The sequence below is a fragment of the Nicotiana tomentosiformis genome, chromosome 2 (genome assembly GCF_000390325.3).
Source record: "Nicotiana tomentosiformis chromosome 2, ASM39032v3, whole genome shotgun sequence".
Taxonomy (NCBI): Eukaryota; Viridiplantae; Streptophyta; class Magnoliopsida; order Solanales; family Solanaceae; genus Nicotiana; species Nicotiana tomentosiformis.
This window is the reverse complement of record NC_090813.1, coordinates 99,515,369-99,587,457: the sequence shown is the minus strand read 5'-3', so window position 1 is coordinate 99,587,457 and position 72,089 is coordinate 99,515,369. Positions and strand designations below refer to the sequence as shown.

Below are 72,089 nucleotides of genomic sequence, written 5' to 3'. Positions count from 1 at the left end.
TATATTTTGGCGTATCATATACATGCGACCAATGATATATTTATGTAACTACACAATAATATTCATTATCTTTCTTTGTCTCAAACCTCCCTTAGAGGTGAGTTGTAGTATTTATCCAACTATGCAGAAGTACATTATTATGCATAATCTTTATCATATATATATTTTCACATTCACTTTCAGGAATGAGTATGCAATCTCAATATTTATCACAAGTCACATTCTCTTCAAAGAATTTCTCCCTTTTTATAATTACCATAGTGATAACTATTATTATTTTGGCCTCTCGCACGCCCACATTTATTGGTCAACCACTTGTCTTTATTTAGACTTATCATGCACTACTATCACATTCACTTCAAGAATGGAGCAAATCAAGTGGGACAAGCTTCATGCTTTTTCATGAAAATTACATTATTTTTTCTTTAGTTATTATTATTATCAATATGGTACATTAGGACTCAAACCCAATGCCTTACCCATATAAAGGCATGCTAGGCCATAATGCGTTGAAACTTGAATCCAACATCGTTTCATCAACATAGTGTGTTGGGACTTGAACCCATTGTCTTACCCTCAAACTTTGGCATAATGGGCCAAAATTCACTAGGACTCACACTCGAGCCTTTAAAATATTATTACTTCATAATTATAGGCATAAGTAAATTAACTTTCAAGAAGACATATATAACTATTTCAATCTTGAAACAATTCCTCTGCAACAAAAATACTAGTTAGGATATATGCCATTTTGTTTTCAAATGATACAATCACTTTTATATTTTAATAAATTAATTAGGGGAAAGGTGCAGATAACCTATAACCACTTATATTTCAAAGACTATAAGAACTTCACCAAAAAAATCCAATACGGAGGAATGAGCCTTATGTTTCCAGCAAAAATATTTAAGGCTTAATGCATAACTGTGACTATTATAAATTATAACTATATTGAGTTTATATTGATTGTATATTCGAATGCCAAATTTGCAAGGTACTGTAAAATCGCCTATATATTTGATAATTTTGCTTTCAATGAAATACATCATGTGATGATAAAAATATTATTACTAAATTACCTTAATAATTATCTATCATAGTATGTAAAAGGTCAGAACATATATATACGTTAGAATATTATCTTTGTCCTATAAGAGATATAGCAAATAAAGACATACCTTTCCAGTTCTTTATTTTACTGGATACAATTGAAAAAAATATTTTTACTAAACACTGCACATAAAGTTAATGCAAAGATATAAAAATATGAATGGGTTTAGATGGATGTAAAACTTATCTTTGTATTATCATCCAAGACATTTTTTATTGTACTTGATCTCATTGCCTGCTTATAACTTACATAGTCTTGACATAAAAGATTATGAAATGAGCAATTCGTGCTGATAACGTGTTATAAAATAAAAGCAACTTAGTAAAATATGAACAAGACATGTTGTTATGAAATAAAAGCAATTTAGTAAAACATGAACAAGAAATGGAGATAGAGAGAAGGAAGACATTTTCTTCTTCAATTGTGTGTATTTTCCTATCTATTACAAGGCCTTTATATAGGCATGAAAAGTGAAGAAAAATATGTCATTGAATATGTCATTAAGCATAGAAATATGTCATTGAATATGTCATTAAGCATTTGAGAAGATCATGGAGGAAGAGTAGACATCCACCATAATTTGATTTTTCTTATAACATATAGGAATTAATTAGGATATTTATATATATACACACACGTGTGTGTGTGTAATTATGCACATTTACATAAATTATACATATAGAGTAGATTTTGGGCCTATGAGATGCCATTGGTGAGATCTTAAACCTGTAGATTTTGGGCTAATCCAGTAGAAGTCGAGCTCATTAACTCTCTGTAGAACTTGGGACTGGAATTGAGCATTAGTTGGGCTAACTAGAAGTAGACCTTTGGGCTAAAAGTTCAGTATTGCGATTTCATACAATTTTGACAAAACGCTTACGATGATTTGACCCTGGTTATAACAAATAATACTTACATGTACTTAGTATTAACACCCAATGAAAGAATTTATAAGCGCCAAATTAAATTGTATCGCTTTCGGCATTTAAGGGTCATGGGCCTATCCGAAGAGAATCACGTTCTTGGTCATAAATATCTAAACTGGTTGTTTGATGTTCAAGAATTCTTGTTTTAATAGTTCATATCATCCATACATAGTTTTTGTCTAAAGACAATATACTTATACACATTACTTAACATGATTAAGGATAAAACTTTATAATTAGAATAGAAGTCTTCCGTTCATTTGCTGTGCAATTCTGAGTGTCGTCAACTTCTTTTTCCATTAGGCAACCTACACTATAGAAAAAAGTCAAAATTGTGACTGGAGAATTCCGTCACAATACTGTCGCAATTCATTATTTGTGACGGAATCACAGGCGTCTCATAATCTTTGGTCATAAATCGTTATTGACGGAATTGTATTCCGTCACAATTTTTTGTGACAGAAATTGTGATGGATTATCCGTCATTAAACTCTGCAGCCCCCTGTGCTTGATTCCAGTCACAAACTTTGACGGATTTGTGACGACTCTGTCCATCACAATATTTTTGACCAATATTTTCTTGTGGAAATTTTATTTATCCCACTATAACATTTGTGACACAATATTTCGTCACAAAAAAAAACTGTCACAAATGTTGTCACGGAATATGTTGCGTCACTAATTTAGTGGTTAGTAAAACAATTGTGACTCACTAAATCTGTCACAAATTTAACTTTTAAACTTTCAAATTTAACAAATTATAATAATATTTAATTAGCTAAAAGCATAAAATAATAAAATGGCAATCAAAATATAACAAACATAACGTTAAATATATTATCCAAAAGTTTGAAGTTAAATATGAAAACTTCATATATTCAGCTAACAAAAGTTAGCAACATTACACTTAATCGGTTAACAAAAGTTTTATAATATTCAACAGTTAAGCATCAACTAAGACCAACAAATGGGCGAGATGATAATGCCATCTCGCTCTTCATGCTCCTCTATAGAACGAAATCGATCGTCACTTTGTTGCCTCAAAAGTGCAACCTCTTGCTCGACGCGTTGCTGCACCTCTTGCTCGACTCGTTGCTGCACCTCTTGCTCGATGTGTTGCTGCATCTCTTCCTCTAACCGTTGTTGAAGAATCCTCTCTTGAGTTTCTCTCATACGCAACACCTCCACCACAAGAACTTTAATGCGTTCTTCAGCAGCATCCGGTATCGGATGAAAAGTGCGTGAAGTGGTAGAGTTGGAGTCTGGATACAAAGATTGAGATCCTAAACCATACACACGCCGTTTCTTTTCTCCACCCACAACCTCAAAGTACAGGCTATTCACATCGACTTCTTCTGTATCATCTGACAGGTTTGAATTAGCATCAGCCACCACAATCTCCATTTTTTCCTGCATTCAATTATGAGAATAAAAAAGATTAACCTAAATAAAGAATGTGATAAATCATCTCCTACATCAAAACTGCCAAAGTTTTGGCTAGAGCAAATGTAATATATAGCAGAAATCATAATCAGCAGTGAAAAAACAGATATAGTAGTTCTTGAATGACCCAAAGATCCATCCGCCATTCAACTACTAAAAGGGGAGGAAGAATAAAAATTTTCAACTTCATGATACTTAATCCACTGTTCTAAACTTTGTTTCACAAAATTTAACATAGAAATGAATCAAAATGGACTACAATATATACCAAAAGATATATGAGTTGATCATATGTCAGCTGCTTTTCCAAAATACAACTATTTTTAACCTTTTCAATTTAAAGATAAACAATGGAAAGATGAATCTTAAGTCAGCTAAGAACAAGTCATGAACCACACTTATTATGACCTTATACTCACTTTTCTCATACAACAAGTAAAGTAGTATTCTAACATCAATCTTCCTCAGATTAGCAATACAGAAAAATATAACTTTTTGCACATAGTTAAATCTCCTTTGACAATTCCAATCGTATTCAACAATTGCACACAGTTAAGTGGGAGATGACAGCAGTATTTTCAGGAACTAACGGTACTAAGAATAGAGAAATATTTTATTAAGCATTTGAACAGTAAGAAAGAATAGAGAAAGCCCAATAAACGTGAAAAACAATGTCTTTAATCTAGTCCAAGCAGGAAGTTAAATAAACCACAAATGAAGTCAAGATTGAATAATACAACAAGAGATTATTATTCCCCAACTTCCAAAATGCCATTCCATTATTTTCTTTTATGTTCACAGAGTGGAAAACTCCACCCCTTTAAAATAACAAATTGTTATTCCAACACTCGATTCCTCTAATTCAAGCAACAAATGAAGTCACCAGTCCATTCATGACAAATACATACAACATCAAAAAAATTAATTTTTAGGTATTGCCTCCCAAGAAATAGGCATCGCTTAATAAGTAACTTATTAAACAAAACACACTTGTTCCTTTCAATTCTTACTGAGGTTGTAGTTATTTAGCAGTATAATTCACCTTTTCTTTCTTCATATAAACTTCTGATGTCATGTGAAAAATAGACCTATACAATACAAGGAACTCACTTGAACGCTAGTAGATTTAGCATCAACAAAGTTGCCATCCTTTCTTTGATGTAGCTTCTTGAATATATCCCACGAATTTGGTGAACGACATAGTTTTACTGTATGTAAATACAATTATATATTATAACTGAACATATTTGTAGGCAATTACTCTACTAAAACAACAACAACAACAACCCAGTATAATCCCACTAGTGGGGTCTGGGGAGGGTAGTGTGTACACAGACCTTACCCCTACCATGAGGTAGAGAGGCGGTTTCCAATAGACCCTCGGCAACCTTCCCTCCAAGAACTCCCCACCTTGCTCTTGGGGTGACTCGAACTCACAACCTCTTGGTTGGAAGTGGAGGTTGCTTACCATCAGAGCAGCCTCTCTGATGGTAAGAAATACCATCAGAGGTAAGAACTCCAACTCCACTGTATGTTTAATTACTCTACTAAAAGATAAAAAGAAATACCAAGTCTCTAGTATGCTCCACTGTAGACCTAGAACCACCGGTATGCTTGCTAGGACCAGTACCCGGACCACCAGTCTCGCTGCACCGGTTCTGAGCAGCAGTACGAGATTTGTCAAGCCACTTCTCGGAGGACCAATGTGCATTCCAGCTATCCCATATATCCTGTAGAACCCAAGTAGGCTTGACTTTACCTTTTCGCCAAACATACAATTTCTTATTGTACAATGTGGATGTTACTTTATTCCATGTATGTTTAATTATGGCACTCTCAGCAGTAGTCCACTGATACAATTTCTAAAAAAAAATATTTATCTCAATCAATGACGTAAATATACACATACATACAAAATATTTACTCATAGTTTGAAATGAGTTATGAGATTGGGAATTCTGAGTTTCTTGTTGTACAGTTTCACCAACTATTTCTTCTTGATTAACATTACATACTCCTAGATATGGAATATAACTTTCACCATGGTGATACCAACGATAATAATTCGGTACAAAACCGTGTCTCCAAAGATGTACCATAACAGCAATTTCATCTAAGATATTTCTATTCCGACATTTATGATGATTACAAGGACATCTTAGCTTTTCGCCATCCATGCATTGTGGATAACTTTTAGCAAATGCAACAAACTCCTCAACCCCAGCAATAAATCTAGGATTAATGAATCTATTTTCCAATCTAGCATACATCCACTCACGATTAGAATTCATATTCTACACTTTGACAAGACAATAATAAAACATATGTTATAACTTACATGATGATAATTAAACCATAAGAGCTTACATAAGACTATAGACTCGAGCATAAAACTTAAAATATAAATTCAAATAAATATTTACACGTACAAGCAAAGAGAGTTAAGATCGATGTTGCAATTAAAGACAATAATTTTCATTTGCTTTGCTATGTGAAATACTACTAAGAGTATAAAGTTTTAAGAAACTACTAAAACTTCTTCAGTTACCCACAATTAAAGCCCTTATCTTTATGCTTTTTTGGATATTTGAATACTTGCAATACAGTTCTTTCTTTGTATATATACACCAAAAATTACAAATAAAAAATCTGCCATATCTTAAAACCCAAGCTTAAAATAAAATAAAATAAAATATCTTAGAAAGAGTACTTATCAGAAAAGACTTAATTTATTCTTTTATTTTACTAGTTGAGAAACTAACACATGTAGGTTTTTCACTTCACAATTCATCTATTCTGGCACTTTTGATGAAGACCCGCTAAGATTTTTCTATAAATTTCAAATATTTAGAGTTGGGATAAAATAAAATTGAATAAAAAACATAAATAATTAAATGCATGGTATGCAATATTTTTTTAGTTTACCTTGAAGATTTTTGAGCTTTAGTTGAAGGATCCAATAGAAAGGGCAGGGAAAAATTAAGAAGGGATGATGCTATTCACTTCAACAAACTACTTTTTCGAGCAAAGCCTAACTGGGAATGGAGCAAACCAAAGCTGAAACAGATTGAAATAAAAAAGAATCAAAAATTAGCCCAAAAATTTCTAGATTTATGAACAAAGAGAATGATATAGAAGCAAACCTGAAAAGAATGAGGGAGTCGAATAGCTTGCAATGAAACTTATTGAGGATGGCGATGGACCAGGTATTGAAGAATCAATGGTTGAAGGTGAAGGGGAAAAAGAGTCGATGGTTGAAGGTGAAGGGGAAAAGAGACCTCTGTCAATTTGGGGGAAAAGGAAATAAGGGTTTTGGACTAATATTTGATGTAAGGGGGGAAATACGGGTGGGAAAACCAAAAAGCAGTCCAAAATTTTCTAAAACTAGCGCCAGACACATTGGTCAAAACTATTACCTATTTTAAGCTTTTTTAATTTTGTGACTGATTTAGATGTATGTCACAAATTTGTGACGCATTTCGGCCGTCACAAAAATATAATTTCTATTAGCTATGTATTTTTAATAATATTGTGATAATTTTGTGACGGAATTTCGTAAGATTATTTTACCGTCATAATTTTGTGACAATTTATTTTTGCCATCTCTATGTTCCGTCACAACTTTGTTACAAATCTATCACAAATAGAATTTTTGTAAAATATTTTATTTTTTCAGCAAATTTTAGGCTATGTAAGGATGATCCATCACAAATCCGATAAAATTCCTTCACAATTTTTTGAACAACTTGTCTGTCACAAAATTTCCGTCACAATTTTGACTATTTTTTGTAGTGCTAGTATTTGCTAGTTCTATAAGTCAATTAGACATTCACTACCATTGAAGAAAATTTGCGCAATTTTTCACGAAAATTTTTTAAACAGTGTCATCCCCTCCTGGAAGATTTTCTGAACTAGCCACACAAGGAGAAATATTATGCACTCCCTATGTTACAAATTTTTTGACGTTACTACAATTTGTAAGTCAAATTTTTTTCTGATTACATAAGAAGTTATTAAATAATTATAAATGTAATTATAAGAAAAATTGTGTTAATATATTTTATTTAATATCTTAACGTGTATTTATTCAAATAATATTCGAACTCACTCTGAAAATTAGATAATTTAGATTCTCGTGCTCCAATCACCATAATTCTTTTTGGATAGAAAAAATAATAAAATCTCATAGAATTATTACTATTCAAGATTTATTCAACATCCGGGAATATTATTACACAATGTCACTAGTATAGCGACTAGCAAGTATACATAGTACCTAGTAGTAATTTATTGGTCTTATTAGGTGTCATATATGCATATATGATTAGAAAGTAATTATAAACTGGATAATAAGAGACTTAAATTGTTCCTTCTCTTTAACTTTGTGAACAAGGTTGCAAGGTGTAATGTTTACAAGTGACAACGATTTGTTCTCTTCATAATTCTTTTAACCTTTTTATTATAGAGCGAGTCTAGGAAATCGTAAGGGAAACAGAAAATCTTTTGAATTAGAAAACTACAATTAACTGATATAGCAAGAAATTACAATTATGGCTATAAAATTCTTTTTAATAAATTGTCTTTTCTCTTTTCTTTTTTTTCTTACTTTAATATGTGTCCATGCAGAGGCATAGCTAGCATGAATCCGATACGTGAATCCCGAAGCTTTTGCTCACTCCTTTTATATGCACTAAAAATAAACTAAATATTGATAAAAATTTAAATAAGAATCAAATTATTATTATATATTAACTTAGATCGTTGTAGGCACCATAAACTTTAAATCTTACTCCCTCCGATCCACAATAAGTGACCAATTTATTTTTTTTATTTTGGTCCAAAATAAGTGTTCATTTATATAATCAAGAAAAAATTTAATTTGTTTTTCCAAAGTTACCCTTATGTACGTATCCCTAAAATATCTTTTACTCCTCACATTAACTATGTTGCAACATTTAATTAAGGTAGTTTAGTCACACCAACTGCTTTTGTCTAAAATTTTGTATTTTATTAATGGGTGTGCCCAAAGTAAATTGATCACTTATTATGGATCGAAGAAAGTAGATCCCATTCCATGCAACTGATTTTCTCGCCAAAAAGAAGAAAAAAAGGGAAAAAGAGGCATTTTCATCTTTTTTGATGGGAGGGTATCATTCCTAAATTCCTACATCACTTTTAATAATTGGATAACAGTACTCCAATTGTTGATTAGGCAGAATCAACATCCCGCTTTTTTGATAGAAAGTCTATGTAGAATCTACGTGATATTTATCACTGTTATATATATACTCGTAATTTGATAATGCAGACTGTGGAAAAAATTATGTGAAAGAGATTACGCGATACTTCATAACTAGTACAAAGGGGACTTTTCGTAGAACTTGAAATTCCAAAAATCTAGACGCCAAAAATAGAACAAAACAAAATAAAATAAGAATCTGCTAGCACACCAATTTCTCATGTAGTAGTAATTAAATCTCTCACCAAAGTTTAAAGGATAGAGATCCTATCAAATATTGCACTTTTAATCCCACAATATTATTCTATTCCTAATCTTCGTCAGCTTAGCTTTCCCTTTGCCAGGGGCCCCTAATTGGAAAAACAAAACAGCGAGTTAGCGACTGCAAGAAAACTAATTAATAATGACCTCTATGCAAGATAAGCAAAATATCTATTTGTTAGGAGTATTTTTCCTCGAGTGAGAAAAACGCTATTTTTGTCATTCTACTTTATTTGCAATCGACCTCTCAATAATTCGACTTTGCATATTTGACTTTCAATTTTGTTTAATACTTAAGATACAAACAAAGAGTAACGCAGAAACTAAAATCATACTTTGTATTTTTCCTAAATTAATTTAAAATCTTAGTAAGTACTCCATCCGGTCCACAATAACTGACCAATTTGCTTTGGGCACACTCATTAAGGAAATACAAAATTCTAGATAAAAATAGTTAGTGTGACTAAACTACCATTAATTAAATATTACAGCATAATTAATGTGAGGAGTAAAAGACCTTTTAGGGATACATACATAGGAGTAATTTTGGAAGAACAAATTGAATTTGTTCTTAATTATATAAATAAATAATTATTTTAGACCAAAATAAAAAAGCAAATTGATCACTTATTGTGGACCGAAAGAATAACTAGTAAGGGCTGCACTACACAAGTTGGAATACAACAAAACGGTTGAAAAGTCAGTCACTTGCTGCTTGTAAACAAAAGAAAAAAGAGACTTTAGTAGTCTTCTAGCGCCCACTTTATAATCAACGAACCAGTGAAGACAAGAAAGGAAGCACAAGAGTGGATGACAGGTAACAAAAACAATTGCTTGCAAAATTATGTGATACGGTACGTTAGAGGGGCGGAGGTAAAAGTTTAAGAATACTTTTTACTTAAATATTATATTTGTATTAAGAAATTTATAAACTATACACAATAATTATATTTAAAATTCAGTTATAATTAATACTTATTTGAAATCGTATTTTTAAAATTCAAAACCAGCAAAATTAAAATATTTACTTGAGACGGAGCAAAGAGGGGGAAAAGTGATCAGGAGAATCACAAGAAAAGCCACTTTTTGAGTGATGTGCAACTAATCAGTATAGGGTAGGGCATGGAATATTATCTTATTTGAAGACCATCACCAGCTAGCATATTTAAAGATCTTTTTTCTCAGTGTGTTCTACATGTCTGAGTAAAGCAAACCATTCAGGGGAAAAGAAAAAAGAAGAAGAGAGCAAAAGTAAAACCATGGCCACTTGCAACCCCAATATTCTCTTTTAAGTCTTTTACTAGTATCCTTAACCGCACACCACCTGAAAATAACACACACCATGATTCTAGGATTCTCTGGCTTTTCTTCTCCTTTTTCCCATGCATGTCTATAAATCTGCGTCTAGTTACGGAACAAATTGTGAATAGGCAACCAAACATCACTATTTCTTGAGTAATATATAGAAACATGTGCTTATTCTTTCTATGAAATCTGACTTGATGCCCTAGTTGCAATAGGGTTTCTCTAGCATATCTTAGTCTTAAGTGGAACAAAAAGGATAGAAAGAAATGACCCAACTATTCTTTCATATCGCCCCTTTTCATTTCGTCATAATTAATATCATGTGTTGCCTATATGGTAGCTTGCAAATTTAATTAAAAATGCTTATTGGTGTCATTTAAATAGATAGTCATGAATATTAGAATTAACTTTTTCCTAATAACTTGTGATTAATTAAGTCCAAATATCATAACTTTATAGAATAAGAGTTTTTGGAGAGTTTTTTTTATATTATTAATAGAAAATTAAACTCATAAAATTTCGTCGTATCATGTGACTGTTATATTCAAGTTGCAAACTACATGATGGATTGATGGGATAATGGTATAGCAAAACCTCGGATTTGGTTCACCTCCTGTACAGAATCTCTCCATTTCCATCAATGCACATTTAATTTAATGACACTTGTCCTCTTTTGGATCTAAGGGCCAAGGTTTATTTAGAATAAATCTTGGTTAAACTAATTCTTTTGCTGGGTTAGAATGAAAATAATTTTCTTTTGCACATTTTTTTTCGTTCTGATTGGGCAGATAAAATTAGTTAGTTAGAGAGAAAAAATATTTTCTTACCAAGATTAAAACTAAAAAATCCTATATTTTTTCATTTGTCCTCTACTAATTTTATCTGCCCAATCAGAACGAAAAAAAATGTGCAAAAAAAAATTATTTTCATTCTAACCCAACAAAAAAATTAGTTTAACCAAGATTTACTCTAAATAAACCTTGGCCCTTAGTTCCGAAAGAGGACAAGTGTCATTAAATTAAATGTGTATCGACGGAAATGGAGAGATTTGTACGGGAGGTGAGCCAAATCCCAAAATCTCATAGCAGCATTGTACGTACCTCAATATCTCGAAAATGCAACAGTGAGCGAAGGGTGGGTATTGCTGACCGAGACACTATCCTTATCCATTATTTCTCGCTACTAAAAGTATAAATATATTTGCCTCATGTATGATTTTATGCGTTAGCTCGCTCATGGAGAAACATCATCTGTCTAGTTGAAATGATGTAAAAGCAAGATCATAATCAAGCAAAGCCTTTTAAAAACATTATATTCGTCGCATTAATATTGAACAAAGATGCAGTAATATCCAGTGTACTAGCTAGTAAAGTAGGCGTTTCATGTTTGGAAAGGTATATGTAGACACAAAAAATTAAGAATTAAGAAAAATCTCAATTAACTCTTGATTTGTCACAATCTACATACAGTATGCTAGCTAATGGTAAGATTAACTTATTTCTCTCGGAATCTAGCTGCTATCTATAGATATAATATAAACCAAATATAGTGTCCAGGGTGAGATGACCTATTTCTGGTTCGATATTATCTTTTCGATCAGTGAAAAGTAAATGCTGTTTAGCAGGCGGTGCAAAAGTCCTTTGGTCGATAAATATGAGGTATTGCGCATCCAAGTCTTTCAACTATATATTGTCTTTTCTTGTCTTTTGAATATCAAGCCCATATACATTAAATGAAATGTCATTGTCTTGGTTTTGATAAGTTGTAATACTGGTATTTAAATATAGGTCTTATTCGGGGTATCCGCTCCTATGACAACAAATTCAAAAGTTTACCCACTTATACAAAAAGGATCGTGTCGACTAATAGGGAATCATGCATTTATGTTATCAGATTATTATATATGTCACTACATTATCAGTTTTGCTACTATTGTTAGTCCTAAATTAGCATTCCAGCAAAAAGAGAAGAAAAAAGATTCGAGATATGAAGCAGAGACAGATGGATATAGCTAAAAGAACAATAGTGCATACCTCACTGATCGATGCTTTCATGTTTATCTTCATATCTACTTGTAAAGCAAATTGCAAGCTCAGTTCCAGATATTATATACTCGTGTGTGTATGTGTGTGGGGATTTAGTTTATATATATACTGACTTTACATTATGATTGCATTTTAAACTATTTTAGCGGAGTATTACTTCCCAATTTATGTGGTGTTGTTTGTCTTGATACGAAGTTGAAGAAAAAAAGAAAGACGGTTGAAGTTTGTATTCTAAAACAAACCATAAATGTTTGTGTAACCTATAAATTAAACCATCTCATTAAAGATAAAGTACAAAGTTTAAAGTTAAATTACTTTTAAATAAGTATGACCTTTTTTAGGCAAATTAAAAAGAAAAATATTACGCATAAATTGGGACAGTGGGAAGGGTACTCTTTTCTATTTTTCAAGTAGTACCAATTTACTTTTGATGAACGATTAAGTGTAGTTATTTGATCTTTTAGGTGATTCCTTATATGATAAAAATTCTTCTACATTCTTAGCTGGTAGAAGTTAAACTCTATATATATATAGCCCTCTCGCGGTCTCACCTCGCCACTCACGATACAATCCAATATCTAACACAATTATTACCACATATCTCTACAGAGTATTTCGTAAAAGCTTATTGCCCAAATACAAGAGATGGATTCCATCCGCAAGCGCAAAACAGGGTTCATAAAAGGTAAACTGGTGAAGTCTTTATACCGAGCTGCAGCATCACCTGTACAATACGGGAGCAGCAAGGTAAAGGCCACTGCACCTCCTACTTACAACTCCGAGGGCATGAGTCCTCGAACTGTTTATCATCTTCATATTCATAATCATCAGCCAAAGGAAAAGCTTATTCCTTATAATCCTAATAGTGTTATTGCCTCGTCGGCCAGCTTCTCGTCAGATGCAGTAGGGTTTATAGTGAACCAGGAGCAAGCTGCTCCTCCGCTGAAGCCAAAAGTTTCTTATTACATTCCATCGCAGAGTACTGTTGGCTCTAACGGTAGTACTGGCCGCGGCACTTATTATGGCAAGATTGACACTGACGAAAGTGTTGATTTAAAGGCTGCCAACTACATAACAAGTGTTCAGGAGCGTTTTAAACTTGAACGTCTTAATTCAGAGAGGAACATGTCGTCTCTGCAATCTCACTAAATTTTGCATCTTGGTTCAACCTTAATTACTGATTATAATTAATAATCTTTAGCATTTGCAAGCAGGCAAGGTGTCAATTAATCGTTAGCATTAATGTCACCTGATTTTGTTGCTAGCTAGTTTATTAAGTACTTAAATAAAAACTTCATAGCGGGAAGTATCTGATGCAGACAGTTAATTTTCATGCAATAAGATTAATTTAATAATATTGCAGCCTCTTCGTGGAGTACTTGATCATTTTGCATTTGGGGTAATTTTATGAATTGTCACTCAGCTTTTATTTCATTTCATCAAAGTCATTAAAATTATTTATTTATAAACAAAAAAGACACTTAAGAATACCACAGGAATTCACTAAATAGTTTTTTTGTAACTAAAAGAGTCACTCAAATTTTCTTAAAGTAATCATAGAAAATGCCTCTTTTGTATATCCTTATAACGAATTACTACGATGCTTGGACAAAGTTTAATTTGAATATATTTGTAACAAAACTAGTGATTAATTTGTTTCTACTATGCTGTGAGAAATCCACACGTTAATTCACCAATGTTTGTGGTAAAAAAAATTTTTTACAACGTCTGTAGGTAGTTACTTTTCCTATCTAGCTCTCCTCTTTTATTTCGTTCTTAATTACTACTGGATTAATGAAGATTCAAAAAGAACCTCTCTCTAGCTGTCTCTTTCGATCAAGAACACTACGTTGCGTTCAAGAAACCAAATGTAGGAATAATCTTCATCATACTCATCCAATTATCTGGTGACAATGACTAGGAAACTGAATCGCTTTCCTGCCTTCAATTTATAATTAAAAAAATCACTGAAGCCATATTAGTCATGCAGTAACTGGATAATCTTTTTGTTGCATTCTTGGCCCACTATATATCCAAGAAATATTCTACCTCTGTCAAAGGCATCTCATGAGCATCCACTTGTTTGTTTCCTCGGGCTAAAAAGAGGCACTCATAAGGAGATAGTGTTTTCTTGGAGTAGTTTTCTCACTTTAATGCAAATTAGAGCCTTAATTTCAGTATGTTTAAGTTAGACGCAAATCCCAAAATTTAGCCAAATGGCAAAAGTATGTAAATGTATACTGTTGTAACTATCCAGCATAATCTCATCCCATAACAATGGCTTGTTTAAATAGTTTTCACGTTGTTTGTTCTGTATTAGCAGCAATATTATATTTGAGTTTAAACGCCCGAATCGCAAATATAAACCCCAATTAGTTGTGCGATTGGATAAATAAACAATTTTGTTTTATTCCAAATATGTGGATTCAATCAGTTTATGTATTTAGTAATTAATGTAAAGATGCATGTATGACTTCGTACATGTATTTTTTGGGCTTTAGTAATTCTTAAGCCTTCTGGACCATGATTTGTTCTAAGCTACAAAAAGAAGAAGTACAGCTCGATTGCATGAAGCATCCTTCGTTAACGCCGCGTTCGGAGAAAGGTCGTCACACCCATTAGGCTGCCTACCATCCAAGCAGCCAGAGCCTGATTCCAAAGGGCTCCGATCGTGCTTTGTGTACCCTGTCAAACGGCCAATCATACAATTTAGAGTTATACTTTTTAGTTGAATCTATCATGATATGCGATTCGCTATCAAAAATTGTCATTGGTCTTCATATTAATATTGCTAATATATACCTTCAACGAAGCATGTCATAGTAAAAGTAGTCAAACAATTTAAGATATGAATGTATGTACTATGTAATAAGCACCCAAAATTAAACACAAACTATCATAGTATCAATGAGTATCAAAGTACACCTTGACCCATACGAAATGAATACATAGTGGAGCTTGAAAGAACTCGTAAGAAAAATAAGATAAAGTTGGCATTTGAGGATGTTTGTGGTGATGGTAAATTCTAGCCGGTGTAAATGTGGACACCGATGGCAATAAGGAAGATGGTAATGAAGCCAAAGAAGAGAAGAGTATGTATGAAAATGGAGAGTCCACTTGTCTGAAAATTGGCAAACTCTACCGCCCTGCTGTTTCCTGGTAGTTGAAAGAGAAGCCCAGGGCTCAACAGCACAAATAGCACCACTGCTATTACCACTGGTCCCCAATCAGCCATCTCTGTTAGTTTGATATAAGTTATGTATGTAGAAGTGAAAATGAAAGAAAAAGGAAGAAGTACCAATGATCTTTAGAGAATTTGGGAAGAGGAAACCAGCGTTATATGGTAGCGCCGTGGCTTTTATTTTTCAGCAAATTAAGGACAAGTGAAACAAGACAATGCATACTCTGCCAACACAGAAATTACCGCATTGTGAGACAAATATAGCGTTTGTTAAATGACACGTATTATCAGCTGATAGCGAATAGCAATTAACATGATTATCTTTTGCCGACCACGCAACAAGTTGAGAATCTTCTCATTTCTTCTCCTGGACGGCACTCCCTTTTGTGGGCTTGGGCCATTGTAAGCATGGGCAAAAACTACAAATTTTACTGGTTTAGGTAGTCTTATAGCAAGACAGTAGCCCAACCCAACATAGATGGCCGATGGGCGTACCTTCTAGTGGAAAATTAGAAAAGATAAAGAGTCCATTCATGATGAAAACCCATTTCGTCAACCCAATATGTCAAAATAATGTGCCATCTGAGACTGCTGATACCACCTAATTCCTTTCAAGTTTAACTTCTACATAATAATAGTGTAAAACAAAACTTTACACTATTAGATCACCGATAAGATAACTACATATAATCATTCATAAAAAGGTGAAATCAGTAACCTAAAAGATTAAGGTAAATTACATGTTACAGCTGATTAAAATACATTCATAGTGTAACATTTGTTTTACAGTGTGTGTGTGAGTTAAATCTTATCATTCTATAAGCCGTTTCGTATTTGATTCTTTCCAATTGCGTCACAAAGGCTAGAAAAAATAAACCAACAGGTAAGCTTAAAAAATTTAAAATGGCATGTATCAATCATCAAGATCCTGAGGTTTTGAAGTTACATTGTTTTGACGTCGCTCTTAACTTAGAGAAATGCAAAACCGCTCGTTCCTTTCATGCAAAATATTAGTCTCATTATGAGTCTCGTGGAAGAATGTTCTTTGCTCAACGCGGTTTAAACAAAAGCAAATCCACAGTGGGCACCCCCTGCTCTTTGGCCAACAATAAATTGAAGAAATTATAAAGGCCCGCACTTTAAAAATAAGAACTTAAACATTGCCAATGCTATTAAATCATTTCCCAAGGGTTGCATGTCGAAGAAATCAGCCAAAGAATTGTGCATTGTAAACGCAACAAATTGTTGGCTTTCTCTACTTTCCACGTCCACCACCTTCTTTTTCCAAATCTTTTATAAAGACACCACCTTGATGAATTTATGTAATAAAATTTGTAAAGCAAAATGCAAAAGAAAGGCTTGCGCGTTGTTCAATAATCGGAAACTTAAACATAAAGTTGGTATTTTCTGTCGACTTCCATAAAGCAAAAATCACCCCCCACTACCACAAATCATACCTTTCTTCCCCTTTAAAACACACTGCCTGCTTTTCACCCTCAAGTTTAGTATATCCCCTTCTCCTTCTTCACTAAGCAAAACACTACATTTGCAATATATCTGCTGCTACAAATTTGCAAACACCACAACTATATACAAGAGCAAGAAACAGAGAGATCGCTTAAAGCTCAGATTTTCGAGTACCTAGTAATTTCCTTTAGATAAAGAAAGACAGGATAGTGAAATAAAGATGGTCGCTGATTGGGGGCCAGTGGTGGTTGCTGTGGCGATGTTCATCTTACTGTCACCGGGATTGCTATTCCAGTTACCGGCGAGGACTCGGGTGATTGAGTTCGGGAACATGTACACTAGTGGAATTTCAATCCTTGTCCATGCCATCTTATTCTTCTGTATTTATACAATCTTGATAGTTGCCATTGGTGTTCATATACGATCTGGTTGAAACTGGCAATTACAAGGCAGAATTTATGTTTTCTTCTTCGACCCTGCTGCTCCAGCCAAATTCTCAACTCTTCTTTGAAGGCTTTTGCTGAAGGGGGATTCTTGTTTTTATCAAACCTTTTTCTGTGTTTCTTTTCTTTTTGAACTAGTTTGATTTTCTGAAATACTCTAACAAAGTGTTGTGCGCTCGACATCAATGTTTATCAAATTCATGCAAATGAAAGGAACAAGTTTTTGAACCACTTTTATCATATTCTCTGTACATGACGGTTCTTAATATAAACTCTCATCTTTTTTCATTTTTTTTTTTTGGGGGGGGGGGGGGGGGGGGGGGTGGTTGTATAGGGAACATGGTATATATATGTTAGACAAATGCAACATCCCGCACATCTGCTTTACTTATTAGATTGTGGTAAATGGAAGAAAAGACAGAATCAATCCTTTCTCAAGGCGCAAGCAATGGCTTGCACTTTGCAGATCTCAAACATTAAAATTAAGCACCAAACTGAGAGCCTGGAGATTAAAAACTATAATTCGGAAAAAATTGTCGCTTGAACAAATAATCCTAGGAAATACTTCCTAGCCCATCAAATCATACGGCACCATCATCTTTGGTCCAAGAAATATTGCACGAAAAGTGAGTCCTGAATATTTCACTCTGATCTTGATACTACTTCCAAGTGTTACCAAAAGAATACTAGAGCTAGATTTAGGGACTTGAACTGTATCCTTTCAATGGACCTTAGCTAGTTTTCAATTACACCAGTTCCCTCTAGCTCGTTTTCTTGTCAATTAGAAGTGTGTGCGTTTCAAACATGATATTGTAGAAGCTGATAATCTTACACTGAAGGGGTCTATACCTAATTGAATTCAACATCTCCTTTTTTAACCCAGAAACAAGACTGGTCGCTTTCTATTTCTAACTTAAAAAAACTAGTCGTCAAAGATATTAATTATTAATTCTAGAATCGACTATATTCCAACCCTATTGCAGCTTACTGTCACAATCACACCACCTTAATTAGTTTCCTATAGATTTTGAGAGGAAGGAAGAGTTAAAAGACAATCTCAACTCAGACCCAAAAACAAACAAAAAAAGATGCAGTTCAATAAGCATTTGAGCAACCAAGAGAAACAGCAGGCAAATAAATAGGGCATATATAATTAAAACAGCTCATTTCAAAAACTCAATCTTTCTTCATATTTTTTCTTAACAAGCCAAAAGTACACAGAAACAGATCTTAACTTCAGTAAGAAAAGAGCTTACAAGTTACAAGTAAAACCCTCATCGATTAGTAAAAATAATAGCATAAAAGGGGGATTTCGAGAAGATCTGGAGTATATAGGATCAACCAGTATAGATGTGAACATGAACAGCCAGAATGAGAATAGCATAAAGCGTAAAGAAAATAAGAGTATGAACAGCAATAGCTTTTCCATTAGTCTTCATGCTCCCAAATTCCAGAGTACGATTATTACCCGGTATCTGAAACAGAAGCCCAGGTTGTAGCAATATGAAGAGTACAACTCCTATCAGCACTGGTCCCCAGTCCGCCATTAACAGCAATAAGAATTAATTATTGAGCTATTTCTGGTGCAGGTGGAAATTGAAAAACCTAGCCAAGAGAAAAAAAGGGGAATAGAAGCAAAAGAGGGGAGTAGCATTAGCTTATGGAGAAAGCGGCCAAGAAAGTATAGATAGGAAATTTCTAGTTTAGTGGGGTACTATATTGTGACAAGGACACTACTCACTAGGATTTTTGGATCCATTTGTGAGCACAAGACATAAAAAGCATTTATTAATAGCTTAGATTAGAAATGCTAAACACCAATTTTACTTTCGGCAATTTCTTGATCTTAACTATGCTTTGAGAGAACACAAAGGAAGAGAGAGGGGAAAGGGAACATTTTTTAGTGAGTTGATATTCAATTGAAAAAAAATTATTCGCACAAAATATTTACATAGTATTAATAATATATAGTATATTTTTTATATAAAAATTTTACAAATTATTTATAATTAATATGTATTTTTACATCAATTATTATTTTAAAAAATTAATCAATATGATTTAATATAAACATTTAGGTAAATTATTCTCTACTCAAGAAGTCCAAGAGAATATATTTCTTCTCAATTTTTGCGAAAGAAGGTTTGACATAGTTTTCTTCGCTTTCTCTCTTTCAATTCCCTTCGGGCCAATTTCATATCTTGTTTGGCTTTTTTCTGAAAAATATTTTTCTCAAAAGTACTTTTGGTGAGAAGCAGTTTGTGTTTTGGTTAATTATTTGACCAAGCTTTTAAAAACTGCTTCTAAGTGTATTTTTCTCAAAAGTTCTTTTAAAAAAAGTGCTTATGGAGAAAAACTATTTTTTTCTGTTTCTTCCAAACTGCTTCTGCTTTTTCTCAAAAGTGTTTTTTCTCAAAAGCACTTTTTTTTTTCTGCCAAGAAGCTTGACCAAACACTTAACTTTGAAAAAAAATATTTTTTTTGTGAAAAAAAGTACTTCTACGATTGGAGAAACTTGGCCAAACAGATTATCAGTTTTACCGATGATATTACAAGTAACTGATGAATAACATACACTTCAACTTTATGTACCAAAAAAATATTGGTCAAGCACATTGTGCAGAAGAGAGAATATATTCCGCTGAAAATTAAATCAGATGACCAAAAAAATCTTTAAAAGTGGGAGATAAAGTTTTAAATAGAAGTTATTAAAAGATAAAGAAATGACAGGAGAGGATTGGATGACAGAATACTTTTGAACAGGTAACAACTTCCGCCAAGTTGATTTAAATATTTTTTTAGGTTCTCCTAGTTTTGAATAAAACTTATTCTACCTTTTATTCCTAGACACCAAGGCTTAGTAATTTATCAAACTTGTATTGGATCTATTTAATCTCCTTTTCCTCTTTTCTTTCATTTTCAATGATGTCCTGATTGTAAATCAGACACTTTTGGCATAAGAGCTGTTTTGAAAATCAACAGACATGATGCCACAATACCGTATAGGAAGATCCAATTCCCATGCGCTGGTCGGATAATGCGAATACCTCCTCGTTTGCGTCGTACCATTTTCACTTTTACCCCTCCATTCTCTACTTTTATGACGCATGTATGTACCAAACTCCCATTTGGCTATAAATTTTGGCTTTATTTTTTCAAAATAAATTTAAAAATATTATTTATTTAAAATATGATCATGTTTTGAGAATAAAAATTTCAAAAAATTTTAAGTTCCCAAAAATTGGTTTAGGGCATTTTTTGGGTGAAATTTTTTCTTCTACTCGCAAAACTTCAACTTTTATTCAAATAAAATGCATGTCCAAACACAACTTCAACTTTCTAAAATTATTTTTCAACACAAACTTCAAAAACTCTTTTTTCAAGTTTCAATCAAATCTATATTCAAACGCTATCTTAGAATTATATAGGCCAAAATCCGCTTTCAGAATATTTATCGTAATTTGGCGTTAGAGAAAGTTATCGGTCGAGCTCGCCCAACACGCTGCGAGGTCAATGGCCGAGGTGATGACATGAGCCGTGGTCAAGATGTCGACGGTTATCGCAATCAAGATGTCAGTGAGGGTCGAGGTCGAGATCGACAGTTGATCATAAGACTTGCAACGGCAAAATTGTCAAGATAAGGCATTAAAAGGGAATATTCTAGTGAATATTCCCTGTATTTGTACTATAAAGGTTTCCTAGAAAAAAAAGAGTTCATATATATAGAAAGAAGATACAATGATAGGGGCATGTAAGATTGATTCTAATAAGAACATTTTTGAGAAGAGGACTTTCCCTCTAGCAAAAATATAAAGATTACATTTTTACAAAGATTCTTGTTCATATTATTTCTCATTTTTCTATCAGATCCGAGGACCGTTCATGGGAATCTTGGATCTATCTGTCATTCATCATTGTCATGTAAAATATTCGTCCAACTAATCAATTATTGGGTGAATCATTCTCTTTATTTACTTAAATGCCATTTATCTCTCTTAATGTTCTTGCTTTAAGAGTATTCAATATTTATTGCCACCAACTACATACGAAATCTGTCCCATCTAATATATGTCTTTGTCCTTTATATCTAGAGTTATTAGCCTTATCTAGATTTAACCCCTCATTATATAAATTTAATAGTTTAACCAAAAATTATATTTTTTGGTCAAACAATTTGGCGCCGTCTGTGGGGATCTTCTAGCTAAGATTTTTAGTTTCTTCTAGATCTACAAACGACACTAGTTACTGGCACAAAAAAACCAAAAGAAGAACATTTTCCCCTTTATACATATAGATCTAACATGGCAGGTAATAGAGAAAAAAGAACGAGAACAACGAGTGATCTCCCAACCAACCTCATGGACATCATCCACGAGAGCTCTGAAGCAGTGGACGAGGACACAATGCCCCATGCCTCTCCTAGGCGAGGAGGATCACCCCTCCCCACTACAGCATCACAAAATCCCATGGCAGGTGTAGCAACCCCTTTGGGAGGGTGCTACTTAAGAAACAAATCTAATTTACTACTTACAACATTAAGAAGATATTAATTAAAAAAATATTCAGAATAATTTACTAGCAAAAATAGGCCCATGCGATGAGGTCCAAAGTGCAATATTTTTATTTTTGAAAATACTCTTCATAAATTTTTTAAAAATGAAATAAAATGTCAAAATATCAACATAAGGTAATATAACTCTTCTTAAATAATCAACACGTTAAAGCAACTTTCTAACAAAATTATACTTTCATTCAACATCACTGCAAGTTTGTATTGTACATAAATTTCAAACTATCGGGTATAAAAAAGAAAACTAGTTTTCTCCTTTGTACATATTTACAAGACAAAGTATAAATTCAGCATATTACAAGACTTGAGTTATTAACACACCCTAAAACAGCAAAATAAGTTACCAAATTCAAGTTACAAGATTTTGGTCTTAAAATTCAACAAGCCTCCAAATAACATACATAAGTGTGACATATATATTATGTACATGTCCCAAAATTATACAAAATCATGGTGCATATGCAAATGTGATCTCCATAAGTGCTCCCAAAAAGACTACTTCATAAGGTCGTCTTCAAATTTCATCACGTACATTACCTACGATAGAAAATAACTATCGCTAAGCATAAAGCTTATTGGCGTATAAACTATGGCTTGGAGCCATTAAATTCTCCAATTCCCCTTTTCAGTCATAGGTAGCTCAAATTTAACATAATTTAAAACAAGTGAACAACTATATCAAAAGTATCAAATATCAAACCTTGAAGTATTTCCAAATATCAATAACAATGTTCAAGAGTCGAGAAAGTATATATTATCAATCTAAGAGAGTTTGCCAAATATTCATTTTTTGCCCAATATGTACTTCATGCCATCACACTAAGAATAATCATATATCAAGATGTACCGAAGCCCCACATCAAGTAGGGTCAAAACCCAATAGTCAAGAGAATCATGAACCATATTAAAAATGGCTTTCTAGTTCGTACTTAACACGGAAAAGTTCCATAATTTAAAACGAACTACAAATCCAAATTCAAGATGGCAAAAGATCTGAATCAAGAGGCATGCCAAGATGAGTGATAAAGTCACTGCCACAAAAAGGACAAAGTCCCAACAAGAATGCAAAACGATCAAGCTGTCACAACCCAAATCGATGGGCCGTGACGAGTGCCCGACTTCTACCTATCGAACACCCCTAAGCATTCGTCTAAGATATAAACATGAAATAAGTGTAGGTCATGCATAACGTCTGGAAATAAATTACTAATTCATATGAATAACCTACGTGGAAAAACATGCCCAAAAGACGTATATATATATATATATATATATATACGGAATACGGTAGGGCGAGCCGAAAAGGCCACATACTATCTAACTATACATGGCTTTCTACAGACCTCTATTTAGAGTGTATAACTGTATAAAGGACGGGACTGGGTCCCGTCGTATCCATATATGTATGCAAACATATCGTACCAAAACTCAAAGCAGCTCTGGATCAAATGGAGCACACCAACTCTCGCTGATCAAGGATCCTAAGAAGGGGGACCGTCAGCCTGTCTACCTGCACCCGCGGGCATGAAACATAGCGTCCCTAGGCAAAAAGGGACGTCAGTACGAATAATGCACTGAGTATGTAAAGCATGAAAATCAGTACATAAAAGACATACATGAAACATGGGGTAAATAATTCCACATGTGAGTCTAAATAACTTTGTGAATCCTGAAATATTTATAATGTCATGCACGTGCATGTAAATGTCGTATCATGCATAGGTATAGGTGTACATAACATCATCAAGCCTTTAAGAGCATCCCATCGTATTATCTCAGCCACTGTGGGCAAAATCATCAACATATACTGGTTGATCAGGTGGTGGTGCATATATAACGCCTTAACCTTTTCTCATATCCCATATACATATAATATACGCATATATAACGCGTTCTGGTCATGGGTCAATGTACATGTATAAATGCATAAGAAATACGTTAATAAGATTTCTCGAATATCATAAAATCAATATGCCTTTCGGAAAAACTTTATCAAATACGTATTTTTTTTAGACCCATGAATAGAGGATATAATAATAATTCACATAGGGAATCAAGAATATAGACACCCCTAGTATTTCTATGAATAGAGTCATTTATGAAAATTGCGTATTTTGCTCGTTTCGTTTGTACCATTTGGATCATGCCAAAAAGAAAAAAGGGATAGCCTTAACATACCTCAAGTTGTCAATGCAACTCAACAACAAGCTTATGACAACTAGCGTGCCAACCCTATAACAAAGAAATACGTGTACAATTTAGATGGCGGTAGTATATTACGTATCTCAAATGATAACTCAAATCTAAAATAAAACGGGCAGCATTTCCCCTGATTTTACTGCTCCCTCAAGCCTACTATAGGCGAGATACAAACATAATACAATCAGAAACTCAAAACCAACCTAATTACAATCTGGGACCTTCAATACAATAAAACCCACAAATATACCATAATACACCCAATCAACAAGTTATCAATTAGCCTGTAACTACAACAATGAGCGACCAACCTGCTACCCTACCACATGTGGCATTTCTCCACGCCCTTTTTATCCTTCCAAACTCCATAAATTAGCAGCACAATAGAAAGCCCAAAATCAACACGAAACAGCCCACAAAACAGTCAAATTACTCGAACTCACGGCTTCCGATCACTGTCCCGTGAGGTCTAACCTTTAGGAAATGAATGTATCAACTTTTCTTGATATTTTAAAGCTTAAAAATAGAAATTAGGAATTTTTGTTAACTATTAAATACATTCCAAAACTCAAAGTACAAAAAAAAAAAAGAGGCGATATAGCGATACTTACGTTGTAGGGATCGTTATGATGTTATCGCTTCTCGATTTTGTACCCGGCATGTTAGTATTATTTGAAGCACTATTAGAGAGCTCAAGGACCATTTTTATGGTGTTCTCTGGTCAGATTCTATGTAAAACTGAAGAGAGAGAGAGAGAGAGAGAGAGAGAGAGAGAGAGAGAGAGACGAGTTAAAACATATATAACAACTTTTGAAAAGTCAAAAGGTGCTAGCTTGGCACCCTCTCATTCGCCCATCTTACGACGCTTATATCTTTTTATCTGGATGTCGTATGAATGAACGGTTAAAAGCGTTAGAAACTAAATTCCAAGACCTTCAATTTGGTATATAATATGTACCAAAAAGACCTCATATAGTACACGAAATGTATTTCTCAAAAAATTCTATTACAAGGCAAATCCTTAGTTGGTTTTTCCGCAACTTTAATCCGATTTTCCCAAACTTTATATGTTTTATCCAAACATCATTTATAGTCATATTATGACTTTAAACTCATTTAAATCATGATTAACAAGTCTCATATTCATTATACGTCACCTTGGGACGCACAGGGTGTAACAATCTCCCCCCCTTAGAAACATTCGTCCTCGAATGTTAAACTCCCAGATCTTTATAGAAATTTTGGCAGAGTCTCCTCTGTAATGGTACCACTATCAACCTGTCAGATAGAAAACCCAACAATACAAAACCACAATCATCAATAACTTAAATGGTCTCACACGACCAATGATCATAACTAACATAAGAATCAATACCATATACGTACCTAAGGTTGTGATGTTTCAGTCCGATCCTCCTCCGAATGCGGAAACAAGTGAGGATACCTAGACTTCATGTCTTCTTCAGCTTCCCAAGTCATCTCTTCCATATTATTGTTCCTCCAAAGTACTTTAACTGAAGATATGTCTTTAGTTCTCAATCTCCGAACCTCTTTATCTAGTATAGCAATAGGAGCTTCCTCATATGCTAGATGTTGTGTGATCTGAACATCGTCAACTGGAACGACTCTAGAAATATCTCCAATACACTTGCGGAGTATAGACACGTGAAAAACTGGATGCACTGACTCCAAGTTGGAAGGCAAGTCTAACTCATATGCTACCTGGCCTACTCTGCGTATGATATTATAAGGTCCAATGTCCCGAGGGCTAAGCTTTCCTTTCTTACCGAATTTCATAGCGCCTTTTATCGGTGATACCTTTAGGAATACCCAATCATCTACCTGAAACTCCAAGTCTCGTCATCGATTATCTGCATATGACTTGTGACGACTCTGAGCTGCTAATAGCCTTTCCCGTATAAGCGTAATCTTCTCAACTGCCTGTTTTACCAACTCTGGTCCTACTAACTTAGTTTCCCCAGCCTCGAACCATCCGATAGGTGACCTACACTTCCTTCCGTAAAGAGCTTCGTATGGAGCCATCTGAATGCTTGAATGATAACTATTATTATATGCGAACTCAATAAGTAGAAGATGATCATCCCAGTTACCCCTGAAGTCCATCACACAATCTCGAAGCATATCTTCCAGTGTCTGAATAGTACGCTTAGCCTGATCGTCTGTTTGGGGATGAAATGCTATACTAAGACTTACTTGAGTCCCCAATCCTTTTTGGAAGGATCTCCAGAAATTAGCTGTAAACTGAGCACCTCTATCTGAGATAATAGATATAGGGACACCATGAAGTCATACTATCTCCTTAATGTAAATCCTTGCATAATCCTCTGCTGAATACGTAGTCCTGACAGGCAGAAAATGGGCTGATTTTGTAAGTCTATCAATAATAACCCAAATAGAATCGAACTTACGCTGGGTACGAGGTAAGCCTGTGATGAAATCCATGTTAATCACTTCCCATTTCCAAGTCGGAATCTCTATAGCCTGCAATAATCCACCAGGTTTTTTATGCTCAATCGTAACCTACTGATAATTAGGGCACTGGGCAACAAACTCTGCTATATCCTTCTTCATTCCGTCCCACTAGTATATTCCCCTGATATCATGATACATCTTCGTCGCTCCTAGATGAATGGAATAACGAGAATAGTGAGCTTCTCCCACAACCTGCTGGCGCAACCCTGCTACATTAGGAACACATAATCGACCTCGATATCTGAGGACTCCATCTCTTGTAATCTCCAAATTGTCTTCTCCTTTTGATAGGTTGTATCTCTGTAGTGAGCTAGCAATCTTCATACTGGCATTCCTTCACTTTAGTTACTAGAGAGGATGTTATAGTGTCCTGAGTAGTAACTCTGGTACTGCCTGAATCTAATAATCGAACTCCAAGATTAGCTAGCTGATGAATCTCACAAGCTATCTCACTCTTCTCTGGCTATAAATATGTTAATCTACCCATAGATCTACCGCTGAGGGCGTCGGCTGCTACATTCGCCTTTCCTGGATGGTATAAAATATCAACATCATAGTCTTTTAGTAGCTCCAACCATCGCCTTTGTCGTAAATTCAATTCCTTTTGCTTGAATATATACCGAAGGATCTTATGGTTTGTATAGATATCAACATGAATGCCATACAAATAGGGCCTACATAGCTTTAGTGCATGAATCACCGCGGCTAACTCTAAATCGTGGGTCGGGTAATTCTTCTCATGGTTTTTTAGTTGTCTAGAAGCATAAGTTAAAATCTTACCATGCTTCATCAGTACACAACCCAATCCAACGCCCGAAGTGTCATAATAGATAGCATAACCATCGATCCCTTCTGGAAGTGTCAGAACCGTACTGACGTCAATCTGTCTTTCAATGCCTGGAAACTCCGTTCACAAGCATCAGTCCACTGAAACTTGGTTGCCTTCTGAGTCAACTTTGTCAATGGTGCTGAAAGGGAAGAAAACCCCTCTACAAATCTCCTGTAATAACCTGCCAAACCCAGGAAGCTACGAACCTCTGTCGATGTCGTGGGTCTAGACAAGACTTCACTGCCTCAATCTTCTGTGTATCGACCCGGATACCCTCACCCAAAATAATATGACCAAGGAAGGCTATAGAATTCAACCAGAATTCACATTTAGAGAATTTTGCATACAACTTATTTTTTTGTAGATCTCTGAGCATAGTATGCAAATGATCTGGATGCTCAGCCTCAGAACCAGAATAAACCAAAATGTCATCTATAAATACAATCATGAACAAATATAGAAAGGGTCTGAACACATGGTTCATCAAGTCCATGAATACCGCTGGAGCATTGGTCAAATCGATCGACATAACACGAAACTCAAAGTGCCCGTATCTTGTCCTGAATGCTGTCTTTGGAATATCCTTCTCTCTAACACATGGCACCTTGCAACTGATCAAATAAATCATCAATCCTCGGAAGCGGGTACTTATTCTTGATCTTCGCCTTATTTAACTGTCTGTAATCAATACACATCCGCAAGGAACCATCTTTCTTTCTCACAAATAACACAGGTGCTCCCCACGGTGATGTACTGGGTTTGATAAAGCCTTTTTCAAGAAAATCCCTCAGTTGTTCTTTCAACTCTCTCAGCTCTGCAGGTGCCATTCTATAAGGAGGAATAGATATCGGCTGAGTATCTGGTAATGTGTCAATAGAAAACTCAATCTCCCGCTCTGGCGGAAGGCCTGGAAGCTCATCGGGAAAAATATCGGGAAACTCATTAACCACCGGAATAGATTGAAGGGTCGGTGACTCTGCTTTCACATCTTGTACCCGAACTAAGAGATAAATATAGCCTTTTCTGATCATCTTCCTTGCCTTGAGATAGGAAATAAACCTACCTCTCGGCGATGCAGTATCACCTTTCCACTCTAGAATTGGCTCCCCTGGAAACTGGAACCAAACCATCTTTGATCTATAATCAACGTTAGCATAATAAGAAGCCAACCAATACATACCTATTATAACATCAAATTCTACCATATCTAGCTCAATCAGGTCTGCTATTGTAGAATAACTAAGAACTACTACTATACAATCTCTATATACCCGTCTAGCTATCACTGGATCCCTAATAGGTGTAGACACCTCAAAAGGTTTAATCAACTCAGGTTCTATCCCAAACTTTCCAGCAACCAGCAGAGTGACATACGATAAGGTGGAACCTGGATCAATCAATGCATATACATCATATGAGGAGACTGATAATATACCTGTAACAACATCAGGTGATGACTCCTGATCCTGTCGACCCACTAATGCATAAATGCGGTTCTGAGGACCGCTCGATCTAGATGCTCCACTTCTGCCTCTACCACGGTCGGCTGGTGCCTGTGATCCTTGCCCAGGGGGCGTACTGATGATGAAAAACCAGCTATAGATCCCGCTGGCTGAACTATACTTGCACCACCTGTCGTTGGACAATCTCTCATAACGTGGCCTGGATAACCACAAGTATAACAAACACCCAACCCCACGAGGCACTGCCTGATATGCTGCTTACCACACTTAGCACATCGTGGCAAGGATGGCCTCATCTGACTTGAATCACCCCTATACTGAGAACGAGAGGCCCTGGAACTTTGACTCGGCCCTGAATATGTGGAACGATCAAATCTCCTACCGAAAAACTGAGGGGGTGCACTAGCTAATGGCTAAGCTGGATACCTCAGGTACTGTTGTCTCTAACTACCTCAAAACTTACTAGAAGGACCTGAAGATCTCGCTCTCTTACTCTGGCCCCTATCATGCTCACGATCGGCCCTCTGCTTTTGCTTATGCTCCTCTACACCCTGAGCGTATGCCTGAATACGAGAAATATTAATGTCTGGATGAAGTGAGACCGACATACAGTCATTGAGCATGTGCGGCTCCAACCCCATCACGAACCGATGAACCCGATCCTCTATCTTAGCTAAAATAGTGGGAACATACCTAGCCAAAGAATCAAACTGAAGGTTGTAATCCCAAACACTCATATTACCCTGTCGAAGGGTCAAGAACCTATCAACTCTGGCCCATTTAAGCTCAGATGGCAAATAATGACGAAGAAAAACCTTTGTAAAATCCTTCCATACAATTGGAAAGGGCATCTTTACCTCTAGACAACTCCTAAGACTCGTACCAATTAATTGCAATATCCCGAAGTCTATAGCAAGCTAGCTCAACTGAGTCAGTCGCAGTGGCCTTCATTACCCTCAAAGTCCTCTGCATTCTATCGATAAATACCTGAGGGTCCTCATTTGGATCTGCTCCAGTGAATATCGGAGGGTCCAAATTAATGAAATAACGAACCCTCGCACTAATGGCCCTATCTGCATGACCAATACCAACCTCCTGGCGTCAAATTTTTGTGGCCACTAAAAGAGTCAATAGCTGGATAACATCTCTCATCTCCTGACTCAGTGCATCTGGACGAGGAGCTGGGAGGGGGGTACTAGAGCGGGTGCTGGAGCTGGTGCCCCTCGAATCTCCTCTGGAGAGGGCAAGGTATGTGAAGTCTGAGATGGAGTCTTACTATGCGACTCTCCCCGCGACCTGGTAACTCGTGGCTCTACTTGTAGCCTCATCATCCACGAACTTGCCCTTCTGGGCAGCTGTAGCCTTCTTGGGCATCACTGAAAACATAACATATCATTAGGAAAATGAATTCTTATATCGCACGATCTAAGATAAGCAAGAAAAGTAACCATCCTAAATATCTGGTAGCTTCTTGTCTATAAGTGTGGTGCACAACACATCCATAAACAAGACTCTACTAGACACGGTCTGTAGACAACCCTAGGACAGAACTGCTCTAATACAACTTTTGTCACGACCCAAACCGATGGGCCATGACGAGTGCCCGAGTTCTGCCTATCGAATACCCCTAAGCATTCGTCTAAGATATAAACATGAAATAAGTGTAGTTCATGCATAACGTCTGGAAATAAACTACTAATTCATATGAACAACCTACATGGAAAAACATGCCCAAAAGACATATATATATATATATATATATATATATATATATATATATATATATATACGGAATACGGTAGGGCGAGCCGAAAAGGCCACATACTATCTAACTATACATGACTTTCTACAAACCTCTATTAGAGTGTATAACTGTATAAAGGACGGGACTGGGCCCCGTCGTACCCATATATGTATGCAAACATATCGTACCAAAACTCAAAGCAGCTCTGGATCAAATGGAGCACACCAACTCTCGCCGATCAAGGATCCTAAGAAGGGGGACCGTCAGCCTGTCTACCTGTACCCGCGGGCATGAAACATAGCGTCCCTAGGCAAAAAGGGACGTCAGTACGAATAATGTATTGAGTATGTAAAGCATGAAAATCAGTACAAAAAAGACATACATAAAACATGGAGTAAATAATTCCACCTGTGGGTCTAAATAACTTTGTTAATCCTGAAACATTTATAATGTCATGCACGTGTATGTAAATGTCGTATCATGCATTGGTATAGGTGTACATAACATCATCAAACCTCTGAGGGCATCCCATCGTATCATCTCGGCTACTGTGGGCAAAATCATGAACATATACCGGCTGATCAGGTGGTGGTGCATATATAACGCCTTAACCTTTTCTCATATCCCATATACATATAATATATGCGTATATAACGCGTTCTGGTCATGGGTCAAGGTACATGTATAAATGCATGAAATGCATAAGAAATACAATAATAAGATTTCTCGAATATCATAAAATCAATATGCCTTTCGGACAAACTTTATCAAATACTTATTTTTTTGAGACCCATGAATAGAGGATATAATAATAATTCACATAGGGAATCAAGAATATAGACACCCCTAGTATTTCTATGAATAGAGTCGTTTATGAAAGTTGCGTATTTTGCTCGTTTCGTTTGTATCATTTGGATCATGCCAAAAAGAGGATAGCCTTAACATACCTCAAGTTGTCAATGCAAGTCAACAACAAGCTTATGATAACTAGCGCGCCAATTCTATAACAAAGAAATACGTGTACAATTTAGATGCCAGTAGTATATTACGTATCTTAAACGATAGCTCGAATCTAAAATAAAACGGGCAGCATTTTTCCTGATTTTACTACTCCCTCAAGCCTACTATAGGCGAGATACAAACATAATACAATCAGCAACTCAAAACCAACCTAATTACAATCTGGGACCTTCAATACAATAAAACCCCCAAATATACCATAATACACCCAATCAACAAGTTATCAATTAGCCTGTAACTACAACAACGAACGACCAACCTACTACCCTACCACATGTGGCGTTTCTCCATGCCCTTTTTATCCTTCCAAACTCCATAAATCAGTAGCACAATAGACAGTCCAAAAGCAACATGAAACAACCCATAAAACAGTCCACTTAAAGTTAAATAACTCGAACTCACGGCTTCCAATCACCGTCCAGTGAGGTCTAACCTTTAGGAAATTAATTTATCAACTTTTCTTGATATTTTAAAGCTTAAAAACAGAAATTAGGAATTTTTATTAACTATTAAATACATTCCAAAACTCAAACTACAAAAAAAAAGAGGCGACATAACGATACTTACAACGTAGGGATCGTTCTGATGTTATCGCTTCTCGATTTTGTACCCGGGATGTTAGTATTATTTGAAGCACTATTAGAGAGCTCAAGGACCGTTTTTATGGTGTTCTCTGGTCAGATTCTGTGTAAAACTGAAGAGAGAGAGATAGAGAGAGAGAGAGAGAGAGAGAGAGAGAGAGAGACGAGTTAAAACATATATAACAACTTTTGAAAAGTCAAAAGGTGCTAGCTTGACACCCTCTCATTCGCCCATCTTCCAACGCTTATATCTTTTTACACGGATGTCGTATGAGCAAACGGTTAAGAGAGTTGGAAATTAAATTCCAAGACCTTCAATTTGGTATATAATATGTCCCAAAAAGACTTCATATAGCACACAAAATGTATCTCTCAAAAATCTCTGTTACAGGGCAAATCCTTAGTTTGTTTTTCCGCAACTTTAATTCGATTTTTCCCAAACTTTATATGTTTTATCCAAACATCATATATATTCATATTATGACTTTAAACGCATTTAAATCATGATTAACAAGTTTCATATTCATTATACGTCACCTTGGGACGCATAGGGTGTAATACAAGCAATCCGTACGATTGTTCGATTTAGCGAATATTTTACAATACTTGATATAACACGAATACAATGATATAAATTGAAGACAAGAAAAAAATAAAATATCAGGTTGTTTCAAAATATTCCAGCAAGTAAAAAGAGTATAAAGTTTATATATAAACCTTGGTGTTTTACCATAAAATGAGGTTCAACCACAACTTGAGGACGTTCGCATCGTCTACGCCATAGACAAACTAAATTCGTCCACGTTCTCAAACACTTTCTCTTAGATTTTACAAGGGTATAAATACCTTAAATACATAATCAAATATCTATATAATTTCAGTGATTTAATATGTCAAACTAAACATGATAGTGGTGAAAATTACCCAACATTTGTGAAACAGAAATTATGGACAGTATCAATGTCTTGTGTTGTGACTCAGTTTTGAAGATGAAAAAGACAAACTAGACTGTATGGTCTCATTACAGTTGTAGATATATGTCTTAGAATTTCAGAACATCTTGAATCACCCCAATACAGTTTCTTACAAAAAGGTATGCTAAAATTACTAACAGTAGTACATGGAGTATTTTTAAAATTGAAAATCTGGGCAGCACCTGCCCTGTATTTTATGATTCCTTTTCGGGTAAATACAAGAAAAACTTGATTTTGGTTCCTGAATAAGAGTTATAGATCTATGAAATTGCTTTTCAGAAAGTCTTGGATCACTTAAAACGGAGCTCTATACAAAATGATATGAAGAAAACACTAATAGTTGTCTAGTGTAAAAACGGGTTTAGTAACTTACCATAAAAGAGATGAGCAACTTGAGCTTCAGTAAGAACGAGATTTACTGGTTAGTTTAGTGGAGATTTATGATGGTTTTCATAAAGTTTTTCAGGTGATAAGAAGGAGAGAGAGTAAGGGTTTTCTTTGTCTTGAAAGAATGAACTATGAGAGGAGGTTACAGAAAAGCAAGTCAACTAAAGTAATATGTGAACTTTGGTTAAATATGAAAAATGTGACTACCCAACCTACTAAATATCTTTAGATAAATACAAAAGGGTGGGAGCCCAAAACCTTAATTATATAATGTATTTAATAACAATTCATCAAAATAATATTAAGTGTTACACATAGCAACACCATGTAACTTCTTTGTCAATATTAACACAACCTAAAGTAAGAATTTTCATATAGTGTCAATTTCACATTTAGGAAGTGCGAAGTAAAATATCTCCTCATATTAAAAATGCTCAATCGAGAATGCAAATATTAATAAAAAATTGGGGTGTTACAGCAAGACCGCCTCCACATCCGTGGGAGAGGAGACACCCCCAGCGATAAAGAAGCTCCTTGAGGCTTGGCTAACTAATACATTGACCAACGTCCTCCATAAGCCCGTTCAGGATGCGGTCGTAGTAAAGGTGAGAACATGTGCCGCACCATCAGTGGACGAGCAACGTGATCAACCTCCTCCACCCACGACGACAGGTATTACTCATAATGTTATTAACAATGCAGGTGACGACGCTCTCACTGCCATTCTGAAAAGGATGGAGGAAATGGAAAACGAAAACAAGACACTTCGAGATCAAATGAGAGAGCACCAAGAAATGGTTGATAAAATATCAGTCGCCCCTAAGTTATTGCCGAAGAGAGATGCAAGTCGGTTCGTCGAGCAGCCGTACAGCGATAGCGCTACCCCACATGCCATACCAAAGACCTTTAAAATATCGTCTTATCTAAAAATATACGATGGCACAACCAACCCCAAAGATCATGTGATCAATTACGTCACCGTCGTGAAAGGCAATGATCTCGCCAAAGAACAAGCATCCTCCATTCTACTAAAGAAATTCGGTGAAACCCTCACGGGAGGTGCATTAACCTAGTACTCGCAACTGCCAGTATGTTCCATCGAAATCTTTGAGGAAATGGCTGATATGTTTGTGATGGCCCATGCTGGGGCCAAGAAGGCCGAGGCAAGAGTGAATGATATCTTTGCTCTCAAACGGTCCCCGGGAGAGGGACTGAGGAACTTCCTCGCCCGTTTCAACCGAGTGAGAATGACTTTTCCCACTGTATCAGAAGGAATGGCGGTAACTTCTTTTCAAAATAGGCTGAACAAAAATGGTTCAAGAGCGACAAGAAAATTATTAAGTTAGCTTATGAAATACCCCCCAGCAACTTGGGACGAAATACATAATGCATACTATGCCGAAGTACGAGCAAACGAAGACGACCTCAATGGGCCGACTCATTGACTGACCTTAGTACAAGCAAAATCTAGAAAAGATCGGAGAAGCGACATCGAAGAGATCTGGCGACTTCACGGCCGAATCGGGAACGACATTTCCCATATGTCATAACTACCATTGTATCCTCACCTCGCAATGAAGAAGGCGCACCCCGATCAAGAACAGGGATTCACCGGAATGAAAGAGGTATGCCCTCTTTATTATCCGTTCATAATTTTTGCGTGTCACCACTTTGGAGAAGCTCGGACCAAAGGTAAAGTGGCCGCAAAAAATGAGGTCAGGCCCGAATACGAGAAAATCAGACGCCCTCTGCGATTTTCATCAAGAGCGAGGACACAAAACTGAAGATTGCATTGCCCTAAGACAGGAGGTCGTACACATGCTGCGACAGGGACACCTCAAAGAATTGCTGAGAAATCGAGGAAGAACCAGCTTTGCTAGGGGACGCGACCAACACCAAGGGCCGCCGAAGTCACCCTCGCCAGCCCGCACCATCCGCATGATCATCAATGGAGGAGACGACGCTTCCATCAATAACGTGAATTTTACCATGGCCCATAAGCTCAAATGGTCCATCACCCACGAACGGTATAATGAACTCGAAGAAAGTATCATCTTCGATAAGTCAGATACCGGCGGTTTGACATTCCCTCACTATGACACTCTTGTTATTATTTTACGAATTTTAGATACCGATGTAAGACGGATTATGGTAGACGACGGGAGCGACATGTGTATTATCCATCCCTAAGTACTCACACAAATGAAACTCGAGGACAAGATAGTACCACGTTGCATCACACTAACAGGATTTAACAATGCAGTTGAACGAACATCTGGAGAGATCACACTCCCTATCTTGGCGGGTGGCATCACTCTAGAAACCACATTCCACGTCATGGACCAGGACATGGCATACAATGCCATCATAGGGCAACCATGGATATACACCATGAGGGCCATACCCTCCAGCTTGTACCAAGTCATCAAATTCCCAACTTCAATATTCAGCATAAGAGGGGAACAACACACATCCCAAGAGTGCTACCGCATCGCCCTAGACTGCATGGCCACCCAATAAATGAGAGACAAAGAGAAAGAAGCATAGCAATCAACATGGTCGAGGTCGGTAGGCGACGACATCGAGGACATCATCAGATACCCCGATATGGCCGAGGCCGCATGATCGACCATAGAGGACCTCGACCCCGTTCAATTAGACATCAACGACCACAGCAAGAAAGCTTACATCGACTGCAAACTCCAAGAACTGTGTAAGTTTCGCAAATTTCTAATTGCTAACGCGGACTTATTTGCTTTTAGCCATGTGGATATGCCAGGTATCCCAAAGGAGATCACCACATACAGATTGAACGTCGATCCACTCTACCCCCCGGTAAGGCAGGTTTGGCATAAGTTCAATTCCACAATCAATGACGCGGTGTGCGAAGAAGTGGAAAAATTATTGGAAAATGGCTTTGTCAGAGAGTCGAAGTACCCCCAATGGGGTGCCAACGTGGTCATGGTGAAAAGGAAAAACAACAATTGGTGAATGTGCGTAGATTTCACCGACCTGAATAAGGCTTGCCCCAAGGACTCGTTTCCACTACCTCAAATCGACTAACTCATCGATGCGACAATCGGGCATGAGTTGCTGAGTTTCTTGGATGCCTACTCGAGCTACAACCATATCCTTATGGAGGAAGAAGACCAGGAAAAAATCACCTTCATCACCCACCACGGGACGTACTGCTACAGGGTCATGCCTTTCGGACTGAAAAATGCGGGGGCAACTTACCAAAGGCTGGTGACGAAGATGTTCAAAGAACAACTCAGAAAAATGATGGAGGTATACATCGACGACATGCTGGTAAAGTCCAAAAAAAAAAGAAGATCACATCGACCATTTAAGAGAAGCCTTCGGCATACTCAGGCAATACGGTATGAAATTGAACCTCGAAAAGTGTGTATTCAGCATGGCCTCAGGAAAATTCTTGGGTTTCCTAGTATCGCAGTGGGGTATCGAGGTCAATTCCGACCAAATCAAGGCCATAGAGAGTATACCAGAACACTTGACCACCAAAAAGCAAGTCTAGAAACTAACCGCCCGTATCGTCGCTTTGTCAAAGTTCATCTCGCGATCCTCCGATAGGTGCCACAAGTTCTTCGATGTACTCAAAAAGGAGAACGACCTCCAATGACCCCTGAGTGTGTCCAAGCACTCAAGGAGTTAAAAGTATACCTGTCCTCGCCACCATTTCTCTCAAAACTAGAACCAGGATAGCCTTTCCTCATCTATCTCGCCGTGTCCGAAGTAGTTGTGAGCGCAGTCTTAGTCCAAGAAAATAAAGGTACGCAATCTCCCATCTATTACATTAGGAAGACACTAGTCGACACCGAGACGAGGTACCACCACCTTGAAAAACTGGCTCTGGCGTTGGTCGTAGCTTCACGGAAGCTTAGACCGTATTTCTCATGCCACCCCATCTCGGTCATCACAACTTTCCCCTTAAGAAGCATTTTACACAAACCCGAACTTTCGGGGAGATTGGCCAAATGGGCCATCGAACTAAGCGAGCATAATATTACATATCGACCGCAAACGGTAATAAAGTCTCAGGTCCTCGCCAACTTCGTCGCCGACTTCAGTGCGCATATACTGTCCGAAGTCTAAAAGGAAGTCATCCACGCTTCTTCCTAAATACACGACCTCTGGGTCCTATACACTGATGATGCATCTAACGCGTCGGGGTCCAGGCTGGGACTCATACTCGAAGTCCTCACAGGCAAAGTTATTCGACATTCCATAAGGTGCCCTGACATGACTAACAACGAGGCCGAGTATGAGGCTGTAATTGCTGGACTAAGACTAGCACTCAAATATGGGGGGAAGCGGCTAAGGCTGCGTTGCGATTCTCAGCTCGTGGTCAACCAAGTCACAGGGACTTTCCAAATCAAGGATCAAAGGTTACAAAAATACCATACTGAAATCTGCATACTACTACCCGAGTTCGACGAATGTCAACTCGACCAGATCCCCCGAGCGTAGAATATCGAGGAGGACGGCCTCACCAAATTAACAGCAGCCACCAAAAACATCACAACCAGAGACCAAATTATGGTCCACCTCCTCAACTCGTCGATAGACCAAATCGAGGTAAGAACCATAAACCTAACTTGGAACTGGTGCAATCGTATTATTACATATTTACAGGACGACATACTCCCAAGTGATAAAAAATTGGCCAATAAGTTGCGAATGCAAGCGGCTAGGTACAACATCGTTCACAACGACCTATATAAAATGACATATGGCGCCCCCCTAGCGAAATGCTTGGGCCCAAATCAGATGCGGCGCGTCCTTGAAGAAGTGCACGAGGGCTACTGTAGAGCTCACTCTGGCAATCGAGCTTTGGTCAGGTGCCTCATACGAGCAGGATACTACTGGCCCACCATGAAAAATGAGACCGTAAATTGTGAAAAGATGTGAGCAATGCCAGAAATATGCCCCAATGATCCACCAAGCAGGAGAACACCTACACTCAGTAGTTTCCCTTGGTCGTTCATCAAATGGGGAATGGATATCGTGGGCCCCCTCCCGGCCAGATGAGGTAATGTACGATTTCTCTTGGTTTTAACTGATTATTTCTCTAAATGGGTGAAAGCATGAGCATTCGCCTAAATACGTGAACAAGAAGTAATCGTCTTCATATGGAAGAACATCGTATGCCGTTTCGGTCTCCCCAAAGAAATCAGCTACGACAACGGACCCCAATTTGCAGGAAAGAAGGTCGCCAACTTTTTTGAAGAATGGCACATCAAAAGAATACTGTCAATGCCTTACTACCCCGTGGGTAATGGTCAAGTGGCGTCCTCCAACAAGTCAATACTGAACATCATGAAAAAAAAACTCGAAGAATGCAAAGGACTATGGCCGGAGATATTACCAAAAGTACTCTTGGCCTACCGAACAATGCCAAAAATGAGCACAGGGGAAACGTCATACTCGTTAGTCTATGGGACTGACGCAGTAATACCATTCGAGGTCGAGGAGCCCAGTCTAAGATACTTTCGCGAAAGCGAACCCCAGAACGATGAAAGTATAAGGAAGGAACTCAACGAATTCGAGGAACGAAGAGATATGGCCTATGTGAGAATGGTCGCCCAAAAGCAGCAAGCAAAATGCTACTATAACAAAATAGCAAAGATCAGGCCACTTAAAGTCGGGGACTAGGTGCTGAAAGCCAAAACGCAAGCAAAAAAAGATCCACGGGAAGGCAAACTAGAAACAAACTGGGATGACCCCTATAAAATCACGGCAACGACAAACAAATGATCATTCATACTAGAAACAATGGAAGGAAAGCGACTACCAAACAAGTGGAACATTACACACCTCAAGTACTTCAACTTTTAAAGGACGGGGTCTCTAAAGTCACACTCTTTTCCCTCACTTGAGTTTTTTCCCAATTGGGTTTTCTCGAGGAGATTTTTAACAAGGCGAGGATGGGGATACTTCATGTTGATGCGCGCACAAACGAGGGCATTGGACTGCTAGTTCATTTCTCGATCTCTCACTATTTTTCCAGTTCGACCAATGAATGGACTAGATAGACTGGGGTTGGGACTGAACTACCAGCCAGCACCGGGAAAATATGTAAATCTCTCCAAGAATATGAATAAAAAGCAAAAGTACGTGAAATTTATTCCCGCTCTCCCCAAGTAAAGGTTACGTTTGACCTCATTCGAATTAACACCTATCCGGCCCACATCCCCATTTAATTAAAGGTTACATTCGAACTCGTTTGAATTAACACATATCCGGCCCGCGACCCCATTTAATTAAAGGTTACATTTGACCTCGTTTGCATTAACACCTATCCAGCCCACGATCCCATTTAATTAAAGGTTACATTCGACCTCGTTCGAATTAACACTTATCCGGCCCACAACTTGATTTAATAAAAGGTTACATTCGATCTCACTCGAATTAACACATATCCGGCCCATGACCCCATTTAATTAAAGGTTACATTCGACCTCGTTCGAATTAACACCTATCCAACCAACTGCCCCATTTAATTAAAGGTTACATTCGACCTCGTTCGAATTAATACCTATACGGCCCACGACCCCATCTAATTAAAGGTTACATTCGACCTCGTTCGAATTAACACATATCCGGCCCACGAACCTATTTAATTAAAGGTTACATTCGACCACATTCGAATTAACACTTATTCAGCCCACGACCTCAATTAATTAAAGGTTACATTTGACCTCGTTTAAATTAACACCTATCCGGCCCACGACCCCATTTAATTAAAGGTTACATTCGACCTCATTCAAGTTAATATCTACTTGTCCCTCGACCTCAATTAATTAAAGGTTACATTCGACCTCGTTCGAATTAAGGCTACTTTCAAAATCGTTCAGTCTACTCGAACAAATTTATTATGACAAAGGCAACCAAACAACAAAATCAGAAAAGCGCACAAACCCGAACAAAGAAAAGGAATTAGGTACGAAAAACAATCTAACACTTCATACTATAGAATATTATTTACAAAGGTTGCACGCCTACAAATAAAAAAGTACACACAAATCTGCGGCTAAACCAAAAAGAACAACTAATCACCACCTGACCCAGCAGCGCCACCATCTTGGTCGCCCAGACTATCTCCACCTACTTTCTCTCCATCGCCATCACCATCACGAGCGGAATATCCATCCTCATATCAGGCATCATGTTTGATCCGATCCACGCCCGCAACCTCCTCTTCATCACCGGCTTTTGGTGTAGCGGGATCATAGCCACAAGCGAACCGAGCTTTATGTGCCTTAGCACGAGCGTCCTTGAAGTCGGCTTTTGAAACAGCCCCCATCCCCATCAGGTCCCTGAATATATCCAGCTGGGCCTCAGCATGGATCCATTCCTCGTACAAATCTTGCAGAATGTCAGGAAAAGCAGAAGTGCGGGAAGAGGACGGCTGAGCCAACAATTGCACCTTTTCAGCCTCTAGAACTGCAACTCGATCACCAAGGCTCGAAGCCACTTTCTCCATCTCTCCTATCCGCTCATCAAGCCGCTCCTCCCTGAGCCTGGCCGTCTCCAAAGCACTCTCCCGCTCAGAACGAAGAACACGAATCATAATTGTGAAAGCCTCTGCCTTCCTCGAAGCTGACAACTGGGCTAACTCCGCTTTCTCTAAGCCCGCCACCTTATCAGCAACCTCTCCACTCAGAGCATCTACTTTGAGTTGACACTCCTCGATCTCAGCGCAGAATGAAACCACCTGGGCTTGAAGATCGGCGCATTGAGCCTCCACCCCATTGCTCACCTCGAATTCCTTTTCTTTGTCCCTCAACGCCCCCTTTAGTTCGCTACATTTTCCAATGACTCTTATCAATTCGTCATCCTTCTACTTCAATTCACTTCGGAGAGCCTGGAAAGTGTCGCTTCCACCAAACCGCCTGCAAATCTCGCGGTGTTTATCACGGTATTCGCGATATTTTCGCTCCATCTTCTGGAAAATGGCCTTATGCCTCTCCTATCGGCGGGCACTCTCGATCTCCAAGATCACGGTATGAAAGAAAGACATAACGAGTAAGAACAAAAAGCTAGACTCGACATAAAATATGAAGTAAACATAAAACACGGAGAAAGATCAAAGGCTTACCCTAAGAGCGATGTTGATACCCAATTTTTCTCTTATATTTTCAAAATATATATATATATATATATATATATATATATATATATATATATATACCTTCAAAATAGCGCATATGCATCATCATTTGATTTACAAGCATACACAAGTATTTTTCATACTTTTTCCTAATTTCTAAAGACTTTAAATCAATTTATTTATGTATTTTTATTATATAAATATCCAATAATTACCCTACAAATTATTTTTATGATGATATAATCATCTAAACTTATAATTTATACCAATATGAGGTTTTAAATATTTTCAGTGCATTTATCATAATTACATTTGCATTTTTTAGGGGCCAAATTGCATATTTTGCAATAATAGCCTATATGCATATATAATTACATTATTCATACAGAAAATGACTTTTTATATTTTTATAATGTTAAGTAATTATTGTTAATCGTTTTCATACACAAATGATATTTTTATTATTTATTAATTATTTTATAAATTATTTATTTGTTAAATAGTGGGTATTTAAAATCTAGCCCTAAAATTCCCTATTTTCAGATTTAACCCAACACCCTTACACCAGCCCAATACCCTTGGCCCAAGACCCATTAGCCCAATTCCCGTACCCATTTAAACACCCGATCCAGGACCCTTTTAAATCGTGACCGTTGATCTCTAAGATCAACGGTCCACGTTACACTCTCCCCTTTAAACCAACCTAAACCCCTAACCCTAATCATTTGATACCACCTCGCCCTCCTAGAATTCTCTCGTCTCTCATCTCTCATGAACCCTAGCCGCCGTTCCTATCAACCCCCCCCCCTCCCAATCCGTCCCAAAAACGGAATCCACCATGGATTCCCTTACCTTATTTACCTCTCCTCACCACTGGCCACTCGTCTATGATCTTACTTAGTTGCTTGCCTAACATGGCAAGCAAATCTTGCCAAAATCGAACCAAATCGGTTCACACCTCTAATTTTTGTGGCTATTCCGACTATGTTCATCATTTATTCTTTGTGAGTAACGAATATTCTTCATATCTGTTGATGATTCATACCAACCCCCAATTAGGGTTTCAAACCCTTTTAATCGGACCAAAATAGGTCCGATTTTCTGATTTTTAATGTTATTCCGCTTCTATTCATCTTATTTTGTGCGATTTTTACTTTATTTTCCACTAATTTCACACTTTTCCTAAAACTAGGGTTTGAAACTTTCTCCTTTTCTTACCGATTATGGTGAATCTTTCCTTTCTGTGTTCGATTACTTTCTTTCCTTATGTTTTTCCTGATTTTTACTTTAATATTTGTTTAAATATTCTGAATAATATTTGTTTTGGTATTATTTGTGTTTCCTTTAATATTTGCTTAAATATTTTGAATAATTTTTGTTTTGATATTATTTGTGTGTCCTTTAAAGTCGGCCTTAATAAGTCTGAACGATTTGTGTTTTGGTATGTCTGTGTATTAACTTTAAATATTCTGAATAATCTCGGATGTTTCTCTGATTTGCTGAATCCTTTGATTTGTGCCCTAAATTACCTATAACTGATTCTGAAATATTTTCTTGCATATGACTGATTTATTTCCATGTTTATGTGCTGATTTCTATCACTATATATACTCTTCCCCCATCCCCTTTTAAACGACCTTCGACTACTTTCTGAACTCACTATATACTACTAGACCTAAGGTTATTCTGATTTTGCATTCTATACTCTAACTTTGGCCGGCTAGAAGCCAAGGCCCGTTAGTTCTGAAATCTTGCTATATACTGTGGACTTCCATACTTTGTGCATTTTTCTCGCTTAACTGGTGAGTCACATAACTTTTGCACTTTCATTCTTACATGTCTCTGATTTGTATATGTGATTACTGCTGAATTTGTTATTCAATATGCTTTGGAAGGGTGTTTAAGTATAGCTCTATCAAATCTGTATGTCTTAGTCCCTTTAACACTTAATTGCTCATAATGCTACCTGTGCTGAAGTTATTTGAACTTATTTAAGGTCTATCCAGTTAGTGTATCAATCCTTGAATGCCTATGAACATGTTTATCCCCTTACCCTGAATCTCTGTAGTGAATGCCTCACATTTGTGACTCTTATTACTAGTTATAATCTGCCTCTTTGCTATTGTGTTAACATGATCACTCGATCCCACACCCCCTCTAGTGTTTGTTTGTAATTTGGAATAGCTGTCTCATCATGTTCGAATTGTTGCTTTATCCTTTGATACAAACTGGATCATCTTTGGTTTAGATCATTATAACAAAGTTACGTGCTACTTAACATGATTTTACTCAGTGTGTATGTCTTGACTTATGACTGTAAGCATGATGCCCTCCCCCCCATCTATGATATTGTTCTGGTTTTCTTGATAATAACACTAGGTTATGTACTTAACATGATTCAGCATGCTTTAACTCATTCTACACCTGTGACTTTGCCAAACTTGCAAACATGTTCTTTGCCAACTTTTAGCATGTGACTGCTACTGTGCTGAGTTTGAAACCTGTTTATCAGTTTCATTAAACCAGTTCTTTTTTTTTTTATGTTCTATTTAAGTGTCTACTTGTTGACTAAATTTGGTCATGTCTGCTTAAATCCTCAATTCCCGCCTTTTCAATTTTGGTCTTTCTTTCTCTCTCACCTAAGCTCTTTTAAATCCTATTCTTAGCCAATGTTGCCCAAGTTCTGTCCTTTGGCCTCCCTAGTGTGAGCACTGCTCAGGGTTCATTAGAGACCCTTGTGAACTCTAACACACTGGGATATGGTCCCTAATCCCTCCTCTGAACTATTCTTGTTAACCACCCTAGTGTGAGCACTGCCCTGGGTTCTTGAAGCCCTTGGAAACTCTGACACACTAGGGTCTTGGTTCTATATGCTCAACTCTATCTTGTGCTCACTAGGTGAATCATTCAACTCCTGGCTGCTGTATGTCTATGAGTGTGTAACTTGGAGACTTTTATGATTTGTGAGAATAAAGGCCAGGCATGTCCAGGTGTATTTTGGGCCTGCTGTAGGCTACCTATAGTTATTCTCCTATGTAATTCATGCTATTCATTCTGGGTCTGTAATAATTATTGTAATAACATTTGGGGTATTAGTGAAATTAGGAAAGGGATTTTTATCTTATATTTGCAATAAATGGGGTAGAAATCCTGCCTATAGGTTCAATAATATGTGTTTAGTTATTGTGTGTTAGAAATCATGCATATAGGTATCCTATTATGTTCAATCATTATATGTTAGCAATCCTGCCTATGATTTCAATACTTGGTTCAATTGTGTTCTATTTCTGCTTATCAAAAACCATGCATATAGGGAATTGTATGATTCAATATGCGTTTACATGCTGCCCTATTTCAAAAATTGTAGAGACCATGTATATAGGATCTAAAATCGGATTAAATTGTAGAAAGCATGCCTATAGGTCCGAATCAGTTTAATTATCATCTTGCTCGTTTATTCAGGAGTTCTCGACACTGTGTCATTATTATCACTAGACAATATGCCTGTAGGACTAAATAAGTAATTCTGAATATCCTTACGTGATTACCATGATTTATTATTGAGTAGAACACCTAGACATCATGTATATAGGTTTAATCCCCTTATGCTTAAAATCAGTAGGAAAATTATGTAAATTTCTGAAAATCGTATTTAGGAAATGGCTTTTGCGTGTAGCTGTCTGCTCATTAACTTGGTATCACATAGAGATCCTGCCTATAGGATTCTGCAACCTTAACTCATTAAAATCTGTCAATGTTAATCAGTTTGGCGTGCATTTGTTGTCTAAATGCGGAGGCTAACTTGAGCCCTTATTTGCTTATATGTGAAAGTCCTAAATGTTTTGTTTGTCGCCTAGTATTTTTTCTTTTGAGCAACCTAAGTTAAGGTCTAGAACCACCCTGAAATAGAGGTCCAAATGCCTCCTGGACTATAGGCATGGGACGGGTAGTGCACACATAGAGTACTACAACTTAGAATTAACTAGTGCGCTTTAGGTAAATAACTTAAAGATAGTAATCAAGTAGCAGGATATGATAGTCTGTGCCCGCTGAATAATATGAGTAACACCCCATCTTGAGAGAGTTACGAAGTATTATTTATGTTGCACGGGGTGATCCTTTAGGCTAAAAAACTTAGGACTCCCCCTCCCCACACACCTCTGTTTAAAGTCAATCATTTTATTTGCCCAAATTGCTTCCCTTCTCTTAGACTAATTCATATAATTCGAGTTCGGCTGGGACGCACAGAAAAGCCCTGCAGCAAGAGTAGTCGACCACCAAGCAGACCTCACTGCAGTAGAAGGAACAGAAGCGGCCTTCCTCTTACGGAATGCCATAGCAGGATCTTTCTGCCTTCTCGAAGGTCCCCGGGCTAAAAAAGAAAAATTAGAAGATCGTCACTTCCCGCACAAAACTGCGACGAGCAGACAACCACGAGGTCGAAACAGTATAGACAAGATAATTATGCATGCATAAATAAATACATATAGATGAACTCACCGGTCGTAGAAGGTGCATGCCTAAATTTCTTGATAAAAGCCGGCCATTCACGAATCCCTACTCTGTGAGGCAAGACCTAGCTGACCCAGTCATGAATGTCCCCGACCAAGGGAGGGGGTGAAGTCTCAACTGCACGAAGAAGGATGAAATGTTAGACTACGACTAAAATAGGCAAAATAAATGCTTGGCAAAAGGATACTTACGGGCATAATTCCAAGCCTCGGGGAACCCGCTTGCTTTGGCTATCACATCCTCGGTCTTGACGAAGAAACAGTTGAGCCAGAACTGACGATTTGTCTTATCGTCTATCTTCACCACCAAACATTTCCTTCCTCGGTGGCGAAGGTATAGCATCGTCCCCCTATAGAAACTAGGGGCGAAGAGATGCATCAGGTGGAGAAGTGATACCATACTGCCAGCAAACTCTACATATTTCGTCAGTATACGGATAAACTTATAGATATAGGGGGAGAGCTGGGTCGGGCAGACGCCGTAGTAGCGGCAAAATTCCTCTGCCAGCGAGAGAAGAGGAAAAGAATAGCCCACGTAGTACGGATACACATAAAATGCGCAATACCTTGGGTGATGTATCTGTACAATATCGTGCCCCACCGGAACCAGATCGATGTCAGCCGGAATTTTGAACTTTTCCTAAATGCAGCGAGGTCAACCTCGTTCATCATCGACTCCGAGACCTCAGGGTTGTCTTCGGGCAACTTCGAAAAGTCAGATCTAATCTTTTCACTGCGAGAAATTATTTTCTCCACCGTAGGGAACCCCTCATCTTCAAGGGCAACGGAAACACCGTCGCCATGAGGAGACACGTGCATCACCAAAGGGGTAGGGTCAAGCGCCATACTAGAAACAAAGGGTGAGTTAACCATATTCTCGAGAGAAGATATCTTACGCACAGAAAAGTCGAGAACAACTGAAATCACTGGAACCGAGGGAGTGGATACACAGTGACGAAGCAAGAAGGAGACAAGGTTTTGATATGGAGAATGAAGAAAGGGACACATGGATTCGATAAATGCAAGTATGCAAAACAAACACAAGGGACCTCAGGTCCATATTTATAAGATTTCAGGCACCAAGACCTAGAAATCAAGCCATCATTGCACAACGCAGATATCGAAACTGCAGAGGTACGGGAAACAACGCAGGGCATCGATAAAGCGCGCCACAGTGACGTATGATGTCATGACGTCATTCTGAAACAACGTATCCCCAAAGTTTACAGATCATGAAAAGTCATGTCGCCACCTCGCCTAAAGCGCCGCTACCCAACTTGCTCGCCTCGTTTAGTCAACTGCGACATATAGAGTCCTCTCATCAAGGCCGTCTGAGATCGACCATAATAAGCGGAGGGACTAACTGTATAGGCCAAAATCCGTCTTCAGAATATCTAGCGTAATATATCGTTAGAGAAAGTTATCGGTCAAGCTCGCCCAAGATGTCGACGGTTATTGCAATCAAAATATCAGCAAGGGTCGAGGTCGAGATCGACTGTTGATGATAAGGCTTGCAACGACAAATTTGTCAAAATAGGGTATTAAAAGGGAATATTTTAGTGAATATTCCTTGCATTTGTACTATTAGGGTTTCGTAGAAAAAAATGACCCATATATATATAGAAAGAAGAGACAATGATAGGGGCATGTAAGATTGATTCTGATAAGAACACTTTTGAGAAGAAGACTTTCCCTCTGGCAAAAATATAAAGATTGCCTTTTTATAAATATTCTTGTTCATATTGTTCCCCATTTTTCTATCAGATCTGATGACTATTCATGTGAATCTTGGATCTATCTGTCATTCATCATTGTCTGGCAAAATATTCGTCCAACTCATCCATTATTGGGTAAATCATTCTCTTTATTTACTTAAATGTCATTTATTGACATTTATTGTTGGCTATATCTCCCTTAATGTTCTTGCTTTAAGAGTATTTAATATTTATTTCCATCAACCACATACGAAATATGTCCCATCTAATATACGTCTTTGTGCTTTATATCTAGAATTATTATCCTTAATTAGATTTAACCTTTCATTATATAAATTTAATAATTTAACCGAAAATTATATTTTTTGGTCAAACAAGAGTGCTGACTAATAAAAGACTAAATCAAGACCAGATTCAAATTCCATTTAGTATCTAAATTGTTGTTCAAAGCCGAAGGGCAAATTACAACGAATTTTAAAAACATGAATTGTGATTAGGGGTGGGCGTTCGGTATTTCGGTACAGTATTTCGGTATTCGGTATATCGATTGTGCATACCAAATACCGTATCAAAGTAGTTCGGTACGGTTCGGTATTTTCTTATTTAGTTCGGTACAGTTTCGGTATGGTTTCGGTATTATACCAAAATCTTTCAAATCTCCCAAGATTATGCTATGCCTAATTGCCTATTGCCTAACATATCTTATGACTTCTGCTGAGAATTCAACCACTCAAAGAAAAACTCAATACCAAATACCGTACCGAAATACCGAAATTTCTGTACCGAAGTATACCGAAATATCGAAAAAATCGAAATCGAAATATCAAATTAATTCGGTTCAGTTCGGAATTTAATTTTTCGGATTTTATGCCCACCCCTAATTGTGATGCAATCAAACACTAGTATATATTAACAAGTGACAATAATTTGAGGCGAGTAGACCATATATTTTTTTATGAAGGTCGACAAAGGCCAGAAAATGAGAAAAGTGTATTAATTCTAGTGGCAATATTAGAAACCTAAGTCATAGCCTTCTATGAAAGGCGTGGAAGTTTATAATAGTACTATATTATATACTGCAGCTAGCTAGTATTACCATATTTCTGCAAAAATTGCAGCACATAATTGATGCATTATTGCCCTTACTCCACCATAACTAAGACACTACTAGTAATAAGAAATTAGAAACGGGAATAAACAGTAAAGTGGTCGGGGAATTTTCATATATTCGCCAACTTTATGGGATTCTCAATATCATTTTCTACTTCCACGCCCATTATTAACGTATCCAAATTAAAGCTCCTCCTTCTTAACCTACTTTTCTTCACTCTTCTTTCTCTTCCGTAAGCTTCTCTAGCTGAAGGCTAAATACAGAGAGAAGCAAAACAGGAAACGAACAAGAAACTAAAGATGAAGGATTGGGCAGCTCCGATCATAGCGACGGCGTTATTTGCGTTTCTATGTCCAGGACTAATATTTCAGATGCCAGGGAACAATAGGCCTGTTGATTTCATGAATATGAAGACCACCTTCGTTTCTATGTTGCTTCACACTGTTTTCTTTGGTTTGTTTCTTATTCTCTTCCTCGTTATTCTCAATATACATCTCTATGCTTAGCTACCAAGAAAACATATACCGTAGATGAGAGATGCTCCACCAATATTTCATTAATTTACGACTTTGCTAGTTTTTGATATTCAAGGTAATTCGGCTTTATTTCAGAGTCGTAAGAATTACAATCTGTAGGAGCTTCTTTTGCAAATTCTACTTTGGTATTCTGATTGTGGTTTTTAATTGAATCTCATAAGACCAATTTGTTTGATTTTCCAAACAACTAAAGTCACATATTACTACCTGCTTTTTCCTTTGGATTCAATTCTCATGTTGTTTATCTAATGGTTACCATTCTGTTTCATTTCCGTTTCTTTTACTTTTTGTTTCTCAAGTCTCAACCAGCTATAATTCAGTCAAAGAGAGAGGATGGGTTGACTCAATTATTGGTGCCTTTAATATTATTGAATTCAATAGTTTAATAATAAGAATCCTCCCGCTCTAAAGAGATAGATGCCAAAGTTAATCCTTTGATAAATTGCAAATTAGCAATCACTCTATTTTAGGTGAAAAAATAAACAACCGCAAATAATTGATTTAACACATCAAAATTTGCAACTGAATGATTCTGATTTTGGAGATGCATATGCAATTCAACAAGCAGAAATTGCCACTATGGCCCCACACAAGAATCAACATCACATGGTGTATTCCACTTGTATTTATAGGTAACTAGGAGTACGAGAAAAGATTACTAGCATTATTAATAATAACAGACTAGTAAAAGAAGAAAAAAGAGCATTTTATTTATAACCAGAGCTTTCCCAACCGATGATACATCACATCAAATCGTAAAAGATTGAATTGAAATTTGAATGCTAAAAAAGAGAAACAAAAGCAAAAAACATGCATGACAAATGACAACCAAACATGACAAACCCAAAAAAGGTAAAAAAGTAAAATGGCCGTCCGTGATAACTAGGATTCCAGTAAAGAGTTAAGAACCCGTATACAAATGGATCCCAATGGCTAATAAGAAGATGCAAATGAGGGCGAAGTACACAATTGAGTGAACCAGTATGGACACTCCACTAGTCTGAAAGTTGCTAAACTCAACAACTCGATTGCGACCTGGTACCTGAATCAGCAAACCTGGCGTTAACAGTACGAAAAGCACCACCGCCACAAACACCGGACCCCAATCGGACATCTTTGCTTCACTCACCAAACGGTGTATGTCCTCTCCCCTTTTGGATTCGCTTAAGCACAACCACTAGTAAATACTATCAAAAAGGTATAGTTAGGAGACTTTATTAGTCTATCCACCCCTCAATTCCATCTTCTTCTCATACAGGGCATGCTGTATACACTACTACAGGGTTCCTCTTATAACGATGGAATTTACACAAGAGAAGAGAGCTGGAGTAGAATGGAGTAAGCTAGGGGGAAACAGAACGTTACCCAATGAAGGTATTCGGATTCACACTTTATCCTTTGCTTATAGTAGGATTGCTGCTTTTGATGTTCAGAAGCACAAAGTAGGTTGCTTACGAGATCAACATTCTGATTCTCCCGACCGACCCCCAAACTCCCACAAGATACATTCAAGATAAATTCTTTCATCTTATTTTCCTCAAGACAATGTTATCCTACCTTATTTCTTTAGATGACGAAACGAATGGTTACGTCTTCCCTAAAACAAAAACTACGAATACGTTACACTAGATAATTTGGCACTTTGACAGCATAAAATGCGGACTACATAGCATTGCGCCTGAGTCGACAAATTCAACAATTATGCTCCTTTAACAAAATTGTATAAATTGAGCTGGATGAAATTTTGCAACACGAGTTGCTTGTGCTTAAACGTGTACAAAACAAACATATCCAATTCACCCTTTCTACTTGGTGCAATTTTGAAAAGATAGCGTTTCCACTCTTTACCCCACATGGTACAAAATCTCTCGCAAAACTATTTTTCTCTCAGTATACAAAACTTGTTATCGCGTTTAACTGTCAAAGGCGGCAATGCAAACAAAAAAAAAACATGATAAGAACATCCATAAGAGAGTTCAGACACAGAAATTGAGACTTAGAAGCAGCAATTATTAAAGCATATAATATCTCGCAACAAGGAAGAGCTCATTTGCTTTTTAATAAAGTTTAATCCGTTGATCACTCAACAAACTACTAGTAAACCAGTCTCTTACTGGCTGAGATATCCAATAGAAGCAATATCTTTCAAACTCTTAGAATATAATCAGTAAACTTGTTCAGTTCCGAAGAAATCAATCAAGGAAACACGAACAAGGGACAATTCAACCCAGTACCCTTCATGCATAGTTCAACCGGAAAATGTCATTCATCACATAGAAACTCCCTTGTTGTGTTGGCATCAAATGAAACATCTGCAGTCCAAGAAAGACAGGAAGAACTTAGAAATTTGAGTGTAAATAAGTTCTGAAACATTGTAGTCATCAAGGAACGCCGGACAAAGCATTTTGCACAGGCTTTAGTATCTGCAGTTTCTCACATATCCCCAGACAATGCAGCAGGGCTATTATCAGAAATAGAAATTCCGATTGGAAAAAATGAGGACTCGATTGTCAGTACTAAAAGTAATTCACAGAAACTTGTCACTTATCATTTTTTGGAATCATCAAGAAACAGAACGCTTTCAATGGTACGTTTGAATATTAGGGAAAGATGCGAGAAGCGGCAAACAAAAAGCAGGAGAAAGGAAAAGAAAATGCAAACGGAGTATTTGCCTATCTTCTCTTCTAATTGGTACGATGGCATCATATAATCTGTCTGTTCCAAGGATGAGGCCAAAGACCACCCATTCAACAATGAATGATGTTTCCTATAATAATAGACCTCTGCTCTATGACAACTAGGGAGGGAAACAATCAGGCAATGCTTCAGAAAACAAGTAATCAATCTGCTAAAGAATAGCTGATTCAATCAAAATAGAAAGCCAGACTTCATCAAAAAGAAAAATATTTAAGTGAAAAGCAAGATAAAGAAAATCAATACTCCTACGAGATATGACCAGAACAACACAACTCAATATTCCATTTACCAAGTACTATTGTACAGGGAAATCAAACATGCTCGAAGACATTCTAAAACTTATGCAATTAAACTTTTCTATACAATCTATAAGGATACAGATAATAAAGCAGTAGGTTGAAAGCCAGTAAAGCTACAAAAATAAGCCTCACAGGAATTGCAGGATAACACACGAAGCACCTTTTGGGTAACATATTGTTCTCTTCTTCCTCAAGTCAGCTACATATAAAGAACTTCGAGTTAAACAATTGCCTTGGACAGTGGCGGAGCCAAAATTTTCGTTAAGGGATGTCAAAATATATAAAAGTAAACATACCAGGAAATTAAGGGGAGTCAATATATAGTATATATACATATAATTTATTTTTTACCTATCTACACAGTGTATTTTTCCCCCGAAGGGGTGTCATTTGACACCATACCCCTTCCTATAAGGTGGCTCCGCCACTGGCCTTGGAAGTTTATTGTTTTCTTCTTCCCTAAGTTCTAAAACACAACCACTTACCCACTGCTTTATTTTCCCTGGACATTGGTGGTCACATACATGTCACGTTACTTTCACATTATCCAACAAATTTCACCAAAAATCATGATAACAGCCATTACACTTCAAATTACCTAATCAATAGTCTTTACCAATCCCAGCAGTATCTATATTCTAGTAAAGCTTATCTGCAGGATACTTTACAATGTTCACTCTAAACATATTATCTAGAAGAAATGTTATGACTACTATCAGACTATCACTAGCTCCTTTTTCCGAGTAAGTGTCAGACTATCACTAACATCAAGTAATTATATTGCAAAATTGTGGCTTATTATCCTATTTGGCATAATGGAACATATTTATCATTCTATTCGAATTCTAGATTGTCAAAAGAAGTTGGGTCGTCGTAAGGGTCCCTGAAACTTTATCAAAGACAAAAAGTGAAGGAAGCCATCACCGTATTTGAAATAGCTTCTGGCATATTTGGTACCCTTATCTTGGTTTTTCATGTATCACTGCTAACAGACTGGCTCCTATAAATAACATCAACTTAAACACTTCTTGCCTAAAAAATACTGCTGTTAAAATTTGGTTGAAAACACGTTCCTAGTCAACCAAGCAGAGGTGGATTTGACCTTTGAACTTTATGGGTTCTGGATTCTCGGACAACAACCTCAAGCTCTGAATTTAATTTTTTAAACATATTTAGTGATTTTTTACACATATACAAGATATAGGCCAAAGCTACTAGGTTCTACCGAAACGTATATTCAAGTCTACATGTGCAACTAACCATGAACTGGAAGGAGAAAAAGCCTTTCCAAAACCCTAAATATAAGCTTTGCTAACCCAAGCATACAACCATTGCTTTGGAAAAGAAATTTTGCTTTTTATAGTGCCGTTAGCAATTGTAAGTCCGAGTATCCTTAGACCAAACTATGGATACATTAGCAACAGGAAAAAAATTTAATTTTGGCATTACAAACAGAGAGAAGGCTGCATCAAAGAAAATATTCAAGATAATTCCCTCTATTTCAAGGGATTCAACCTGGTCTGCAGCAATAAACTGAGCAAGATTAGTTGTGCATATGTGAACGGAGGATCGTCATGGTGAATGATGATTCACGGAAAAACCAAAATTGATTTTCACAGATTTGTCGTGGCAGATGAAACACTTTATCAAGCAGGATTTTCTGGGTAAAATGATAATCCATTAAATTTCTCCTCATTTTGGTGGGTTGTGAGGAAGGAAGATGTTCCTTTCCCTTATAAAGGACTTTTCTAGTAAAGTGACGGGATTTCTGTCCAGTGTTTAACAGCCATTATTCAACTTGATGTTATTGAAAGGACCAAGCTTTAAAAGTGATTCATAAAGGACCAACTTACACTTACCATGATACTACAGTACCAAATATGCCAAAAACTCTTAGTTGCAATGGTGGAGATGAAAAAGGTTTTACAGTTGTCCCCTGTTTGTTTGTATTTTCACTTATGTTTTTCTTTTTACTGACAAGAGAAGCTTCGCATTTGCAGACTGCAGAATTTAATGTTGCATTTTCCAACTGTTCTTTATGTGAAAATTCGTTATGCCAAGACAATACTTCAAATAATTTTTTCAACTTCAACCAAATATTGTCCGAACTCCTACTTGGATCATTGAAGAGAAATGCAGCTAAATAATTTTTCAAAGATACACATACTATTCAATGAGACAAAAAAAAGCAAAAACAAAGAGAATGACTAAGGAAAAAAGAGCAACTAGACATGTGAGCATCAACAGAGTCCTAGCATAACAAAATTCACATTTAATAGTATATAGGACAAATATCTTGTTCCCAAAGGGATCTCCACAAGGTAGGGGTAAGGCTGCGTACACACTACCCTCCCCAGAACCTACTATGTGGGATTATATTGGGTTTTTTGTTGTTGTTGTTGTATCTTGCTCCCAAAGGGATTATTGAGTGGTCAAGGCATAAAAATAACAAGCTCGAGGTCTAAGGTTTAAATCCAAGTCACAACACTCAGTAAAAGCCTAACCCATCAACAACTAAAAAGCACTCAGTAAGAGCCTATTTCCTCCACAGTTGGTGGGCATATTACCGGGCACCTGCGTAGAGGCGCCCACATTTGAGGATTGTAGCAAGTTGTAGAGTGAATTAGTCGAGGTGCGCAAGCTAGTTCCAATACCACCATTTTGTAAACACACACACAGAGAGACATATATCCTGTCCAATTACAAGTCTGACATCTAGTAAACAACTTTAAAATTTTTAAAAAAAAAAACGATCAAGACATATAGACATGATCGGTGCTGCCACATTTTAATGTCAGAATACAAACGAAAATGCACGAAGAACTCATCTTCCCACTATTACATCCATCAAAGTCTGCAAACATACTTACGAGTTACCATCAAGGCCATAGCCCATACTACACGAATTTTGCTTATATCTTCACATAGAGCCATTGTATTATTAACATGTTAGCATAACTTGTCCCCCAGCAGTAAACCAAAAGTATATATATCACATGCCTATCTCCAAATTTTTAGAATCTCACTCCACAAAAGGCGAGGCGACTAACATCATGAGATCCGAAATGCAGAGGCAGATACAGGATTTGCATTTATGAGTTCGTGTTCGGGATTCTGCCACAACTCATTTGATTCATTGGGTTCGAAATCAGTTATTGTACTATCTAGTGAATTCGAATGAACCCATACCTTAAACTTTACATGCGTCCCTACCCAAAGGGAAAGTCAACTGGTGTTCGAAAAAGGAAATCTAAATTCCATCCATTTTCGTTTGATAACTGATTTAAAAATTATACTATTACAGATTGTGAAATACATAAGTAGATCGCCGATTATAATAATTAAGCACATGGAACAGCAATAAAAGAGCACTTGGTAATGGGGAAAATACCTGACTGAACTTGAGGACGTGCTCTTCGCCGGGAAGTTGAAGATTGCCACTAACAAAGACAAGCATGCCGCCGATAGGACCAGAAGGCTGACAATCGACGGTGTTGATCTGGTGCTTGCACTGCTGGAAAGGCAGACTGGTAAGCTTAGCCACAATATGCTGAGCTCCTTGAATCTTCACCCCTTCGAAACTTAACATAGAACCTTCTTGGTACAGGTTCGCAAGCCCGGCCCGATTCGAATCGAAGGTGGAGTAGTAGTGCTCCACGAATGCCGTTGCAACTGCGTCTGGATTCATTGCCCCGATTTGAATTCGTAATTTGCTCTGTCCCTTCTTTGCCTCTTTCCTTAACGCAGGCCAGTCAAAACACTCCGTATTATTGGTGAGTAGCTGGAATAATACGCTACAGGAGGAGCCCAAAAGATAAGAATATTAACCACTGACAGGTCAAATAAACTTCCTTTTATTTGGTTTCCCATCTGGTTACCGTTTTTAGGTCTCCACTTAATTTTAGCTAGCGTTTGAATATTAGATTATCAAATTAGTTCTGAAAAATTTATTTGGGTGAAGTTTGATTTTAAAATGAAAATATATTTAAACATCAATTTTTAAAATATAATTTAAAAAAATATAAAATATGACTTATACACACAAGTTTTAAAAACTATTATAAATACCCAACAATATCATTATCAATAACATTCACTATATTATCACAAACCATAGTACTAAACATAAATAAATTTGATACAAAATTATTATTTTTATAATGAACTACATGATAACTATCAGGTGACCGAGAAGACGAAGCAATATTGTTACAAAATAATAAATTGTGGGCTCTTTTATAAAATACAAAAGTTTGGGGCAATTTTAAAAAAATATAATAGTAATATTTTGAGCTGATTTTGGTATTTGGGATTTGAAATTTTGCCAAAATGTAGGCAAAATCTATGACTAAACACATGTTTGCCAAATAAAACCCAAATTTATTTTGGCAAAATCTATGGCCAAACGGGTCCTTAAATTGTATCCGAAATTTAAGGCCTGTTTTGCAATAAAAAAGATTCATTTTTCGATTTTTTTTTTTACTTTTTTCGAAATGAGTGTTTGGTTATGATATTTTCGATTTTCACTTGAATATGAATTTCGAAATTTTTTAAAAATTTGAAAAACTCTAAAAAACTATTTTTCAAAATTTTCACTTCAGATCACTTACAAAAATTTAAAAATAGCCCAAAAATTATATTCATGTCCAAAAACAACTTTAATTTTCAAATAACATTTTCATTTGAAATTGTTTTTACTTTTTCCCGAAATTTTACAATTCTTATGTCCAAACGCCCACTTAATTTTATGAATTTGAAACATTTGATTAAGAATGAAGTATAATTCTCATCCATCATCTTTTGGCGATAAACGCATTTTCTCACTATGATTTTTGTAATTTGTAAAATTGTACAATTAGCGGTACTTTGAAAATGTAAGACCTCAATGTATGAATACTGATTGAAAACTAGATGTTTTTTACTTTGAACTTTGTATTCCGACGGGAAGATTAATATGCAAAAACATGATTTAAAACTGATTCGCGCAGTTCTTAAACCTGCATACGGGCGAACTTGGGGTTAGCGCTCACACCGACTTTCCGGTAAGTCAAACGAAGTAAGAGTATGAATGTATGAGATCGAGACCGAAGTTGAGAACTCTTTAGATCGAGGCTGGAACGTGATACTCTCCATCGGGCCCGACGAGATAACATTCCCCGAACCCAGAACGAGTTCCGAGACCTCGGAAAGCACTATGAACGGTTGCACACGACTAACAGAAGGCCGTGATATCCGCACCCATCCGGAAATCACGACGCGGATCTCGCATGATGTCGGTAGTTTATCAATAATTGACGAGAAAGGACCATTTTTACCCTTTTTGGAATTATACTAGGGATGAAACTCTCCTACTATATAGAGGGGAAGTTTTTTACTCAATAGGGATACAATAACACGCATATCAAGGCAATACAAACTTATTTCTCTGCTTTCTAGTTATCGAAAAGTTCTTATTTTAATCATAGTTCTTCATATACATTTGGCTTCGAATCAAGGGTCCGATCGAAGATAAAACTATTATTCACCTTGAATACGAGCCCGACCTTAACGTCATAACTGGTTTGGCTATTCATTTTATGTTTAATACGTCTATCTAACATTCTTGATTTTTTGTATTTATTGAAGCAATCCACATATCCTTAAAATCGCGTATAAATTTAATTGTTATTCATTTTAAGGGTAAACAGTTTGGCGCCCACCGTGGGGATAAGGATAATAGTGGTGGTTTGATACAAATCTCCATAACACTATGTCACGACCCAATTTTCCCTCCGTTTGGGTATCGTGATGACACCTAGTCTTAGGGACTAGGTAAGCCTAACAATAATTGAAACAATAACATTATTTAAATAGAATCTCTTACAAATTCCCAAAACCGGTAGTACAAGTCATAAGCTTTACAAAGTTCTTTTTTGCTAGAAAGCCTCTAAATACAACTGTCCAGAAATAGGAATAAACAGTGCAAAACGAAAATTTGATGGTGACTCCGAAGCCTGCGAACGCAGCGACAGGTTTACCTTGAGTCTCCGTAGCGACAGTCCACACAGCTAGCTAACGAACAAATACCTGGATCTGCACAAAAATGTGCAGAAGAGTAGCATGAGCACACCACAGCGGTGCCCAATAAGTATCAAGACTAACCTCGGTGGAGTAGTGACGAGGAACAGTCAAGACACTCAATGGTCTAATTAACTAAACAGGTACAAGTATATGAGCAGCAGAAGTATGATGTCTACATAAAGACTATGCAATATGGCTCACAGTACAGTAATGACAATAAGGAAGGAAACAACAAGTGTCACCGAAATATCAATGAAAATGACACAGAAAAATAAATGGAACACAACCTAAATCTAGAATCACAAATACAGCAAGGGAAAGTAATGACTCAGCAACTACAACCGCTTTTACATCAGGTTTTAGTCAACAACTCCACGAGGTACCGAACCTCGGACAATTCATAACTCATGGGTCTCAATATCTGAACCCTAACACTTGGCATCTTGTGCCCTCATAACACCTCATAACTGCACTGACGACTCACATGCCAATAGAGTCATTCTCACATAGAAGGCAAGTAAACAAGGGTGGGCATCTATGCTCAACAATATCAAGAATACCTCTTATCCGATAAGAATGCTTAACTATGTGTATGCTTGTGCAAGTGTCCTACCATAGTCCATATTAGCAAATAAGCATAAGAAAAAAGAACGGACAACACATAGAATATTTTCTCACAGCTTTCACAAGATAAAGCTCACACTGGTATGTATGCCACTTCACAAATATCAACAACAAGAATGCCCCCATGCCATAAATCATCACAAATCAATCACTAACACAGCCTACTTTGTCTCGCCACGTGTGCAATAGTAACATAAATGCCCGCCTTGTCTCGCCACACGTGCATAATAATGTTCCCGCCTTGTCTCGCCACATGCGCAACCCATATATATATATATATATATATATATATATATATATACATATCCCGCCTTGTCACACCGCATGTGCAAATATCAATAGTAATAATAGCACGACAGAAACCTCGTGCAACCCCATAATAACAACCGCATGGCAGAAAATCTCGTGCATTACAATAATAACAACCGCACAGCAGAAACCTCATGCATCACAATAACCACAACCGCACGACAGAAACCTCGTGCATCACCACAACAAGTACAACAACAACAATGACAATAATACAAAGTACGACAAGTAAATCAACTCAAGAACTTTAATTCACAAAGAAATAGTAGAACCAATTCACAAGGAATAACAACAGTAAATGATGTCAGGCGTAAAGAGAACAACTCAACAAGGAAAAACTAATATGTAGCAACGATCCCACAATATACATTTCAACAATAGGGAATCTAACACGAGTCAAATAATTTCCAAATAAAACAACTCGACTAAGATATAGGATTTCTAAAACTTCTTTTAAGATTGAGGAATTTCGAAGGATATTCAACAATTCAATTAAGGATAAGCAGCAGAAAGATAATCATAACCTCAATTAAGACTGAACAAATTATAGGATGAGATAATAATAATTTTTAAATAAAGATAAGCATTATGAAAAGATAGCATGACAATAGAGGAGGTAAAATCTTCAGTTAAGTCAAATAAGAGTCAAATAGGCAATAAAAATGAATCCTGAAAGCAATTAATTCTAATTAAAGCATGTAGAGGTGAAACTAGTAAATAGAAACTTAATCATATCAAGAACAACTTCATACTCAGTGAATATAAGGACCTAAGAACCCAAAAAGGCCAACTTTCCACAAATAAGTCCGAGCACGTACTCGTCACCTCACGTACATGGACTACAATCAACATAGAAGACTCAAATCCTAAGGGGGAATCCCCCCCACAAGGTTAGGCAAGATACTTACCTCAAACCAAGATCAATCAATCGGTCACAATGCCTTTCCCACGAATATCCGACTCCGAATGACCCAAATCTAGCCAAAACAATTACATATCATAAATACAACTATATTAGGCTAATCAAATTAATGAAATCAAGATTAAGGTAAAAATTCCGAAATCCATCCTAAAAAGTCGACCCGGGCCCACATCTCGAAATTGGGTAAAAACCAAAAAATACGAACACACATTCACTCACGAGTCCAACCATATAAGAATTACTCAAATCCGACCACAAATCCCCTTTCAAAACTCGAAATCTTTATTGAAGAAGTTCTTCTAATTTTCCCAATTTCAACCTAAAAAATCTGAAATTAAATGGAGAAAACAATTATAGATTAATGGAATACAACCAAAAACAAGTTAGGAATCATTACCCTAAAGCTTCCTCTGAAAATCCCTCGAAAATGCTCTCAAAAATCGCCCTATACCAATTTTGCAAAGTCCAAAATGACAAAAATCACGAAGCCCTTTGGTTTTGAATACTGCCCAGGCATTTCCGCCCCTGCGGAGCCTGGGCTCGCACCTGCGCGTGCGCTTGTGCGAACAAAATGAGTGCTTCTGCACAAATCACTTGCCCCCTCTGCCTCCGCACCTGCGATGAAAGGGTCGCACCTGCGCGTGCGCGCCTGCGAAAATCCATTCCGCTTCTGCGGACCTTGCGCACCTGCGATGTCCATTGCGCTTCTGCGTGGTCGCACCTGCGAGCCAAGATCCGCAGGTGCGATTGCACCAGAAGGCAGAAACTTCAGATTTCCTTCTAAGTCCGAATTTGATCCGTTAACCATTCGAAACTCACCCGAGGCCCCCAGGACCTCGACCAACATACCAACCAAATCCTAAAATACCATACGAACTTAGTCGAGCCTTCAAACCACATCAAACAATGCTAAAATCATGAATGACCCTCCAATTTAAACTTAATGAACTTGAAACTTCAAATTTTTACAACCGATGCCGAAACCTATCAAACAACGTCTGATTGACCCCAAATTTTGCACACAAGTCATATTTAACATTTCGGACCAACTCCAACTTCCAGAATCGGATTCCGACTCCGATATCAAAAATTCCACTACCGGTCCAAAACTCCAAAAATTTGACTTTCGCCAATTCAAGCCTAAATAAGCTACGGACCTCCAAAACACAATCCAGACACGCTCCTAAGTCCAAAATCACCCAACGGAGCTAACGGAACCGACATAACTCCATTCCAGAGTCGTCTTCATACAGTTCCGACTACGGTCAAAATCCTAAGACTTAAGCTTTCGTTTTAGGGACTAAGTGTCCCAAATCACTCCAAATCATCCGGTAACTAAATTCAACCATGCACGCAAGTAAATACACATAATGCGAAGCTACTCAGGGCCTTATGCCACCGAACGGAACTTAAATTCTCAAAATGACCTATCGGGTTTGTTATACACTGTCTATTTTACACTTATTCTTTAAAGTCTCAATTTCAGGCCAGTTTTAAAATGTCAAATTCTCAGTCTGCTCGCTTGGACGTTGGGGCTGAGTCTGGCCATCATGGCCAAAACAACAATCTGGTGCCTAGCAATGAGGTGCCCCCTGCCGATCCCAACGGAATCTCAGTTGCAGACCCAATCGATGCTAACTCGCAGGTGGCCATCAATGCCAACCTGCATACCCACCCCAAGAACAACTTTCACGGAGGAGCCCGACCAACGGCTCGAGGAGCTCCCGAAGGCGACGAGTTCAGTCTACGATTGATCATCGAAATATTGCTGGCTCAATATGCAGAGATAGTGCGGCTGCAAAATCAAAGCTGCGCCTCCAGCAGAGTTAAGCCCGAACCATCCCAGGAGAACACCCGAAGAAATGAGCAGATCACCGAAAGGCAGGGTGAAACTAACCCCGGTGTCAGCCCTGAAGTGATGAAAATGCTTGAAGCATTAACGAAACAGGTGGAATTATGTGAAAAGAGAATTGAGGCAAACGACAAGAAGGTGGAGACATATAATTCCCGGGTCGATCAAATCCCAGTAGAGCCTCTGATATTGAAAGGCCCGGAATCCAAGAAATTTGTCCAAAAGCCTTTTCCTTCGAGCGCGGCACCAAAGCCAATCCCGAAGAGGTTTCGTATGCCCGATATTCAAAAATATAAAAGAACCACGGATCCGAATGAGTATGTGACCTCCTACACATGCGCCATCAAAGGTAACGACTTGGAAGACGATGAAATTCAGTTAGTGTTATTAAAGAAATTTAGGGAAACTCTGTCAAAAAGTGCAATGATATGGTACCACAACTTGCCCCCAAATTCCATTGATTTGTTCGCTATGCTCGCAGATGTTTTTGTAAAGGCTCATGCCGGGGTTTTTCAAGGTCGAGATCAGAAAATCTGACATTTTCAAGGTTAAGCAAAGGGACAACAAGATGCTCAGGGAGTTCATGTCAAGGTTTCAAATGGAACGAATGGACTTGCCTCCGGTTGCGAACGACTAGGCCGTTTAGGCATTCAATCAAGGAATTAACCCCCAAAACTCCTTGGCTTCACAACAGCTGAAACAAAATTTGGTAGAGTACGCGGCGGTCACTTGGGACAACGTCCATAATAGGTACCAGTCAAAAATTAGAGTCGAGGATGACTAACTCGGAACCCTTTCTGGGTCCGTTTATTCCATTAGAACCGACGACATGCCTAAGAGAGCCGACAATCATGAATCAAGACCAATCCGATATCGGTATCAACCATACGGTGTAGATCTAAGGGGAAATGGGTCCGGGTATAACCCACGTGGAATGAGCAGAGAAGCGACTGTGGGACCAATAACCGAGGTTTGATGAGAAAGAATGGTTTTGACAGGACGCTCGGGGGAAGGGAAGCACCAAGATTATCAGAGTATAACTTCAACGTTGATGTAATCAGCATCGTATCAGCCATTGGGCGCATCAAGGAAACCAAGTGGCATTAACCATTACAGTCCGACAAACAGACCGAACAAGAAGAACCTCAGCACGCTATCAACATGATCATCGGAGGGGTCGATGTCCCACAGGGGCCAATGATAAAGCGCACTAAACTATCCATCACGAGGGAAAAATGCACTCGAGATTACGTCTCGGAGGTAACCATTTCGTTCAGCAAAAATTATGCCGAGGGCATCGTACAACCTCATAATGATGCACTAGTGATATTTGTACTTATCAACAAATCTCGATTTAAACGTGTGTTGATTGATCAAGGAAGATCGACCAACATTATTAGATCGATGGTTGTAGAGCAATTAGGGTTACAAGACCAAATAGTGCCCGCAGTCCAGGTGTTGAACGGATTTAACATGGCATGTGAAACTACTAAATGAGATATAACTCGTCCCTTGAACACCGGCGAGACGATCCGAGACATAAAATTTTACGTGATTGAAGGGGACATGAGGTATAAAACCTTATTCGAAAGGCCATGGGTTCACAACATGAGGGCAATACCCTCAACATTACACCAGGCACTGAAATTCCCTACACCCGGAGGGATCAAGACGGACTACGAAGAGCACCCAACCGCAAAGGAAATATTCATAGTCAACGAGGTGTTCCCAGTGCTCGTGGTCTCGACATCGAACACGGAGCCGACCAGGAAGGAAAAAAATTAGATAGCAATCACCGGTACTAGTACCGGCCCCGACCAAACCGAAAGAACAAGGAGTAGGCGAGGAGGATGACTACGGAGTTCCTAGATCGTTCATAGCTCCTGATGATTCTGATGCCACCAAATCGACAGTCGAGGAGCTAGAGAAAGTCATATTGATCGAACACTTACCCAATCGGAAGGTATACCTGGCACGGGGTTAACTCCCGAGCTCAGGAAAAAACTTATTGAATTTCTTACAACTAATGTTGATTATTTTGCTTGGTCCCATCTTGACATGACAGGGATCCCGCCGGAGGTGACCACTCATAAGATGAGTTTGGACCCGAAGTTCCATCCGGTTAAACATAAGAGGATACCTCAGTCCGAAGTCAAGCATGCATTCATCAAGGACGATGTATCTATGTGCCTTAAAATAGGACCCATTCAGGAAGTTAAAGGCTAGGAATGTGTGTGGATTATAAAAATCTGAACAAGGCACGCCCTAAGGATTCTTTTTCTTTTCCTAACATCGATCGGATGATCGACGCGACAGCCGGGCACGAGATACTCAGTTTTCTCGATGCCTATTTCGGGTACAACCAAATTTGGATAGACCTGGGCGATCAAGAAAAGACTTCCTTTATCACTAAATTCAGCACCTATTGTTATAACATAATGCCATTCGGATTAAAGAATGCCGGTGCCACCTATCAATGCCTAGTAAACCGGATTTTCGAAGAACAGATAGGAAAATCAATGGAAGTTTATATTGACGACATGTTAGTCAAGTCCCTGCGAGCAAAGGACCATTTGAAACATTTGCAGGAAACCTTCGACATATTGAGGAGATACAATATGAAGTTGAACCTGGAAAAGTGCGCATTCGGGGTCGGATCCAAAAATTCCTCGGGTTCATGGTATCCAATCGAGAGATCGAGATCAATCTCGACAAAATCAAATCCATAGAGAAAATCACCGTGGTGGACGACATCAAGGCCATTCAAAGGCTGACCGGGCGTATAGCTGCCCTGGGCTGGTTTATATCGAGGTCCTCAAACAAAAGCCATCGGATCTTCTCACTGTTAAAGAAGAAGAATAACTTTTCCTAGACCTAGGAATGCCAACAAGCTTTGGAAAAACTCAAATGGTACCGTTCGACTCCGCCCCTGCTCCGCACTCCGAACGGATGAACAACTGTACCTTTACTTGGCAGTTTCGAGGTGGCTGTAAGTGAAGTCTTAGTCCGGAAAGAGGAGGGTACGTAATTCCCTATTTACTACGTTAGTAGAACTCTAGGCGAGGCCGAAATAATGTATCTTCACCTAGAAAGATTGGCGCTAGCTCTGCTAAGTGCCTCCAGAATGTTAAAATCGTACATTCAATGCCACCTCATATGTGTCATAACCTCTTATCCACTGAAGAACATCATGCACAAGCCTCAACTCTTAGGATGGTTGGCTAAATAGGCCGCCGAAATAAGCGGGTACAATAACGAGTATCGACCCTGAACCACCATAAAATCTCAAATTTTGGCTGACTTCGTGGCCGACTTTACGCCGGCCTTAGCGCTCGAAGTCGAAAGAGAATTATTGCTGACCTCGGGGGACTACCTCAGAAATTTGGACCCTTTTTACAGACGGTGCCTCGAACGCAAAAGGGTCCGGGCTCGGCATCGTTCTGAAACCGTCTACGGGGAATATAGTTAGGTAGTCTATTAGAACTGTGAAATTGACTAACAATGAAGCTGAGTATGAGGTCATGATTGCAGTTCTCGAATTGGCTAAAAGCCTTGGGGTCAAGGTGGCCGAAGCCAAGTGCGATTCCCTCCTCGTGGTAAATCAAGTCAACGGGACGTTCGAAGTAAAGGAGGAACGGATACGAAGGTATTTAGACAAACTACATGTAGCGTTGCATCGATTCAAGGACTGGACCCTACAACACGTGCCCCGAGATCAGAACAATGAGGCCGATAATTTGGCTAACTTGGGGTTATCGGTTGATGAAGATGAATTCAGTTCGGGAAAAGTCATATAGCTCATGAAATCGGTGATAGAAGAATAAACTCAACGAGTTTAAACTGGGATTAGATGAACAAATATATAGACTACTTGAAAACTGGGAAATTGCCCTCGGATCCCAAAGAATCGAGATCCCTGCGTACCAAGGCTGCTAGATTTAGCTTGGTCGAAGGGACATTGTTCAGGAGAATGTTCGACGACCCATTGTCCAGATGCTTGGGGCCGAGAGATACAGAGTACGCCTTGAGAGAAGTTCATGAAGGCACTTGCAAAAATCATTCGGAGGCAGAATCTTTGGTTTACAAATTAATGAGGGCCGACTATTATTGGACCGAAATAGAGAAAAATGCGAAGGACTTCGTATGAAAATGTGACGACTGTCAGAGACATGCACCAATGATCCATCAACCGAGAGAGCTACTCCCCCCGGTCTCGTCCTCGTGGCCATTTATGAAATATGGAATGGACATCGCCGGTCCCCTATCATGGGCACCCGGTAAAGATCAATTCATACTATTCATGACTAATTATTTTTACAAATGGGTCTAGGCTCAAGCATTCGAAAAGGTCCGGGAGAAAGAAGTCATTTACTTCATCTAGGACCACATAATATGTCAATTTGGAATACCGGCCGAAGTCGTGTGCGATAATGGGAAGTAATTCATCGGCAGCAAGGTAAATAAATTTTTTGAAGATCACAAGATTAAGAAGATACTATCAACACCTTACCACCCTAGTGGGAACGTCAGGCGGAATAAAAAAACAAGACCATACTTCAAAACCTAAAAAGGAGGTTGACCGATGCCAAAGAGAAATGGAAGGAAATATTGCCTAAAGTCCTATAGGCATTTCGTACGACATCAAAGTCTAGTAACGGGGCCACTTTATTTTTGTTGGTCTACGGGGCCGAGGCCTTAATACCAGTTGAAGTGGGAGAACCAAGCCACAGGTTCCAATATGCGACTACATAGTCAAATGGCGAGGCCATGATCATAAGCCTGGAACTATTGGATGAAAGGCGTGAAGCCGCCGTAGTCCAGTTGGCCGCACAGAAATAGCGGATAGAAAGATACTATAACTGAAGAGCCAACCTCTGACACTTCAAGATCGGGGACTTGGTGTTGAGGAAAGTAACATTACGCGCCTGAAACCTGAACGAGGGGAATCTAGGACCAAATTAGGAAGGACCATATTGAGTTGTCGGAATTACCGACAAGGGCTCATACAAACCCGAAGCAAGAAACGATATGCAGCTATCGAACAACTAGAATGTGACACACTTAAAGCGGTACTACTGCTAATGTACGATCTCATTTACTCTTAAATAATATTATGAATCGGACTAACACTTGCAAGCAACAACCAAGGATAGATGTGGGTAATAGGTCTGAAAGCACGCGTTGTACTCTTTTTCTCTTGAGCCGGTATTGTCCCAAAATGGGTTTTTCGACAAGGTTTTTAACGAGGCAACCGTAAAACGTGCTAACTTAGATTCGAAGGCCGCTCTAAAACCGGAGTCAATGGGCGTTCATTTTGCATTAACAGTATTCGATCCCTCTCAAGCTCGACTTCGAATACTACAGACCATTACCCTCGGATTAAGGTTTTTATCAAGGAAGAAATTAGCTAGGGCTCGGTGGTTAGGATTCATTGTAAGGGACAAATGGTCGTGTGAACCGTGCCCACATAGCCCACTTTAGCCATTGATATTTTAACTTCAATACCATACAAGAGGGGGGTAATTTGTGTGGTGTCCAATTTTTCGCTTATACTGATTATGGAAGGACCTGGTTCTTCTAAGTATTCCTTAAACTACTATTGCTGAAATAGTAAATGCGGAAAGTAAAGAACACAAGTAATTTACGTTTGAAACACATGGCTTAAAAGGTGAAAAAACCATGACCTACTTCTCAGTAGGATTTTCCCAAACTCTCCACTAAATCACTGAGCCAAAAACTGCATTTACAAAACACTTTTGTAAACATAGGATTAACTCTAACCCCGTTGTGGCAACCAACCTCTAACTACTGCAATAACTTCAAGTTAACTCTAACTTGAATACTCTGAGTACCTATTACAATTGCCTCTAGATAAAGAAAGGTATAATATGAAAACACCTACTACAATTGAACTAGAATAAAAGACAAACACTTGGAACTGGTTCTTCTATTTGGTTTGTGTAGCTTCAGGTTTGCACACTTGAATCACATACGAATTGCTTGCAAAATACTTTGCTATTTTGCTCTCAATTCATGTTTAACTTCTGCTTTTGTGCATACCTGTAGAATGAGAACATCCTGCAATATATAAAGTTAGTAGATGAAGAAATAACTAGAGTTCTAATGCTACTCTTTCTTGGTGGAAGAGTTCTAGTTGATCTCAATTTCTAACTCCTTCCTTATCTTGGATAGTGCTCTCTTTGATTAAGGAGTCCTTCTCCTTATCAATTATGCAACATTTTCGATCAGGAGATATCAATTATACCAAGTTAAGCTTATCTCCTTCTTGTGCATCCCACATACTCGAATTTTCCCGTGTCTATGCACATAAGGGATGGACTTGGTTCATGCCTGAGCTTCCTTTGTCAATCTTCAAACCAAACCTTCACTTGGGCCAACAAATTTTCCCTCTTTGATGATGACAAACTATGTACTTTTTCATAAGCTTAGGCCCTGTTTCAACTTAGCTCAACATCAACACAATGTTAGAAATATTTTACCTTTTTATCACTTATCATCAAGGACAAGGTTCATCAGGTTATAAACATCACTGTTCAAAGTTAAAGCACAACCTTTTCCTTCTTTTGGCATCATCGAAAAGTTGCATAAATATGTAAGATAACCAGATTTTTTAACTTACTCATGGTCACTGGCTACTTCAAACGCAATCATGGATTAATCATCATAGATCAAGCTAAGGATATTAACCATAAAATAAATATAAACCAACAGTTAGAGCAAAAGACAGTGAATTTCATTGATGATTGATAAGATTCTACCACAAAGCATAAGAAGAAATAAAAACACTGAAAGCATGAGCAAAAACAACAACAACAAAATTCCCGAACTAGGTCACTGTTGATCTACATTAGGCTAGGAGGCTTAAGGCTGGGAAGAACTAGGTGCTTGGTTTTTGGCTAGGAGGAGTTTCAGCATATCTTGAAGAATGCCATTATTCTTCTCCTTTTCTCTTGCTATCTCAGTTCTGAGAGCATCTCTCTCAATCTCCACCTCTGCCAACCTCTTCTTCAGCCTCTCAATCTCAGCATCCTTAGCCCCACTTTCTTGCACCAAGGCTTGCACCTTGCTATTCACTGGTGCCTTCTTGGATGAACCGGGTTCTTTAGGAGTGGCATGGACTTCATAGTCACAAGCAATCAGAGTATTTGCCCCAAAATGATCCTTGCTTGTACCAACCTCCCACTTCTTCATAGGTACCTTGAAATGTGCAAGTACAGATGTGAGAATAAAGCCATAGGAAATGGCATGAGTCTTGGTGTCATTTAGAACCCTATCAAGAAGCTGGATTATAAATCCAGGCCAATTAATCTGCCTTGGCAGAATACATTTGTTGACAAATTCAAACAACACTTTATGGAGTGGCTTCATCTCACTCTTGTACACATCCTTGGGCTCAACTTCCTTCTCATTGTCACTGAATTTTCTGGTAATGGAAAGGGCAGCAGGAAGATTTTCTAGGCTTGACCACTTAAGCTTTGTATAGTCCTTGTACCACTCAGCAGGTACACCCAGAATTTCTCCCAACTCCTTCACATCGAAGGAGACTTGAACTCCTTTCACTATACTAGTAACCCTTCCATCTTTCACCTCACCATTTGCCATAAACTCAACAATTTCATTCCTGGCCAACTTGCCAGCCATCCGAAGGACCATGTCCTTCCAGCCTTGCAATTCCATATTCTCCAAAAGCAACACCATTCACTGCTCCTCCAAGTCCCTAAGGAGTATGCCCTTCAAAATTGTCCTCTTGCCAAACTTGGCCATCTTGTCTTTCTCAGTGTCAGAATCATCTTCTTCCTCTCCACTCCATTCTTCTTCCTCAACAATTTTCACTTGTTTTGACTTCACAACAGACCTTGTTCTTTTTGCCAAGGTAGATGGTTCAGCAGACTTTGACTATGAAACAGACTTCTTAGTGGAAGTCTTGGCTTTGGGAGTCAGAACCTCCACTTCTTCAGTCTCATCTTCATCTCGAAGGACCAGGTCCATCTCATCAATGTCAACAGCCTCAACAGGCTCATCCATCTTCTTCTTTCCCTTAGCAACTGCTTTTCATCTTCTTTCTTCTAAGGATTTCTGTAGTTTTGCCTCATTCTGCTTTAGCTGACTTCTTGTGGCTCTTCCTCTTGTGGGAGGAATTTTAGCAGTAACAGAAGGGGCAACCTCCCTTTTTCTTGTTTGCTGTAGCAGTGCTAGGGGTTTTAGCCTTTGAACTTTCTTTCTTCTTTGGATTATAACTCTCAGTTACTCTTTTCAGTAGGTCTACGAGGGTTTCCTGTTCAGATGAAATAGGTTCATATCTATTTTTCCCAAGTTGAACCAGCCCTTCATCAGTTTTGCAAGACCCACTTCCCCCTGTTTTCTTTACACTCTCCTCTACTCCACCAGATTTTTCTCCCCAAACAACGATTGCACCTGTGTCTTTGGTTAAACTAACAGGAGGGGGTGAAGAATCAACCACTCTTTTACCCTTTCCCCTCACAACAATCCTAAATCCCTTGCTCTTTTTTTCTTTCTTTTCCCTTTTCATTTTTACCACCAACTTCTCCAGACTCTGTAGTTTCAACACCTGCTATAGACCCTACCAGCACAAACCTATTCTCCAAATTTGTACCAACTTCAAAACTTATCTCAGGAGTAACTTTAGGGCCGGAAGATACCTGTTCAGTTTCGGAAGAAATAATTTCTTCCCCCTCAGTAGCGGATTTGAATGATTCATCAGATTTTTGAGGTTCTTCCTCCCTGCCCGCTTTCAGTTGTTCATTAATTTTTTGAATCTGTTCTCCACCAGCAACAACCTTGCGAGCCATCATTTTTACTTTTTTCTTAGAAGTTGGGGTGTTAGAAGGAGTGACAATGGGTGTGAAAGTGGTTTTTTATGGTGGTGATAAAGGGTTTTCAGGAGTGTTAACTATTTCTGTGCTTGCGTATGGAAGAGAACAGAATTGGATTGTGTTTGGAAGATGAAAGAAGATTGAGAGTATTTTGACGGCTTGAGAGAGATGAAATGAGGAATGCACTAAAGCTGATCAATTTAAAGAGGAGTAATTAATGGGATAACGACAACTTTTCAGACTTTTAGAAGTCTAATCAAACTGAATTTCAGTTTTGAAAAGACGTTGGAGTGTATCCCTAGAATCTAGGTACTTCAATTTGGTTGGGACTCTTTTGAACGGAACTGGTTCACTTGTAACGGATAAGTCCCAAAGAAGTTTGGAATTAGGTAGTGTTCTCGTACTTTTCAACGTTGGATTTGTCATAAGATAATTGACATAGGTTCAATGACAAGACTATTTTTGAGGTTATAAGTGCTTGTGATATTTATATCAAGTGATAAGTAAATTCGTGAAGGTGAGAGGATAAGCGAATAAAAAAAGTGAGTTTTCGTCGAAGTTTGATAATTTGGGATAAAATACGGTCTAAGCTATAATACCCTGTGTTTATGAACTAGTGCCATACAAGGTACCACATGACCATGATAGTAAGGTGTATGAGGTATGTTAAAAGTGAGTAGTATTTTAAGTAATTTGGGATAATTCTCATTATGTGGATTATTGGTTAATAGGAGATTAGCAAGTTAATTAAGAATTAGTGGATGATTAATTAGGACCTTGGATAAG

General features: G+C 37.7%; 6 protein-coding genes and 1 long non-coding RNA gene across 8 annotated transcripts; 2 read left to right on the top strand and 5 right to left on the bottom strand.

Annotated features, from left to right (window-relative positions):
• Positions 1 to 2,851: 2,851 nt before the first annotated feature.
• Positions 2,852 to 6,835, bottom strand: LOC104100869 (uncharacterized). The gene is made up of 5 exons (XR_011414125.1): positions 6,624 to 6,835; positions 6,406 to 6,537; positions 5,049 to 5,210; positions 4,591 to 4,688; positions 2,852 to 3,447 (listed from the first exon to the last, which is right to left on the bottom strand). It is a non-coding gene; the product is annotated as an uncharacterized lncRNA (long non-coding RNA).
• Positions 6,836 to 14,755: 7,920 nt separating this feature from the next.
• Positions 14,756 to 15,739, bottom strand: LOC104100868 (uncharacterized). Of its 2 annotated transcripts, XR_687356.4 has the most exons (2): positions 15,256 to 15,739; positions 14,756 to 15,015 (listed from the first exon to the last, which is right to left on the bottom strand). XR_687356.4 is itself a non-coding variant. In XM_009608220.4 (1 exon), the coding sequence occupies exon 1, from the start codon at positions 15,563 to 15,565 to the stop codon at positions 15,356 to 15,358; it is 210 nt and encodes a 69-aa protein (XP_009606515.1). In that variant the 5' UTR covers positions 15,566 to 15,739; the 3' UTR covers positions 15,180 to 15,355. The 2 variants fall into 2 exon arrangements, 1 of the variants encoding a protein (XP_009606515.1); XM_009608220.4 differs by lacking the exon at positions 14,756 to 15,015 and having other exon boundaries at positions 15,180 to 15,739.
• Positions 15,740 to 16,946: 1,207 nt separating this feature from the next.
• LOC104100867 (uncharacterized) lies at positions 16,947 to 17,709 on the top strand. The gene has a single exon (XM_009608219.4). It carries the CDS (start codon positions 17,199 to 17,201, stop codon positions 17,409 to 17,411), a length of 213 nt encoding a protein of 70 aa, XP_009606514.1. The 5' UTR covers positions 16,947 to 17,198; the 3' UTR covers positions 17,412 to 17,709.
• Positions 17,710 to 18,587: 878 nt separating this feature from the next.
• LOC104100866 (uncharacterized) lies at positions 18,588 to 19,240 on the bottom strand. Its single transcript, XM_070195909.1, has one exon. It carries the CDS (start codon positions 18,966 to 18,968, stop codon positions 18,759 to 18,761), a length of 210 nt encoding a protein of 69 aa, XP_070052010.1. The 5' UTR covers positions 18,969 to 19,240; the 3' UTR covers positions 18,588 to 18,758.
• Positions 19,241 to 49,314: 30,074 nt separating this feature from the next.
• On the top strand, positions 49,315 to 49,837 carry LOC104100865 (uncharacterized). The gene has a single exon (XM_009608216.4). The coding sequence runs from the start codon at positions 49,449 to 49,451 to the stop codon at positions 49,653 to 49,655; it is 207 nt and encodes a 68-aa protein (XP_009606511.1). The 5' UTR covers positions 49,315 to 49,448; the 3' UTR covers positions 49,656 to 49,837.
• Positions 49,838 to 50,370: 533 nt separating this feature from the next.
• LOC104100863 (uncharacterized) lies at positions 50,371 to 50,920 on the bottom strand. Its single transcript, XM_009608214.3, has one exon. It carries the CDS (start codon positions 50,797 to 50,799, stop codon positions 50,587 to 50,589), a length of 213 nt encoding a protein of 70 aa, XP_009606509.1. The 5' UTR covers positions 50,800 to 50,920; the 3' UTR covers positions 50,371 to 50,586.
• Positions 50,921 to 51,674: 754 nt separating this feature from the next.
• LOC104100864 (nuclear transport factor 2B-like) lies at positions 51,675 to 56,550 on the bottom strand. Its single transcript, XM_009608215.4, has 2 exons — positions 56,073 to 56,550; positions 51,675 to 51,997 (listed from the first exon to the last, which is right to left on the bottom strand). The coding sequence occupies exons 1-2, from the start codon at positions 56,367 to 56,369 to the stop codon at positions 51,923 to 51,925; spliced, it is 372 nt and encodes a 123-aa protein (XP_009606510.1). The 5' UTR covers positions 56,370 to 56,550; the 3' UTR covers positions 51,675 to 51,922.
• Positions 56,551 to 72,089: the final 15,539 nt, after the last annotated feature.

Coding starts and splice junctions, on each gene's coding strand:
- LOC104100863 (XM_009608214.3), bottom strand. CDS start 50,799: ATGTCCGATTGGGGTCCGGTGTTTGTGGCGGTGGTGCTTTTCGTACTG.
- LOC104100866 (XM_070195909.1), bottom strand. CDS start 18,968: ATGGCGGACTGGGGACCAGTGCTGATAGGAGTTGTACTCTTCATATTG.
- LOC104100864 (XM_009608215.4), bottom strand. CDS start 56,369: ATGAATCCAGACGCAGTTGCAACGGCATTCGTGGAGCACTACTACTCC. Junction 51,998..56,072: donor ACGTCCTCAAGTTCAGTCAG/GTATTTTCCCCA, acceptor CTTGGACTGCAG/ATGTTTCATTTGATGCCAAC.
- LOC104100865 (XM_009608216.4), top strand. CDS start 49,449: ATGAAGGATTGGGCAGCTCCGATCATAGCGACGGCGTTATTTGCGTTT.
- LOC104100867 (XM_009608219.4), top strand. CDS start 17,199: ATGGTCGCTGATTGGGGGCCAGTGGTGGTTGCTGTGGCGATGTTCATC.
- LOC104100868 (XM_009608220.4), bottom strand. CDS start 15,565: ATGGCTGATTGGGGACCAGTGGTAATAGCAGTGGTGCTATTTGTGCTG.